At 48.7% G+C, this 70963-nt stretch overlaps 4 protein-coding genes and 1 long non-coding RNA gene across 6 annotated transcripts; 1 reads left to right on the top strand and 4 right to left on the bottom strand.

The window, feature by feature from the left end:
* Window positions 1-23046: 23046 nt before the first annotated feature.
* LOC123062873 (protein IQ-DOMAIN 13) lies at window positions 23047-27102 on the top strand. Its single transcript, XM_044486556.1, has 5 exons — window positions 23047-23376; window positions 23620-23725; window positions 24157-24993; window positions 25078-25197; window positions 25925-27102. The coding sequence occupies exons 2-5, from the start codon at window positions 23648-23650 to the stop codon at window positions 26759-26761; spliced, it is 1872 nt and encodes a 623-aa protein (XP_044342491.1). The 5' UTR covers window positions 23047-23376; window positions 23620-23647; the 3' UTR covers window positions 26762-27102.
* A 2203-nt stretch (window positions 27103-29305) lies between these two features.
* LOC123058903 (uncharacterized) lies at window positions 29306-30114 on the bottom strand. The gene has a single exon (XM_044481574.1). It carries the CDS (start codon window positions 30001-30003, stop codon window positions 29500-29502), a length of 504 nt encoding a protein of 167 aa, XP_044337509.1. The 5' UTR covers window positions 30004-30114; the 3' UTR covers window positions 29306-29499.
* Window positions 30115-45134: 15020 nt separating this feature from the next.
* Window positions 45135-48753, bottom strand: LOC123062872 (uncharacterized). Its single transcript, XR_006429928.1, has 2 exons — window positions 47008-48753; window positions 45135-46868 (listed from the first exon to the last, which is right to left on the bottom strand). It is a non-coding gene; the product is annotated as an uncharacterized lncRNA (long non-coding RNA).
* A 4478-nt stretch (window positions 48754-53231) lies between these two features.
* LOC123062871 (zinc finger BED domain-containing protein DAYSLEEPER) lies at window positions 53232-56762 on the bottom strand. Its single transcript, XM_044486555.1, has 2 exons — window positions 55957-56762; window positions 53232-55752 (listed from the first exon to the last, which is right to left on the bottom strand). Coding segments are annotated over exons 1-2 (1191 nt in total). The 5' UTR covers window positions 55959-56762; the 3' UTR covers window positions 53232-54563.
* Window positions 56763-58378: 1616 nt separating this feature from the next.
* On the bottom strand, window positions 58379-62017 carry LOC123062870 (nuclear transport factor 2). 2 transcript variants are annotated; one of them, XM_044486554.1, is made up of 10 exons: window positions 61778-62017; window positions 61234-61286; window positions 61015-61152; window positions 60653-60929; window positions 60255-60580; window positions 59912-60095; window positions 59712-59833; window positions 59573-59638; window positions 59431-59494; window positions 58379-59004 (listed from the first exon to the last, which is right to left on the bottom strand). In XM_044486554.1, exons 2-10 carry the CDS (start codon window positions 61282-61284, stop codon window positions 58592-58594), a joined length of 1641 nt encoding a protein of 546 aa, XP_044342489.1. In that variant the 5' UTR covers window positions 61285-61286; window positions 61778-62017; the 3' UTR covers window positions 58379-58591. The 2 variants fall into 2 exon arrangements, with proteins under 2 accessions (XP_044342489.1, XP_044342487.1); XM_044486552.1 differs by having other exon boundaries at window positions 60255-60586; window positions 61778-62016.
* Between the last annotated feature and the right edge of the window lie 8946 nt (window positions 62018-70963).

Genomic DNA, 70963 nt, shown 5'->3' with positions numbered 1-70963 from the left:
TATGATGTCAATCTTTCTGTCAGTCGACTGGTCGACTGGATTTCACAAACCGGTGGGGGCACGCTGAGTGCACCCACTGGGTGTAGTCCCCAAGGCTAAGGTCGACTGTTGGCAGTCGGCCTTAGGCTTTATAATGTCAATCTTTCTGTCAGTCGACTGGTCGACTGGATTTCACAAACCGGTGGGGGCACGCTGAGTGCACCCACTGGGTGTAGTCCCCGAGACTGTGGTCGACTGCTTGCAGTTGATCACAGTCTTAGAGAATGCATCTCGCACATTTTTTTTTGAGGTCGACTGGTCGACTTTGTCTTCAACAGGATTAGTGGGGGCACGCTGAGTGCACCCACTGGGTGTAGTCCCCGAGACTACGGTCGAATGCTTGTATTTGGCTGTAGTCTTAGAAACGTGTGTTTTTCCCTTTTTCACTCGGAAGTGAATTATATTTGACATTTAGTCGATTGGTTCTTCACAGAACTCCTGTGATCTTGTGGCTCGCTACTCAGAGCTGGAACAAAAACATACTCAAGTCGAGCTGAGCTTGAAGCTGGTTCAGGAGAAGCTGACAAAGGCAAAGGAGGAGACCGAAGGTATGTTTGGTGAGACCCTGACGACTGCTTTTCCCCTTGCTTGTTTCAAAATCTGATCTTGCTGTAACTTGCAGGTAAGGTAAGGGAGGCCCAGCAGAAGAAAGACCTTGAGCTAGCTGAGAAGATCAAGCTTGCTGACGAGAAGTTAGCTTCAGTCACCAAGCTCGAACAAGACAATACCAATCTGAAAGCTGCTCTTGGGATTGCCAACAAGGAGGTCAGTCGACTGAAAACTGATAAAGCTGCCCTGACCGACCAAGTCAGCAAATTGACTGAGAAGAAAACTGAACTGGAGGCCTTCCTGAGTGGCCTTGCCAAGAAGCTGTTTCTTATGCTTGAAGGTAAACCTCCATGTTTGGCAAATATTTCCAATTGTGGCTTTTTCCATTCGACTATCCCCTTGACTTAGTGATCACCCTTGCAGAATTTTGTCAAAACTTTGAAGAAGAAACCAGCCGACTGGAGCCAAACCTCGACCCCGTCAATTCTCCGGTGAACGACGAAGTTGCCATGGATGTTTTCCGACTGGAGTCTCGTGTTGCAGCTGTCGTGGACTATCTCGCAAGGCTGAAGGCCGCCACATCTCGCATCGACTCGACGCTCTGGCCTGAGGAGACACTTCAGAATGACCTTGAGTCGCTGATGGCCCGCTTGAACACGATCCCTGGTCGAGTGCAGGAGTGGAAGAAGTCCTCGGCTCGGTGTGGTGCAGATGTCGCTCTGTGTCTGGCCCGAGTCCACTGCAAAGATGCGCGAGAAGAGAAGCTGGCGGCCCTTCGGGTGGCCAATACCAAGAAGCACGACTTCAGGTCCTTTATGGAAACTTTCCTTGCAGCTGCCACTCGGATCGCCGACGGGATTGACCTTGATGAATTTGTTGCACCTTCCAGCCCTCCACAGGAGGGGTAAAAAACTTCTTCTGGCTCGACGCTTTAAATTTGCCTCGGTATGCCGAGTGAAATTGTAACCGACAAACCTTAACAGGCTTGACGCCTGAGCACTTTCGGTTCCTTTAGATGTCGATTCAAACTTGGATTTGGTGCTTGAATACGATTGCCTTCGGCTCGGAATGTCTTTTGCAGGTTCAAGGCAAGGTGCCTGTGCTGCAATCGATTTATTCTTTAGTCCACTTAGACGAGCACTGGGCTGCAGCTAAGCCCCCGAGTGAGAGGGTTGCTCTTCACTCGGTAGGATTTTTATAACTTAGGCGAGTGCTTGGACTGCAGCTAAGCCTCCGAGTGGAAGGCTGGCTTACCACTCGGTAGGATTTTTACGACTTAGGCGAGTGCTTGGACTGCAGCTAAGCCCCCGAGTGAGAGGGTTGCTCTTCACTCGGTAGGATTTTTATAACTTAGGCGAGCACGAGGCTGCAGCTAAGCCTCCGAGTGGAAGGCTGGCTTACCACTCGGTAGGATTTTTACGACTTAGGCGAGTGCTTGGACTGCAGCTAAGCCCCCGAGTGAGAGGGTTGCTCTTCACTCGGTAGGATTTCTATAACTTAGGCGAGCACGAGGCTGCAGCTAAGCCTCCGAGTGGAAGGCTGGCTTACCACTCGGTAGGATTTTTACGACTTAGGCGAGTGCTTGGACTGCAGCTAAGCCCCCGAGTGAGAGGGTTGCTCTTCACTCGGTAGGATTTTTATAACTTAGGCGAGCACGAGGCTGCAGCTAAGCTTCCGAGTGGGAGTCTGGCTCACCACTCGGTAGGATTTTGATAACTTAGGCGAAACGGATTCGCGGCTAAGCCTCCGAGTGGAAGGCTGGCTTACCACTCGGTAGGATTTTTACGACTTAGGCGAGTGCTTGGACTGCAGCTAAGCCCCCGAGTGAGAGGGTTGCTCTTCACTCGGTAGGATTTTTATAACTTAGGCGAGCACGAGGCTGCAGCTAAGCCTCCGAGTGGGAGTCTGGCTCACCACTCGGTAGGATTTTGATAACTTAGGCGAAACGGATTCGCGGCTAAGCCTCCGAGTGGGAGTCTGGCTCACCACTCGGTAGGATTTTTACAAACTTAGGCGAAACGGATTCGCAGCTAAGTCACCCACTGAGGGGAATTTCATTGGACAAAAATAAAAAGTGACAGATATTATGGAGGAACTATGACACTATTATTTTGAGGTCCATGAACTACAAAAGTACTTTATTGCAACTCATCCGAGTGATAAAACTTAAGTGTAGAATGGGCGGAGTAGCTCCGCGTTCCAAGCTCGGGGCTCGTCGATATTATGCTCGACGTTGTAAAGACGGTACGCCCCGTTGTGGAGGACCTTGGTGACGATGAAGGGGCCTTCCCAAGAAGGAGCAAGCTTGTGTGGTTTGTGCTGATCCACTCGGAGAACCAAATCCCCTTCCTGGAAGGCTCGACCTCTCACATTTCGGGCGTGGAAACGGCGCAGATCTTGTTGGTAGATGGTCGACCGGATCAGAGCCATCTCCCTTTCTTCCTCTAAAAGGTCGACTGCGTCCTGCCGCGCTTGTTCAGCTTCTGCTTCGTTGTAGATTTCGACTCGGGGAGCATTATGGAGAAGATCACTCGGCAAGACCGCTTCAGCTCCGTAGACCAAGAAGAATGGAGTTCTTCCGGTCGACCGATTAGGTGTGGTCCGCAGTCCCCAGAGTACAGAGGGAAGTTCGTCGACCCAAGCTCCAGCCGCGTGTTTGAGATCACGCATCAGTCGAGGCTTCAATCCCTTAAGAATCAGTCCATTAGCTCGCTCTGCTTGTCCATTCGACTGCGGATGGGCGACTGATGCGTAGTCGACCCGTGTGCCCTGGGAGTCGCAGAAAGCTCTGAATTCCTCTGAGTCAAAGTTCGACCCATTATCCGTAATGATGCTGTGCGGGACTCCATATCTGAATATTAGTTCCCTGATGAAGCTAACAGCAGTACCGGTGTCAAGGCTCTTGATTGGTTTAGCCTCGATCCACTTGGTGAACTTGTCGACTGCCACCAGTACATGCGTGAAGCCACTTCGTCCTGTTCTCAAAGGACCGACCATGTCCAGCCCCCAAACTGCAAAAGGCCAGACGAGTGGGATGGTCTTCAAAGCTGACGCAGGCTTGTGCGACATATTCGAGTAGAACTGACATCCCTCGCACTTATCCACTATCTCTTTTGCCATCTCATTCGCCTTGGGCCAGTAAAATCCGGCTCGGTATGCTTTGGCCACGATGGTCCGAGAGGACGCATGATGACCACAGGTCCCCGAGTGAATATCATTGAGGATGAGTCGACCTTCTTCTGGTGTTATGCACTTCTGACCGACTCCAGTCGCGCTTTCTCTGTATAATTGTCCTTTGATTACGGTAAAGGCCTTAGATCGACGGACGATCTGTCGAGCCTCTTCCTCATCCTCCGGAAGCTCTTTCCTCAAGATATATGCGACATACGGAATCGTCCAGTCGGGAATGACCACCAAAACCTCCATGATCAAGTCGACCACCGCTGGGATTTCAACTTCAGTCGGATCTGTGGCGCTCTTGGGCTGCGGAGTTTCTTCGGTGAAAGGATCTTCTTTGACTGACGGAGTGTGTATATGCTCCAAGAACACACCACTCGGAATGGCTTCTCTCTTGGAACCTATCTTTGCTAGATCATCAGCTGCTTGATTTTTCAGTCGGGGTATATGATGGAGCTCCAACCCCTCGAACTTCTTTTCCAGCTTCCTCACTGCACTGCAGTATCCAGTCATGGCTGGGCTTCTCACGTCCCACTCTTTCATCACCTGATTGACCACTAAATCCGAGTCGCCATAGACCATTAGGCGACGGACGCCGAGTGAAATGGCCATGCGCAACCCATATAGGAGGGCCTCATATTCTGCCTCATTGTTGGAGGAATCAAAGTGAATCTGGAGCACATATCTGAGCTTATCTCCTCTGGGGGAAACCAGGACAACCCCAGCACCGGAACCATTCAACATCTTAGAGCCATCAAAAAACATGGTCCAATGCTCCGAGTGAACTTCAGTCGGCTGCTGTTGTTCAATCCACTCGGCGAGGAAATCTGCTATCGCCTGGGACTTAATGGCTTTCTTTGCCTCAAACTTGATATCAAGGGGAAGAAGTTCAATCGCCCATTTGGCCACTCGACCAGTTGCATCTCTGTTGTGCAAAATCTCTGATAGTGGAGCGTCGCTGACGACTGTGATGGAATGGTCAGAGAAATAATGAGCAACCTTCTTTGTGGTCATGTATATTCCATACACAAGCTTCTGATAATGAGGATATCTCTGCTTGGATGGAGTCAAGACTTCAGACAAATAATACACTGGGCGCTGAACTTTGAGAGCTTTTCCTTCTTCTTCCCGCTCGACCGTTAGCACAGTACTGACGACTTGTCCTGTGGCTGCGATGTAGAGCAACAGAGGCTCTTTGCTGATTGGAGCAGCAAGCACCGGCTGGGTGGAGAGCAGAGCTTTTAGCTCGGCAAACGCTGCATCAGCTTCTGGAGTCCACTCGAACTTGTCAGCCTTCTTCATCAGTCGGTAAAGAGGCAGTGCCTTTTCACCGAGTCGTGAGATGAATCGACTTAATGCGGCCAAGCATCCAGTAAGCTTCTGGACATCGTGCACTCGCACAGGGCGTTTCATTCGGAGAATAGTGCCAATCTTCTCTGGGTTAGCGTCGATTCCCCGTTCGGAAACGAGAAAACCGAGTAACTTGCCACCAGGAACTCCAAATGTGCACTTTGATGGATTGAGCTTGATATCATACCTTCTGAGGTTGGCAAATGTTTCGGCGAGGTCAGCGAGCAGGTCGGAACCTTTTCGTGACTTGACAACAATATCATCCATATAAGCTTCCACATTCCGACTGATTTGAGTGAGTAGACACTTCTGAATCATTCGCATAAATGTGGCTCCGGCATTCTTGAGGCCGAATGGCATGGTGATATAGCAGAAGCACCCGAATGGAGTGATGAAAGCTGTTTTTACCTCATCGGGCCCGTACAGACGGATCTGGTGGTACCCGGAGTAAGCATCTAAAAAAGACAACCTCTCGCATCCCGCGGTCGAGTCAACAATTTGATCTATGCGAGGGAGAGGAAAGTGATCTTTCGGGCAGGCCCGGTTGATGTGCTTGAAATCAATGCACATTCGGAGCGACTTGTCCTTCTTAGGAACCATGACGACATTAGCGAGCCACTCGGAGTGGTATATCTCTCGGATAAATCCTGCCGCCAACAGTCGAGCCACTTCTTCACCAATGGCCTTTCTCTTCTGGACGGCGGACCGCCGAAGATGCTCTTTGACTGGTTTGCAGACGAGTCGACTCTTAGGCGATGCTCAGCCAGTCCCCTGGGAACACCTGGCATGTCAGCGGGCTTCCATGCAAAAATGTCCCAGTTCTCACGGAGGAACTGGATGAGCGCTTCTTCCTATTTTGGGTCGAGTGTTGTGGAGATGCGGGTCGGAGCTGCTTCGGGGTCGGTCGGGTGAATGTGAACAGGCTTCGTCTCACCGGACGACTGGAATGCAGACTCTGTGGCGGGCTTCTTGGATCGCAGCAAGTCACTCGGATCTGCGTTTTGCTTGTATTCTTCGAACTCGACCGCTGTCACTTGGGAATCGGCAATCTTGGAGCCCTTCTGAAAGCACTCCTCTGCCTTTTTCCTATCACCGGTGACAGTGATCACACCTTTGGGGACCGGGCATCTTCAATTTGAGGTACACGTAACATGGTCGAGCCATGAACCGTGCATAGGCTGGTCTCCCCAAAATGGCATGATATGCACTTTGAAAATCCACGACCTCAAACGTCAACTTTTCTTTGCGAAAATGCTTCGAATCACCAAACACTACGTCCAAAGCTATCTGGCCGAGTGACTCGGCCTTCTTCCCTGGTATAACTCCATGGAAGCTCATGTTACTAGTGCTCAGTCGGGACATCGGAATGCCCATACCTTTCAATGTGTCTGCATATAACAAGTTCAGCCCACTTCCACCATCCATCAGCACCTTTGTCAGTCGAGTGCCTTCGACAACTGGATCGACCACCAAAGCTTGCCTCCCAGGGGTGGCAATATGAGTCGGGTGATCAGATTGGTCGAATGTGATGGGTGTTTGAGACCACTTCAGATAATTTGCCTTTGCTGGGGCAACCATGTTCACCTCTCGGTTAATCACTTTCAGTCGACTTCTGCTTTCCACATCTGCAAAGATCATCAGAGTGGAGTTGATATGCGGATATCCTCCCTCACTGTCCTCTTTGTCTTCGGCCTTGTCCGACTCCTTCTCCTTGTCCTTAGACTGTTTTCCCTGAAACTGCTGGATCAGGAGTCGACATTGGCGAGTGGTGTGCTTTGGGTAAATGATATTCCCCTCTTCGTCTTTCTTCGTGTGAATGTGACATGGCATATCCAACACGTCGTTCCCTTCTTTATCCTTTACCTTCTTGGGGTTCCAGGATCCTTTTGGTTTCCCCTTAAACTTTCCTTGAGTCACGGCCAGAGCCTCTCCAGGAGCTGCCGGTTCAGCCTTCCGCTTCTGTTTCCGACTGGTGTTTCCTTTTTCCGACTGACTCGGCTTGTGCTTGCCGCTTCGGAGTCGGTCTTCTTCTTCGCCGTTGGCGTACTTGGTAGCAATCTCCATCATCCGACTCAAGGTCATGTCACCGGTTCGACCAAATTTCAAACTCAGTTCTCTGTTCTTGACGCCGTCTTTGAAGGCGCATACTGCCTGATGATCAGAGACATTTTCCACAGTGTGGTGCAAAGTGATCCACCTCTGAATATACTCTCTGAGAGTCTCATTAGCTTTTCTGCACGCAGACTTGCAACTCTGTCAATCCAGCTGGTCGCTTGCAAGTCCCTTCAAACGTTCTGACGAACACTCGGGACAGATCTTCCCAAGTGTAAATGCTGCTAGGAGGTAATTGAGTCAACCATGCCCTGGCAGAACCTTCCAACATGAGGGGCAAATGCTTCATGGCCACCTCGTCGTTCCCACCACCGATCTGAACTGCCACTCGGTAGTCTTCAAGCCAAGTTTCAGGCTTAGACTCACCAGTGAACTTGCTGACTCCTGTTGCCAACCTGAAATTGGGGGGGATAACTGCGGCTCTGATAGCTCTGCTGAAACATTCAGGACCAGAAACATGCACTCGACTGCTTGTGGGTACATCTCTGTCGAGTGCGCCTCGATGGGCTCTGTTCCGGTCGACCAACCCTTGCACGATAATGGATCGCGCGTCGAAGCCTGGCTCTCTGGGGTCAACTGGAACCCTACGCCCTGTACTGTACTGACGCCTATCATCTGGCTGCCGAGGAGCGTAAGACCCACCCCTCGGAGGGGAATAGGGCACTCGACGCCTATCATCTCGGTCGAGTCTGTCGCCATATTGATCTCGCCGATTCTCACGCCCTTCGCGCCGCGGAGGCGATCTGGGGCTGTGAGCCGACTGAACCGTATTCACAGTGACGGATCGACTGTGAATTCTGTTGCGCGACTGAGACACGGCTGAATTCTGATCTCCTGCTGCCCGGAGCAGATCCCTGATCTGCAGCAAACCTCTGCCAGCTTCCGACTGCGAAGGCTGGATGGACTCTGCTATACGGGTCGCAGCTGCTAAATTCTGAATTGGGGTTCGATATACCTGAGTCGGCGGGAAGAGTTGACGTCGACTGGTGTCGGGAACTCGTTGCCGCGCGCGCTCGTCGAGTGCTCGCTGAAGGTTCTCCAGTCGAGTGCGCTCGGCCAAATTGGCCAGACGCGCCTCCTCCAAGGCACGAGCCTCGGGGGTTTCTCCTGCGATGGGAATACGCAGGGGATCCTCGTTCCTGCGGCGAAGCTCTTCTCTTTGCAGAGAGTCGAGTGGCTCGGGCTGGTACTCTTCGTAGCCTCGTGCAGGGTCGCCGCCGTCACCTGCTCCACCACCACGGGCGAAGCCAGGAGGGCTGTGGGGCCCGTCGACCATCAAGATTTCCGCCGCTAGATCACTGCTTCCGCACTCGGATGCAGTCTCTACGGAGCCAGTCGACTGATCGAACAAGCCGTAGAGAGATTCGTTGGGCTCGATTGCCGCAACTTGGGTAGTGGCCGATTGGCGAGCCACCGCGTGACTCACCCATCGCTGAAGCCTCGACCGGCCCGAGCGCTTGCGCTGGCGGGAGACCGGGAGGGTGGACGATGGAGGAGCCGACCGATACTGGGTCGACGGTTGCCGTAGCAGAACGCCGCGGACACATGCGCGAAAATGCGTCGCACCGCGGACGGGGAGCGCATCTACGTCGAGTGGAGTCTCCTGGAGCCATGCGGAGTCGTCGGCGATGAAGGTGAGGGTGCCGAGACGGATCTCTTGACCCTCGACCAAAACTCCAGCAGACACCATGATGAAAGTACTCGGAAGAATCGCAACTTCTCCACAAAATCGCTAAAACACCTGCCCCACGGTGGGCGCCAACTGTCGTGGTTCTAAGCCTGACAGTAGAGTGGGGGTAGGTATGGAGAGGCAAGGTCCTAGCTATGGAGAAGTTGTAAGCACAAAGGATGTACGAGTTCAGGCCCTTCTCGGAAGAAGTAACAGCCCTACGTCTCGGAGCCCGGAGGCGGTCGAGTGGATTATGAATGTGTGAATTACAAGGTGCCGAACCCCTCTGCCTGTGGAGGGGGGTGGCTTATATAGAGTGCGCCAGGACCCCAGCCAGCCCACGTAGGAGAGGGTTTAAGGTGAGTTAAGTCTGGGGCGTTACTGGTAACGCCCCACATAAAGGCCTTTACTATCATAAAGTCTACTTGATTACAGGCCGTTGCAGTGCAGAGTGCCTCTTGACCTCCTGGTGGTCGAGTGAGTCTTCGTGGTCGAGTCCTTCAGACCAGTCGAGTGAATCCTCTTCTAAGGATGTCCTGGGGTAAGTTACTTGGATCAGGTCCATGACCCTACCCTAGGTACATAACCCCATCACGGACTAATCGTGTGCATTGACTATTTCAGACACTTTATCACTAGGCACAAGACGATTTGGTGCCCCTCAAAGACTATTGAAGACGGCGTTTCTCTATGTTTCTTTTCAGTGGATTTGAGTTGTAGGAAAGCCATACTATTAAGAGGGGATCCGCTTTGGAAAGGTTTGGGTGGAATCATCACGTACACGTCTTCTCCTTTGCACCGCCTTTCCTTTGGCCCTTTTGGAGCATCCTCCGTCTTTTCTTGTCTATGCAAAAATGTCGTGTTTGCTGATCTCAGGCATGCGGTAGTACTGCTCCTAGGAGCGGTAGTACCGCAGGCCCTTGCGGTAGTACCGGCCTCTGGCGCGGTAGTACCGTGAGTGCCCACGGTAGTGCCGCTTCCTTGGAGCGGTAGTACTGTGCCCTCAGGCCAGGCGCTGATGTTTTTGCGGTAGTAGGGACGGATGTAATTTTTTACATCCACGCCTTACGCGGTAGTACCGCACCAGGTGCGCGGTAGTACCGTGTGCTCTGGCCAGGAGCAGCCGCTGGGGCGGCAGTAGGAGCAGATGTAATTTTTTACATCCGCACCCCGCGCGGTAGTACCGTTCCTGGCTTGCGGTACTCTCATGTCGGATTTTTGCATAGATCCCATCTCAATGGAAGTTGCCACGGATGTTTTTTTATATGTCCGTGCCTTCCCAAAATATGGATCATCCCTGTCTTGTGGTAGTACCGCAAGGGGGAGCAGTAGTACCGCGCCAGCGGTTCTACAGCCCTCTGCCTCACAGCTTCAGGGTTGTTATGGATTCTGCTGCTCGGGCGGTAGTACCGCGGGGCACTGCGGTAGTACCACGTCCCCGGCGCAGTAGTACCGTGCCACGCAGGCTGAGTTGGTGGATAACGATTGGATTTGTTCTTCCACTATATAAGGGGTGTCTTCTTCTACAAGTTGACTATCTCTTCTATCCCCAAGCTCCATTATTGCTCCAAGCTCCATTTTCGCCCGATCTCTCTCCCTAGCCAATCAAACTTGTTAATTCTCTAGGGATTGGTTGAGAAGGCCTAGATCTACACTTCCACCAAGAGAAATTTGATTCCCCCACTCATCCCTTGCGGATCTTGTTACTTTTGGGTGTTTGAGCACCCTAGACGGTTGAGGTCACTGCGGAGCCATATTCCATTGTGGTGAAGCTTTGTGGTATCGTTGGGAGCCTCCAATTAAGTTGTGGAGATAGCCCCAAGCTTGTTTCTAAAGGTCCGGTCGCCGCCTCCAAGGGCACCAATAGTGGAATCACGGCATCTCGCATTGTGTGAAGGCATGAGGAGAATACGGTGGCCCTAGTGACTTCTTGGGGAGCATTTTGCCTCCACACCACTCCAACGGAGACGTACTTCCCCTCAAAAGGAAGGAACTTCGATAACACATCCTCGTCTTCACCGGCTCCACTCTTGGTTATCTCGTGCCTTTACTTGTGCAAGCTTATTTGTGTTATATCCCTTGCTTGCTTGTGTACTTGTTCTTGTTGCATCATATAGGTTGCTCATCTAGTTGCATATCTACACAACCTACTTTGATGCAAAGTTTAAATTGGTAAAGAAAAGCAAAAATTGTTAGTTGCCTATTCACCCCCCCCCCCTCTAGTCAACTATATTGATCATTTCACTCTCACTATGAGGAGGTTGGATGAGTTCAAGTACAATCTTAACCTTGCGAAAGTTTCTTGAGGTTTAGATTGAGGGGGGGGGGGTGTTAGAAAATATTGTATAGAGATAGGAAAGGTGTTTAACTTCTATCTCTTCTTCTGTTCTATCTCCTCAAACCTCCTATAACAATCACGATCGATCTCCTCTCGATCTATTCTTGTAAGCCACGGCACACATCATATATATACAACCGCGGCCCGAGCAAAGGGTTCAACGCTTCCATCTAGTTTTACAGTTCCTTCATGTTGCCAAGTGTGTGAACAATATGATCGGTTCTTCGAGCAAAAATTTGTGTTGGAGATATTGCACATAGCACTATCTAGAAGGTGACTGCCGCATTGCACATGATCGCATATGGTGTTTCAATAGATTTCATTGATGATCGCTTGGCGATGGGAGAGAACCCTTCAGTCTTGTTTGTCAAGTAATTTGCAAAGGCGATGGTTGAAGTGTTCGAACCATAGTACTCCCTCTGTAAGCTAATATAAAAGCGTTTAGTGTAGGGTTTCGTAGTAATTTCAAAAAAATTCGTACGCACACGCAAGATCATGTGATGCATAGCAACGAGGGGAGAGTATTGTCTACGTACCCAACGCAGACCGACTGCGGAAGCGATGACACGACGTAGAGGAAGTAGTCGTACGTCTTCTCGATCCAACCGATCAAGCACCGAAACTACGGCACCTCCGAGTTCGAGCACACGTTCAGCTCGATGACGATCCCCGGACTCCGATCCAGCAAAGTGTCGGGGAAGAGTTTCGTCAGCACGACGGCGTGGTGACGATCTTGATGAACTACAGCAGCAGGGCTTCGCCTAAACTCCGCTACAGTATTATCGAGGAATATGGTGGCAGGGGGCACCGCACACGGCTAAGGAATAGATCACGTGGATCAACTTGTGTCCACTTGTGTGTTTAGAGGTGCCCCTGCCTCCGTATATAAAGGAGGAGAGGAGGGGAGGCTGGCCGGCCAAGGGGGGGAGGCGCAGGAGAGTCCTACTCCCTCTGGGAGTAGGATTCCCCCTCCAATACTAGTCCAACTAGGATTCCTCGGAGGGGAAAAGAGGAGGAGGGGGCCGGCCACCTCTCCTAGTCCTAATAGGACTAGGGGAAGGGGGGCGCAGCCCATCTAGGGCAGCCCCTTCTCTTTTCCACTAAGGCCCACTATGGCCCAAATAGCTCCCGGGGGGTTCCGGTAACCCTCCCGGTATTCCGGTAAAATCCCGATTTCACCCGGAACACTTCCGATATCCAAATATAGGCTTCCAATATATCAATCTTTACGTCTCGACCATTTCGAGACTCCTCGTCATGTCCGTGATCACATCCGGGACTCCGAACAACCTTCGGTACATCAAACTGCATAAACTCATAATATAACTGTCATCGTAACCTTAAGCGTGCGGACCCTACGGGTTCGAGAACAATGTAGACATGACCGAGACACGTCTCTGGTCAATAAACAATAGCGGGACCTGGATGCCCATATTGGCTCCTACATATTCTATGAAGATCTTTATCGGTCAGACCGCATAACAACATACGTTGTTCCCTTTGTCATCGGTATGTTACTTGCCCGAGATTCGATCGTCGGTATCCAATACCTAGTTCAATCTCGTTACCGGCAAGTCTCTTTACTCGTTCCGTAATACATCATCTCACAACTAACATATTAGTTGTAATGCTTGCAAGGCTTATGTGATGTGTATTACCGAGAGGGCCCAGAGATACCTCTCCGACAATCGGAGTGACAAATCCTAATCTCGAAATACGCCAACCCAACATCGACCATTGGAGACACCTGTAGTACTCCTTTATAATCACCCAGTTACGTTGTGACGTTTGGTAGTACCCAAAGTGTTCCTCCGGTAAACGGGAGTTGCATAATCTCATAGTCATAGGAACATGTATAAGTCATGAAGAAAGCAATAGCAACATACTAAACGATCGGGTGCTAAGCTAATGGAATGGGTCATGTCAATCAGATCATTCTGCTAATGATGTGACCTCGTTAATCAATAACAACTCATTGTTCATGGTTAGGAAACATAACCATCTTTGATTAACGAGCTAGTTAAGTAGAGGCATACTTAGTGACACTTTGTTTGTCTATGTATTCACACATGTATTATGTTTCCGGTAAATACACTTCTAGCATGAATAATAAACATTTATCATGATTATAAGGAAATAAATAATAACTTTATTATTGCCTTAGGGCATATTTCCTTCAGTCTCCCACTTGCACTAGAGTCAATAATCTAGATTACACTGTAATGATTCTAACACCCATGGAGCCTTGGTGCTGATCATGTTTTGCTCGTGGAAGAGGTTTAGTCAATGGGTCTGCAACATTCAGATCCGTATGTATCTTGCAAATCTCTATGTCTCCCACCTGGACTAGATCCCGGATGGAGTTGAAGCGTCTCTTGATGTTTGTCCTTTTGTAAATCTGGATTCCTTTGCCAAGGCAATTGCACCAGTATTGTCACAAAAGATTTTCATTGGACCCGATGCAACTAGGTATGACACCTAGATCGGATATGAACTCCTTCATCCAGACTCCTTCATTTGCTGCTTCCGAAGCAGCTATGTATTCCGCTTCACATGTAGATCCCTCTACAAACGCTTTGTTTAGAACTGCACCAACTGACAGCTCCACCGTTTAATGTAACACGTATCCGGTTTGCGATTTAGAATCGTCCGGATCAGTGTCAAAGCTTGCATCAACGTAACCTTTTACGGTGAGCTCTTTGTCACCTCCATATACGAGAAAACATATCCTTAGTCCTTTTCAGGTATTTCAGGGATGTTCTTGACCCGCTGTCCAGTGATCCACTCCTGGATTACTTTGGTACCTCCCTGCTAAACTTATAGCAAGGCACACTCAGGTCTGGTACACAGCATTGCTACATGATAGAGCCTATGGCTGATGCATAGGGAACATCTTTCATATTCTCTCTATCTTCTGCAGTGATCGGGCATTGAGTCTTACTCAACTTCACACCTTGTAATACAGGCAAGAATCCTTTCTTTGCTTGATCCATTTTGAATTTCTTCAAAATTTTGTCAAGGTATGTGCTTTGTGAAAGTCCAATTAAGCGTCTTAATCTATCTCTATAGATCTTAATGCCTAATATGTAAGCAGCGTCACCGAGGTCTTTCATTGAAAAACTTTTATTCAAGTATCCCTTTATGCTATCCAGAAATTCTATATCATTTCCAATTAGTAATATGTCATCCACATATAATATCAGAAATGCTACAGAGCTCCCACTCACTTTCTTGTAAATACAGGCTTCTCCGAAAGTCTGTATAAAACCAAATGCTTTGATCACACTATCAAAACGTTTATTCCAACTCCGAGAGGCTTGCACCAGTCCATAAATGGATCGCTGGAGCTTGCACACTTTGTTAGTTCCCTTTGGATCGACAAAACCTTCTGGTTGCATCATATACAACTCTTCTTCCAGAAACCCATTCAGGAATGCAGTTTTGACATCCATCTGCCAAATTTCATAATCATAAAATGCGGCAATTGCTAACATGATTCGGACGGACTTAAGCATCGCTACGGGTGAGAAGGTCTCATCGTAGTCAATCCCTTGAACTTGCCGAAAACCTTTTGCGACAAGTCGAGCTTTGTAGACAGTAACATTACCATCAGCGTCAGTCTTCTTCTTAAAGATCCATTTATTCTCAATTGCTTGCCGATCATCGGGCAAGTCAACCAAAGTCCATACTTTGTTCTCATACATGGATCCCATCTCAGATTTCATGGCTTCAAGCCACTTTGCGGAATCTGGGCTCACCATCGCTTCTTCATAGTTCGTAGGTTCATCATGATCTAGTAGCATGACCTCCAGAACAGGATTACCGTACCACTCTGGTGCGGATCTTACTCTGGTTGATCTACGAGGTTCAGTAGTATCTTGATTTGAAGTTTCATGATCATTATCATTGGCTTCCTCACTAACTGGTGTAGGTGTCACTGAAACAGTTTTCTGTGATGAACTACTTTCCAGTAAAGGAGCAGGTACAGTTACCTCGTCAAGTTCTACTTTCCTCCCACTCACTTCTTTCGAGAGAAACTCCTTCTCTAGAAATGATCCATTCTTAGCAACGAATGTCTTGCCTTCGGATCTGTGATAGAAGGTGTACCCAACAGTTTCCTTTGGGTATCCTATGAAGACACATTTCTCCGATTTGGGTTCGAGCTTATCAGGTTGAAGCTTTTTCACATAAGCATCGCAGCCCCAAACTTTAAGAAACGACAACTTTGGTTTCTTGCCAAACCACAGTTCATAAGGCGTCGTCTCAACGGATTTTGATGGTGCCCTATTTAACGTGAATGCGGCCGTCTCTAAAGCATATCCCCAAAATGATAGCGGTAAATCAGTAAGAGACATCATAGATCGCACCATATCTAGTAAAGTACGATTACGACGTTCGGACACACCATTACGCTGTGGTGTTCCGGGTGGCGTGAGTTGCGAAACTATTCCACAGTTTTTCAAATGTACACCAAACTCGTAACTCAAATATTCTCCTCCACGATCAGATCGTAGAAACTTTATTTTCTTGTTATGATGATTTTCGACTTCACTCTGAAATTCTTTGAACTTTTCAAATGTTTCAGACTTATGTTTTATTAAGTAGATATACCCATATCTGCTTAAATCATCTGTGAAGGTGAGAAAATAACGATATCCGCCACGAGCCTCAATATTCATCGGGCCACATACATCGGTATGTATGATTTCCAACAAATCTGTTGCTCTCTCCATAGTACCGGAGAACGGTGTTTTAGTCATCTTGCCCATGAGGCACGGTTCGCAAGTACCAAGTGATTCATAATCAAGTGGTTCCAAAAGTCCATCAGCATGGAGTTTCTTCATGCGCTTTATACCGATATGACCTAAACGACAGTGCCACAAATAAGTTGCACTTTCATTATCAACTCTGCATCTTTTGGCTTCAACATTATGAATATGTGTATTACTACTATCGAGATTCAATAAGAATAGACCACTCTTCAAGGGTGCATGACCATAAAAGATATTACTCATATAAATAGAACAACCATTATTCTCTGATTTAAATGAATAACCGTCTCGCATTAAACAAGATCCAGATATAATGTTCATGCTCAACGCTGGCACCAAATAACAATTACTTAGGTCTAATATTAATCCCGAAGGTAGATGTAGAGGTAGCGTGCCGACTGCGATCACATCGACTTTGGAACCGTTTCCCACGCGCATCGTCACCTCGTCCTTTGCCAGTGCCCGCTTATTCTGTAGTCCCTGATTCGAGTTGCAAATATTAGCAACAGAACCAGTATCAAATACCCAGGTGCTACTGCGAGCTCTAGTAAGGTACACATCAATAACATGTATATCACATATACCTTTGTTCACCTTGCCATCCTTCTTATCCGCCAAATACTTGGGACAGTTCCGCTTCCAGTGACCAGTCTACTTGCAGTAGAAGCACTCAGTTTCAGGCTTAGGTCCAGACTTGGGTTTCTTCTCTTGAGCAGCAACTGGCTTGCTGTTCTTCTTGAAATTCCCTTTCTTCTTTCCTTTGCCCTTTTTCTTGAAACTAGTTGTTTTGTTAACCATCAATACTTGATGCTCCTTTTTGATTTCTACTTCCGCAGCTTTCAGCATTGCGAAGAGCTCGGGAATAGTCTTGTTCATCCCTTGCATATTATAGTTCATCACGAAGCTCTTGTAGCTTGGTGGCAGTGATTGGAGAATTCTGTCAATGACGCAATCATCCGGAAGATTAACTCCCAATTGAATCAAGTGATTATTATACCCAGACATTTTGAGTATATGCTCACTGACAGAACTATTCTCCTCCATCTTGCAGCTATAGAACTTATTGGAGACTTCATATCTCTCAATTCGGGCATTTGCTTGAAATATTAACTTCAACTCCTGGAACATCTCATATGCTCCATGACGTTCAAAACGTCGTTGAAGTCCCGCTTCTAAGCCGTAAAGCATGGCACACTGAACTATCGAGTAGTCATCAGCTTTGCTCTGCCAGACGTTCATAACATCTGGTGTTGCTCCAGCAGCAGGCCTGGCACCCAGCGGTGCTTCCAGGACGTAATTTTTCTGTGCAGCAATGAGGATAATCCTCAAGTTACGGACCCAGTCCGTGTAATTGCTACCATCATCTTTCAACTTTGCTTTCTCAAGGAACGCATTAAAATTCAACGGAACAACAGCACGAGCCATCTATCTACAATCAACATAAACAAGCAAGATACTATCAGGTACTAAGTTCATGATAAATTTAAGTTCAATTAATCATATTATTTAAGAACTCCCACTTAGATAGACATCCCTCTAATCCTCTAAGTGATTACGTGATCCAAATCAACTAAACCATGACCGATCATCACGTGAGATGGAGTAGTTTTCAATGGTGAACATCGTTATGTTGATCATATCTACTATATGATTCACGCTCGACCTTTCGGTCTCCGTGTTCCGAGGCCATATCTGCATATGCTAGGCTCGTCAAGTTTAACCTGAGTATTCTGCGTGTGCAAAAACTGGCTTGCACCCGTTGTAGATGGACGTAGAGCTTATCACACCCGATCATCACGTGGTGTCTGGGCACGACGAACTTTGGCAACGGTGCATACTCAGGGAGAACACTTCTTGATAATTTAGTGAGAGATCATCTTATAATGCTACCGTCAATCAAAGCAAGATAAGATGCATAAAAAGATAAACATCACATGCAATCAATATAAGTGATATGATATGGTCATCATCATCTTGTGCTTGTGATCTCCATCTCCGAAGCACCGTCATGATCACCATCGACACCGGCGCGACACCTTGATCTCCATCGTAGCATCGTTGTCATCTCGCCAATCTTATGCTTCCACGACTATCACTACCGTTTAGTAATAAAGTAAAGCATTACATCGCGATTGCATTGCATACAATAAAGCGACAACCATATGGCTCCTGCCAGTTGCCGATAACTTGGTTACAAAACATGATCATCTCATACAATAAAATTCAGCATCATGCCTTGACCATATCACATCACAACATGCCCTGCAAAAACAAGTTAGACGTCCTCTACTTTGTTGTTGCATGTTTTACGTGGCTGCTACGGGCTTAAGTAAGAACCAATCTCACCTACGCATCAAAACCACAACGATAGTTTGTCAAATAGACTCCGTTTTAACCTTCGCAAGGACCGGGCGTAGCCATACTTGGTTCAACTAAAGTTGGAGAGACAGTCGCCCGCAAGCCATCTCTGTGCAAAGCACGTCGAGGGAACCGGTCTCGCGTAAGCGTACGCGTAAGGTTGGTCCGGGTCGTCTCGTCCAACAATACCGCCGAACCAAAGTATGACATGCTGGTAGGCAGTATGACTTGTATCGTCCACAACTCACTTGTGTTCTACTCGTGCATATAACATCAACATAAATAACCTAGGCTCGGATGCCACTGTTGGGTTTCGTAGTAATTTCAAAAAATTTCCTACGCACACGCAAGATCATGTGATGCATAGCAACGAGGGGAGAGTATTGTCTACGTACCCAACGCAGACCGACTGCGGAAGCGATGACACGACGTAGAGGAAGTAGTCGTACGTCTTCTCGATCCAACCGATCAAGCACCGAAACTACGGCACCTCCGAGTTCGAGCACACGTTCAGCTCGATGACGATCCCCGGACTCCGATCCAGCAAAGTGTCGGGGAAGAGTTTCGTCAGCACGACGGCGTGGTGACGATCTTGATGAACTACAGCAGCAGGGCTTCGCCTAAACTCCGCTACAGTATTATCGAGGAATATGGTGGCAGGGGGCACCGCACACGGCTAAGGAATAGATCACGTGGATCAACTTGTGTCCACTTGTGTGTTTAGAGGTGCCCCTGCCTCCGTATATAAAGGAGGAGAGGAGGGGAGGCTGGCCGGCCAAGGGGGGAGGCGCAGGAGAGTCCTACTCCCTCTGGGAGTAGGATTCCCCCTCCAATCCTAGTCCAACTAGGATCCCTCGGAGGGGAAAAGAGGAGGAGGGGGCCGGCCACCTCTCCTAGTCCTAATAGGACTAGGGGAAGGGGGGGCGCGCAGCCCATCTAGGGCAGCCCCTTCTCTTTTCCACTAAGGCCCACTATGGCCCAAATAGCTCCCGGGGGGTTCCGGTAACCCTCCCGGTATTCCGGTAAAATCCCGATTTCACCCGGAACACTTCCGATATCCAAATATAGGCTTCCAATATATCAATCTTTACGTCTCGACCATTTCGAGACTCCTCGTCATGTCCGTGATCACATCCGGGACTCCGAACAACCTTCGGTACATCAAAATGCATAAACTCATAATATAACTGTCATCGTAACCTTAAGCGTGCGGACCCTACGGGTTCGAGAACAATGTAGACATGACCGAGACACGTCTCTAGTCAATAACCAATAGCGGGACCTGGATGCCCAGATTGGATCCTACATATTCTACGAAGATCTTTATCGGTCAGACCGCATAACAACATATGTTGTTCCCTTTGTCATCGGTATGTTACTTGCCCGAGATTCGATCGTCGGTGTCCAATACCTAGTTCAATCTCGTTACCGGCAAGTCTCTTTACTCGTTCCGTAATACATCATCTCACAACTAACATATTAGTTGTAATGCTTGCAAGGCTTATGTGATGTGTATTACCGAGAGGGCCCAGAGATACCTCTCCGACAATCGGAGTGACAAATCCTAATCTCGAAATACGCCAACCCAACATCGACCATTGGAGACACCTGTAGTACTCCTTTATAATCACCCAGTTACGTTGTGACGTTTGGTAGTACCCAAAGTGTTCCTCCGGTAAACGGGAGTTGCATAATCTCATAGTCATAGGAACATGTATAAGTCATGAAGAAAGCAATAGCAACATACTAAACGATCGGGTGCTAAGCTAATGGAATGGGTCATGTCAATCAGATCATTCTGCTAATGATGTGACCTCGTTAATCAAATAACAACTCATTGTTCATGGTTAGGAAACATAACCATCTTTGATTAACGAGCTAGTTAAGTAGAGGCATACTAGTGACACTTTGTTTGTCTATGTATTCACACATGTATTATGTTTCCGGTAAATACACTTCTAGCATGAATAATAAACATTTATCATGATTATAAGGAAATAAATAATAACTTTATTATTGCCTCTAGGGCATATTTCCTTCATTTAGATCACTACTTTAGTGATTTAAACACTCTTATATTATTTATTTTTTGCGGGTGCACTTTTATATTAGTTTACAAAGGGAGTATTTGAGAGCACCCAATGCTTAGGACACTCAAAGACTTTTGGAGATGAACAAAGCCTGTAGATTTTCAGGTATGCTTGGCTCCATTGATTGCACAGGCCAACGAACTCGACGGCATTTCTCAAGAGGCGCGACAATGTTTAACAAGACACCGTAAAGTAATATCTATACTACTCTATAGTGTACGATTTTTAAATGTTTGGATCTCAAAACCAAAAAGCAATGTGAGTCGTTGGTAGAGTCAATCGGATGGCTGAAAATTGTGGGATTTGCAGCTAGAGTACCAATGCACGTACCACTGATTTCTAGAACCATCACTATATATCAATGTAGGAAAAGTTTCACTTGCCTAAGGTTATCCATTCATGCATATAACTGGTCAGGGTGCACACTGGCAGAGCGTCCGCAACGCGCGCACTAATCGCGTCAGGGAGAAGTTGGAAGTTTTCAAGAAGTTTCAAAGTAAGCTTAGTACGAGATACTAATACTAAGCATGTAAAGCTTTATATACATAATTGAACCCCTTTTTTCGGGCAACATATATACAAAACAGAATTGCTACAATGATGAACTCGATGAAGCTTTACATGCGAAGGTACCATGTTTGAAGGGGGCAGGCCGTGTGTCCATGAATTGAACTTTGCACACATATTTACATGACGTGCAAAGCACATACAATTTTTTACTAGTCTTATATAATTGCACAACAAGTTTTGGCATTTAATAATTGATCTCAATTACCTCTAACTTGGTTCCTCTTGACAATTGTTTCCGCAAGCACTATTCGATCTATTAAAATAAATATGATGTGGTTAGGTTTCAGTCGACTGAGACTTAATCAAGTCTCAGTCAAGTGGCATAGCATATAAATAAGAAAAAAGAAAAGGTTAAAAATAAAATTTTCACGAATCTCCATGCAAGATCTTATGAAATAGCATTGACTGAGACTTGGTTAAGTCTCAGTCGATTGAGATTTAGCAATCCCGATTAAATATTATGTTTCGAGTATCTCTAATACCAGCTTCTTTAAACAAGCTTTTTCTCGACACCAAAGTCTTTCAAAACGACTAAAAACAGCGGAAAATCAAGGTTTTGAAAAACAACAGAAATATGATCAACACTCACCTAATTGCTTAAACTCTGCTTCAACGATCCGGAACAAGAAACAATTAAGTCGTGTCATCTTGGTCCGGAAAAAGAAAAGGGAAACTGCATAATGTTAACTGAAGAACCGCATTATGATCAATACTCACCTAATTGCTTTGCTTAAAAGGGATTTTGCTTCAAGTAAAACACACACACATTTTTTGCATCTTGGCACGTTTGGTTATGCTTAAAAGTAGGCTTGACACCTAAGGATGGTCACACTTGGGGCATATATCTTACACTGGATTACACAACTGGCTCTTCTTCCCACTAGCACTACAATAATTTCAGAAGCAAGCATAAAGGTGGCAAGTTTAATCAAATACGAAAGCAAGGGGCAATGCATGCACAAGCAACAGTATTCGAGGTGATGGGTCCAATACAACTAGGAGGCAGATGGTTTGAGGATGAAGACAGAATTGACCAAGAGGGCCATGGATGTGGCCTACATGGGTTGTTAGGAGCAACTTCCAGCACTAAGCCCTGCTCCTGATTTTGATGATGGAACCAACTAGCCTACTACACATCTTTCTAGGAGATGTTTATCTCCCATTTGGTCTCTGGATTGAAGTACCTTGCAAGCAAGATTCCAATGCCTACTTAAGCCACTCAGACCTACACATCCCCCACTTTTACACCACCTTCGGCACAGGCATGTGGGCCACACCAGTGTTGTAACTCTGTAATTTAGTTGGTTTTGAGAGCTACTGAAAAAGGCTGATAAACAACATCCGTTTCGGGCCCTTGGCTGCCTTTTCAGGAGGGCTTCTTTCCTGCCAACAAGTGTCCCACCCACCAAGATGCTACATTCTGACGGTAAACTTGTTGCCGGAAGAAATGCCAACCATGATCATCGTTGGAAGTGAACCATCATCACGCTTGTCTATAGAGAGGATTCAGCCTTAAGCAAGTGTGCATGAGCATTTGAGCGATGACATGCACATGAAGCTAGTTACCAACTGGCTGACAGTTGTGTTGCTCGAGCATATGATGGTCGCAAATGATCAGGCTTCGGATTTAACCACCCACCAGCACGAGCATGATCGGAATCATTGCCCACTGTGAAACCCCTCAGATGCTACTGCCAAAACTGAATCACCAGCTTCCCGGATCGTTACCGGTCCGATCCGGCGGTCGACAGCGCATGGTAACAGATGAACAAGGACCATCAGGTGAGGGTGAGCTACCATATCTGCCCGATCGACGGGCTAATCATGCCTGAACCCTCACTCTCACGCCAGCTAAAACCCCTTATGTCTGCACAACTTCCTGTGGACTCCTCGTGTAGTTTTCAAATTTATTTCCTGTACCGACCAACCGGGCCGCAGCCTTACAGTTGAGTTTGTGCGCGGCAAGGCAAGCCATGTTGTGCCTGTGCACATCACACATGGATTCGGATCGGGGAGATCCAATTCCAAGGATGAATGTATGTTTGAAGTACAGCAAAGGCAAGGCGTACGAGAGCAGTGCTCCTCCTCCTCCTGAAAGCCGTGCTGACAATTGGCTGCCTCCTCGTGAGGCTTGCTGGTGAAGCAAGGTTGGTTGGGTGTCATCGAGTGGGGAAGTGGGCAGCTCCCCTTGGCCACCCAATCCGGTAAAGGATCTAGTATAAGACGGCCACCTCCACCGGAGGAAGAGAGAGTTGGAAGGACCGGAGAGCGGGTGCATCTTTTGCTGCCATGAGATGCTACTCCACTGAAGCATCAGCAAGGCTTTGTAGACGCAGGGGAAGCTCAAACAAGGTATGGCTGGACTTTGCTCCATGTATCTACCATCCTTCTGCCTAGTTTGTATTAGGAAACAAGCTAGTCCTGAGGTAAAAACTTGGCCACCCTTGTATAGAGTAGGCATCAGATATATGATTTCCCTTTATATTTGTGTATCAATAGTTCGATTCAGTACCACTACTTAGCATGCATGTTATCCAATCTTGTTCATGTTCGTTGATCGTAGTTGAGTTCTTGTTGTTCATGGAATTGCTGCAGGGGTGTGTGTGGGAGAAATGTTAAGGAGATGGGCAAGAAGGGAAGCGGCTGGATCACTGCGCTCAAGAAGGCCTTCACCACGACCCCCAAGGACAAGCCAACAAATGTGAGCACTACTACTTTAAACTCCCAAAAATGTGTTTTTCCCACTTGAAATGTGTAAAGGTCATCAGAGAAAACTAAAAGGCACGTGTGTTGGAGAAAAAAAGTTGGTTGCTCACCCAAACTCAAGCTTTGCCCAGAAGCAATCGCTGCATGCAAGCTGTATGCGCATGTAGACAGGTGCAGCAGTATCGTGGCGACAAATACACAGCCCTGTACAAAGTCACTTTATCCTGTTCGTTGATTTGCACGTGTAGTCTGTATTTTTACTGTATTATTTGCATCACATTTTCCGTTCTTTCGTGAAGTTTTCTACTCCCTCCATCCCATAATATAAGAATGTTCTTTACACTTAATACAAGTTTTAGCAGTGGAAGAATTTTACATGTAGAATTTTCGGGAAGATAACTGAGCGGTGAGATGTATTCATGGCAGGTGCAGCTGGTAGCGCAGTACCCGCCGCAGCAGCCGCCCCCGCAGCCGCAGCAGTACCGGGGGAACGCGAGGGACAAGAAGCGATGGGGGTTCGGGCGGTCGCGGCCGCACGCCGACCCGGCGCCGCTGATGAGCATCCCGCTGTACCGGCAGCCCAGCAGCATCGAGAAGATCCTGGGCGACGCCGAGATGGAGCGGCAGTACTACGCCAGGCCGCCGGCGCAGTACCAGATCGCCCCCGCCAAGCCCACCACCGCCACCGTCGCCGCCACGGCGCCGACCACGCCCGCGGCGCGCGAGCGCGAGCGGGAGTGGGGGCGTGATCGGGAGCGGGAGCGCGACGCCGGCGGTGACAAGCAGCAGCGGCAGCAGCAGGCGGCGGTGCTCCAGCTGCCTGCGCCGCCGTCCTCGCCGCCGCCGCTCATCCGGCGGTTCGACCACGACAGGGAGCAGCAGCAGAGGCTGCAGCGGCTGCAGCAGGGCAGGGCGGAGATGGCCGAGTGGCGGCAGCCGCAGCAGCAGCATACCAGAACACGGGCGAGGCAGCGGGCCGTGGCGCCGGAGCAGGCCCGCGCGGCCGCGGTGGCGATCCAGGCCGCGTTCCGGGGCTACTCGGCGCGCCGGAGCTACCGGTCGCTGCGCGGCCTGATCCGGCTGCAGGCGGTGGTGCGCGGCCCCAGCGTGCGGCGGCAGACGGCGCACGCGATGCGGTGCATGCAGACGCTAGTGCGCGTGCAGGCCCAGGTCCGCGCCAGCCGCGTGGAGGCCATGGAGCGGCGCAACGACCGCCACGGCGCCATGCTCCGGGACGGCCGCCGCTGGCGCTCCGGCTCGCAGGTGCGCACGGCACGCCAGGCACTTGGCTCGTCTTTCCGTTGACACTCACCCGTGCATGCATGTGACGAAGTTTTGGAGGTGCAGGACGGCGGCGTGTGGGACGACAGCCTGCTGAGCCGGGACGAGGAGGACGCGAGGACGAAGCGCAAGGCGGAGGCCGTGATGAAGCGCGAGCGAGCCCTCGCCTACTCCTACTCCCACCAGGTACGTACGTACTCTACGTATTATCTTCCAGAAAAAATAGTATACACACAGCACGATCGATCACGTCTGAATCTGAATTCTGAAACAAGCAAAAGGGACAGCTTAATTCCTTCCGTCAGTCAAGCAGCGGGAGTAGTTACAGCAGATTAATATTAGCGAGAGGGTGACCGAACATCTCTTCCATCCATCCATCCTCCCGACAGAGACCAGTAGGTGCGAAAAAATACTTTCGAGCGGCCAGCGAAAAGCTAGTGAGCGAGCTACCGTATTTTTTCCCACCCAGAGGTGTGGTGTCATTGTTGGAGAGTTGGAATGTGTCTTCTCTGCACCTGTCTGGTCGGTCTCGCACGAGCTGTTTACACATTCTGTCAGTCCAACTGTAGTAGTTAGTGCATGTTCTGCATCAGGGATGCTTGGACGAATCATCTGAGAGGGACGTGTAGGTGATGAAAATTTTCTTGTGCTTCGATTCGATGGCGTCGATGGGCCAACTAGAGCCACACTGTCAACGTTTTTCTTTGTCAGAGGTGTGGTGTCACTGTGTTGCTTATCTGAAACTAGGCGTGATGTCGTTGTCAGTAGGTACTTGGATGGTTTACTATGTTCTCCCTGCACTTGTCATAATCTAGTTCTTTTATTAGAAGATAATATGTTCCTGGTTTTTTTGGCTTTTTTAGCACCCTGATTTGTTCATGTTGGTGTCCTCTTGGCACGTGGATGGATGTAGGTGATGAAGTCGACGCCGATGGCGGCCCACGCGATCCTGGCTGACCTCCAGTCGGGCCGGAACCCATGGTGGTGGTCGCCCATCGACCGCAGCAGCCACGAGCGCGACTACCCCCGCCACGTCGAGCCCGCGGTCAGCCGGCCCAGGCCCACGCCCGCCGTCGCGCGCCGCGAGATGACCATGAGCGTGATGACGCCGATGTCCACGGCCGGGCACCGCGAGATGAACATGAACATGATGACGCCGATGTCGGCAATGACCGGGCACCGCCAGATGAGCATGCCGACGCCGATCTCGACGACGGCCGCGCACCGCCAGATGAGCACGGCGACGCCGATGACGACGGCCGCGAACACGCCGGCGCGGTCGGTGGCGTCGGCCTACTACAAGCAGCCGAGCAAGCCCGCGCGGGACGCGCGAGGGGCGGCGGCGCCGCCGTCGAGCCACGGCGGGGGCGGCAGCGTCCGCGACGACGAGAGCCTGACGAGCTGCCCGGCGTTCGGCGTGCCCAACTACATGACGCCGACCATGTCGGCGTCCGCCAAGGCCCGGGCGCGCGCGCACCTGCTGCAGCAGCAGCTGGACAAGGAGCGGCGCGCGGCGGAGCAGAAGCCCAGGTTCTCGTTCGGGCTCGGGCACAGCATCGGGAGCTGGGCCAAGAGCCCGTTCTGGCGGGGCGGCGGGGACCAGTCCGCCGCGCCGTCGCGGGTGGGCACGCCGGCGGCGTCCACGGCGGGCGGTGGCGGCCGGCACAAGCACCGGCGGTCCGTCAGCGGGCTCAGCGTCGACTCCACCGTGTCCATGCCGGCCGGCGTCGGCCGGCGGTCGTTCAAGTAGCTCGCGCGATCTCCTTTCGATCTTCTCCATGATACTTTGGTCTCTGCCCGGTGTAACAATCTGTATCGTGTGCTTGGTTTGGTCTTTGGTGCGTGTCTCTGTCGATCTTGCATGTCGCATTTGTTTGACGATAGTGGTATGTGATTCGTTGTGCTTGGTTTACCCGCGGCTGCTGGTTTCCCTTTCGCGCGTGGCCTTCCGTTTTTGAGGGGCCGGTGGCTGCGATGTAAATGCAGTACTGCGGAGAGTTCATGGAACATACTGTAGTTTGTGTGCATTGGTATGTGTTCCGGTTTGCGTGTCCTTGTCATAAGATCGCCCATGGTGGAAAATTTGTGCCATGTGATCGCCTGTCTCGACAAAATCTCATCAGACGTCTCACCCTTTGCCAACCCTCTTTCAAGTTGTTCTTCCGAGAACAATGTCAGCAATCAAGGCGCGACATCGGCTGATGGTGAACAAGGCGCAACGATAAGAGCATCTTCAACAGCGGCGCCAAAAAAAGCGGGCCGCGGTAAACTGTCACTTTAGTGTGCACGGGACGTTTTCACGCGCTCCAGCGGTGGCAGAAAACGATTGCGCGCGCGCTAGATTTGGCGCACCGCTTTCGGCGCGCCTATAAATTGTGGCGCTCGCCACGCGGCCTCCACACTGTCACACGCTCTCTCTGCCGCTTGCTCGCCGCTTCCTCGCCCTGCCACCACCATGCCGCCGCGCCGCGGGGATCGTCTGACTACCGCGGCGTCCGCAAGCGCCCCGGCGACACGTAATACGCCGAGATCCGGTCCGATGACGTCCGGCTCGGCCTCGGCACGTTCGGGACCGCGCACGAGGCCGCCCGCACGTACGACACGGCGGCTGGCGCCTAGAGAGGCCTCCGTCACAGATGAACTTCCGCGACGTCTACACGAGTGAGCAGGTGCAGGCCGTCGCCTCTTCGCCTCGTCTTATCACGGACCAGGACCGTGCGGAGCACCGTCGGCGGCAGCGCCGCCTCCTCATCACCGAGGAGGATGAGCAAGCCATGGCGGAGTGGCGCCGGCGTCACCGGAGGACGTCGCCAACGAGCGCGTCTACTGGGCGGAAAGGACGGCAAGGCGCCGCACAGAGCGGGTGGACAGGCGTCGGCGGAAGTCACTGACCATATCACAGTGCGATATCATTGAAGCAGGTGGGGAGTCGATCTTTGGGGATAATGATTTTCGTTGGGAGGACATTTGGCTCGATACCTCGGACAACACCAGCGAGGATGATGATGATTAGGACGACTCAGAGTAGGTTGTAGTTGCACAATAGTTTATCTAGTAGCACCGTAGTTTTTATTAGTTGCACTATAACTTTTATGTAGTTGCATCATAGTTTTATCCATCTATGCTATGAACTATGTAAAATATCTATGTATCGTTTTATCTATGCTATAATGAACTATGTATCGTTTATTATCTAAAAAATATCTATGCAACCTAGTCTGGAGTGTTCGTGCGAGAGCGCGCGCGCTGCATTTTAACGCGCCTGCTGGAGCTACGCCCGCGAGCTAAATTTTAGCGCGGCTGTTGGAACCAGCGCTGCCCGCCGCGCCAAATCAGACGATGAACGCGCTGCAAAGTAGTTTTTAGCGTGCCGTGCGTTGGGCGGCTGTTGAAAATGCTCTTGTTGGGGAACGCGGTAATTTCAAAAAGTAAACATCTTGTAATTCATAACATAATTATATGGGTATTTTTAATTAGTAAGTGAACATTTTCTTAAATTACATGAACATTTTTAATGTAATTTATTTTATATTAAATGACATGAAGATTTTTTAATAAAAATACATGAACGTTTTTAGTGTAATTTATTTTGTTACAGACATAGCCTGAAGAGTCATGAAACGTCGCTCATTGGAGCGCGATAACCTGCGTTCATCGGATCGAACACATGAATTGCCTGCAGGTCGGCAATTCCAATCCCCCCACCCGATCACTACTCCACCCGATGCTAGGCCGGCTGAGTAGACGGCTTCAAACGAAAATAGGGTGCCACAGTTAAGGTCCACAGACGGCAAATGCAACTATATTGCACGCAAAAGCTAAGTTCATGCATCACTTTTTTGTATGCCACAAGTCCAGACATCAAAGTGATCAGCCGTGGCAAATTCAGGCACCGTGGTGCATTTACCTCGATCCCCCGCTGCTTGCTGCCCAGCACGGCGGCACCGACCGCCACACGCCACTGTTGCATCGAAGATATTTCTGAGTAACTGGCCTAAGCAGGTTCAGTACACCCTAGCACACAGCAACTACAGTTGCGTTTAATCCCCACTTCTACCAATAGGTGCCCAGCACCGCCGCACCGGCTCACTCAAGACAGCCCAGACAAAGCGAGCCAGTCTGATTTCAGCAAGAACTCTGAAAAATAGCACAAGTTTTCCCAAGTTGTACTGTAGTAGTACTGAATTGACTGCATAAATCTAGTTTAATTGGCTGCATAAATCATGCACTTACAAGTTGAGTCATCTATTTTGAAATTGAAGGGAGTACAACCAAGTACCCAAATCCAAAGCAATATAAATATATTTCTTCGATTAAATAGGTCAAAAGCAATATACATTTGCCTTGACATCATATCATAGTACAAAAGAATCTGAGACCACGGTACACACAGTACTACTAGCACAAAAGAATAGCGACAGCAGTAACACCAAGGAGGCGCCGCTCCCCACAGCGGGTGAAGATGCAGGGAGCGCGGAGGCTCGCCGCTCAGACATGGTAGGCGTCGGCCCAGTTCTTGGCGCGGCGGAGGTCATCGTCACCGTCGTCGTCCTCGTCGAGGCGCAGGGAGAAGGCGAGCGCGAGGGCGGCCCACTCGAGGACGAAGATGGCGGTGCCGAGCCCGCCGACCATCTTGAGGATGACGGCGCCGTCGTCGTCGCGGACGTAGGACTGGAGCTCGGCGAGGAAGTCGGCGGTGCGGGTGAATGCCAGGAGCGCGACGGCGCCCTGGAAGATGGCGGTGAGCGCGGCGCCGGCCGTGTGCGCGGTGTGCCAGGGCGCCGGGTTGGCCGGGCCGGCCGTGAAGGAGCCCGAGCACCCCGCGGCGGAGAAGACGGCGGTGAGCGCGTGGAGGAAGACGAGGAGCAGGCCGCAGGGCGATGGGACGAGGCGGAGGGAGAGCGTGAGGAAGATGCAGCTGGAGGCCGCGCCCAGCAGCGCGTAGTTGCAGAGGAGGAACGCCTTGTGCGTGTGCACCTTGCCGGACGCCATCGCAGCCGGCGGGAGTTGCCTCGTGCTCGTGGTCGGATCGAGAGAGGTTTTCTTTGCTTGGTGGGTTGGATCGGGAGTGGGGATGAGGAGTGAGGAGTGGAGGAGAGGGGTGGGCGGGTTTTATGCCGCGCGGCGCGGGGGAGATGGCCGTTGGGGGCGCGGCGCCAAGGGCAACGGCTAGTCGGGAGAGAGCCGTTGCTTTGCTTTGGCTTCCAGTGGGCAGCCAGCCCGGTCGGAGAGCCTGGCCAGTGGGCAGTCGCCTTCTTTCGATTTTTCTACGTAAACCAAATTAATTAATTAAAACATTCTTCCTCAAAAAAATATTCATTAATACGCCCCTTTTTAAGGTAAAACCATTATGGTGAATTTATTCAATTTGGCAGAAAATAAATTGAAGACGTCATTAATTCATTTCTAAAGCACACTCCACAATTCAAGTATGATAACTATGAGCCCATTTCGGTTATAAAAAAATGAGTCAATTACATCGGTGGTGTTAGAACTTGACGCAAACGGTCACTTTAGTGCTAGAACTTGTGTCATATATTGAACTGGTGCAACAACTTAGCTCGGGCGTGCAAATACGGTGCAAATCAGGTTTGATATGAAAACAACAGTGACTTAAGGCGCCAGCGTGTCGTGGGGCCCGCCTCAGCGACCGGAAGGCAGAGAGGAACACGTGTGGCTTGCTTTTTTCCAAAAATCCCCTTAAATTTTTTTATTTCTCATAAAAAGCGCCCCTGTCTACGTGTCAGAAGGCATTTTATTTTTTCACCTCTATGACACATGGGTCCCAGCTGTCGGTAATGGAAAATTAATCGGAAAAAGATGGAATCCATGGGTCAAACTCAGCACCTACAGCTAGAATGCTATACAATTTTTTTTTTTGAGACAATCACGCGAAGCTTTATTTAACTTGTGCCAATGTTCAAAGGTACAAAAGAAAGATTACCAGGATTGCCTAACCACATATGGCGGCCAACCCCCAAATTCAAACTATACTTCGCTAGATTGTGAGCCTCGAAATTCGAGCTCCTAAACTCATGCACAAAGGTACATGAAATAAAAGTGGAACTATGATCTATGATTTCATGCAGAATAGCTCCATAGATAGCCGGTGTTTTGTTCTTGATGTCGTCCAGTACAACTTTGCAGTCAGAAGCGACATGTATTCTGCGGCTATTAAGATCATCGGCAAGCGCCAAAGCCTCTCTGACTGCTAATGCTTCGAGCGTTGGTGGATCATTGGTTCCCTTGATAACCAGAGCCGAAGCACCTTGAAAAATGCCAGCTTGATCTCGACAGATAGCAGCAGCAACTCCTCGGTTGGTTGCGGTCGCCGCATCCACATTGATCTTCGCATACGTGTCCGGTGGTGCAATCCAGTGGCTAGGTCTCGCCGCTTGATGTTGTTCCTGACCACTGCCCACAGCAGCGATAGTTTGCAGGTCCACTATGTATGACTTGATGAACTGGTTAGTTCCTTCAGGACTCTGAAAAACCCCTTCATATATCGCCTTACGTCGTGCTCTCCATGTGGCCCAAAGGGTGACCACCAGCAGAACGAACCTCTCGTGCGTTAATTGATCATGCATTTCCAGCAGCCAGTGTTTCGCGTTTGGATTCGTGTTCATACTCAACAGTTGCACCAATTCATCCTCAGAGAGCGCCCACACACACCGTGACATCGTGCACTCCAAGAGTGCATGTCTCCATGAATCTTCCCTCCCGCATAGCAAACACCGATGAGTATCTGACATGTGCCGGTGATGCAATACGTCCATCGTCGGCATAGTGTGCCTCGCCAGCCGCCACAGGAAGACCCTTAGTTTGGATGGCACCTTTATATTCCACAATGTCGACCAGTCCCTTCGGTTAGCATTCAGTGAGGAGCCGCCCGGGGTCCGCTCCAGCCAGTCCCCTCGTTCCTCCTTCCTGGACATTACCATCCGGTAAGCTGAACTAACAGAAAATCTGCCGCTCCTCTCGGCGGACCAAGCCCAAAAATCCTCTATCGCCCTAGTGCATATCGGTATGGACAAGATGGCTTCAGCGTCGAAACGCACGAAGGTGTTACGGATCAGTTCCTCTTTCCACGATGCTGTGGTCGAATCAATAAGCTCCGCTACCATCACAGGCGGGTTAGGAGTGAGGGCAGTGATCGGTCTGAAAGGTCCAGACCTCTGTAACCAGTTATCTCTCCAAATGTTTGTTGTTTGCCCATTGCCAATACGCTTAATAATGCCTTGCTTCAGAATGTCTCTCCCATCAAGAACAGCCCTCCAAATCTGAGAGGGGTGATGGCCTAGTTCTGCCTCCAGGAAGCTTGTGTTCGGGAAATATGCAGCCTTCAATATCCTTGCACTAAGTGAGTTTGAATCTTCCAGTACTCTCCATGCCTGGCGAGCCAACAAAGCAAGGTTAAAAATCTCCATATCCCTAAACCCCATGCCTCCAAGGTACTTTGGTTTCGTCATGACGTCCCAAGATACCCATGCGGGCTTCCTCCTTCCTTGTTTGCTCCCCCACCAGAACTGCCTTATAATGGATTCAATATTTTCACAAAGGCCTCTGGGTAACCGAAAGCACGCCATTGAAAATACTGGGATTGCTTGAGCCACTGATTTGATGAGCACTTCTTTCCCTCCAACTGAAAGAAGTTTTTCCATCCATCCTCTCACCTTCTCCCAAATTCTATCTCTCAAATACTTGAAAGTACCCTTTTTAGATTGGCCAACTTCCGTGGGCATCCCCAAGTATCTTTCACTCAAAGATTCATTTGTTACATTCAAAATCTGTTTGACCTCATTTCTCACCTCATTTGGGCACTTCTTGCTGAAAAAGATTGAAGATTTTGCATTGTTTGTCTTCTGACCCGACGCTTTACAGTATATCTCCAATAAAGCTGAGACCCTCGCAGCCCCCTCAACACTTGACTTGAAAAACAACAGGCTATCGTCAGCAAAAAGGAGATGGTTGACCGCCGGAGCTGTCGGAGCCACCTTGACCCCTTGAAGACTAGACGAAAGAGAACTGGATCTTAAAAGGCACGAAAGGCCCTCTGCTGCAATCAAGAAAAGATAGGGGGAGATTGGATCTCCCTGACGGATGCCTCTGGTAGGAGTAAAATGTTCAAGCTTCTCTCCATTGAAGAGGACTGAAAATGATACAGACTGAACCATATCCATCACTATATTAACCCAGGAGTGTGCAAATCCCAGCTTCTCCATCATGGCTCGAAGATATGGCCACTCCAGTCTGTCATAAGCTTTCATCATGTCTAATTTTAGTGCACAAAAACTATTGGTTTTTGCTCTGCTTCTTTTCATGAAGTGCAAACACTCATATGCACAAATGATATTATCTGTAATCAACCTGCCTGGAACGAAAGCTGACTGTTCCTGAGATATGATGTCTGGGAGGATCACTTTGAGCCTATTTGCAACAACCTTGGAGGCAATTTTGTAGATTACATTGCACAAACTTATAGGCCGGAACTGAGAAAGTAAGGTAGGATTCATTACCTTCGGGATGAGAACCAAAACGGTGTCATTTATAGATGCAGCACTTTCCTCCCCTCTGATAATCCTCAGGACAGTCTTGGTAACTTCATCCCCACATATATCCCAATGCCTTTGATAGAAGTGGGCGGGGAACCCATCTGGTCCCGGTGCCTTTGTCGGGAACATTTGAAAGAGGGCTGTCTTGACCTCTTCGTTTGTGTAAGGTGCCAGAAGAGCGGCATTCATCTGCTCTGTAACCTTCACCGGTACCTTATCAAGTACCTCCTCTATGCCACTCACCCCTTCTGATAGATACAAGTTCTTATAGAAGTCTGTCACCATGACTTTGAGTTCATTCTGGTTCTCTGTCATCACACCCAGGGATGCCAAGGCCTTAATCATATTTCTCCTCCTCCTCTCACTTGCCCGAAGGTGAAAGAAGCGTGTATTTCTGTCTCCCGCCGACAGCCACTCCAGCCTCGAGCGTTGCCTCCACATTATTTCCTCCTTGTGATATAACTCAATCAAATTCTCATTGATCTTCAATTCAATACGTGATGGCGCTGTTCTAGCCGGATCGCTCCGCAGGCGTTCTAGTTCCAACTTTAAACTTTTATTTCCTTCCGTACTGAGCCGAAAGTATGCTTATTCCAGGTTCCTAGCTGTACCGAGACTCTTTTCAACTTTGCTCTTAGATCTGCCATGCACTCCACCGGATCTCCTGCCCAGCTGGCAGCAATTGTATCTCTCCACGTCTCATGAGTTTCCCACATAAGTTCATACTTAAAGCCCTTCTTGTGCTTAGGTGCCCTCCCTTGAAACTCTAGCAAGATGGGACAGTGATCCGAGGTCGCTGCTGTTAGATGTTTAACTTGTGCATTTGGGAAACGTTCGCTCCATTCTGCTGAAGCCAGAGAACGGTCCAAGCGTACCCGTGTGTAACTGCCACCAGTAACCTTTTTTTCAAAGGTCCAGAATTGGCCTAGATAGCCTATGTCCATCAGCATGCATACGTCTATGGCATCCCTGAACCCCTGGATTTGGGCATTGCTCCTCTCCCCAATGCCTTGTTGCTCCTCCGGACGTAGTACCTCGTTAAAATCCCCTATGCAGACCCATGGGAGGTTACTCAAAGTACTGATTCCCTTCAAAATATCCCATGATTGATATCTCAAATGAGTCTGCGCCTCTCCGTAAAAAAGTGTCAACCTCCACGGGTCACGACCCGGTTCCTCAACTGAACAATCAATATGGTACACAGAGAAGCCCAAAATCTCAATTTTTATTGGATTGTTCCAAAACAAACCTAGTCCTCCACTTCTACCCTGACTACTGACCGCATATCCATTATCATATCCAATACTTCCAGCTAGTTTTTCTACCCTCGATCTATCAATCTGGGTCTCAACAATACAAAAAAGGGTAGGGGCAAAATTGTTCGCAATATCGCGAAGTTCTCTAACTGTCGCAGCGTTGCCCGCGCCACGACAGTTCCAGCTTAAGATACTCATTGTGCCCGGCGGTACTCCTCGGAGGAGCCCGCCGATGTTGCATTCATTGTTTTCTCATTACTATCATCTTCCCCGGTCTTCAGTTTTCCAGCAGCTGAGCCATCTTCTCCCAACCCCTTCTTCGAGCGTTTGTTCTCTTTCCTAGGGGACACATACACTGGAGGTGGGGGTGGCACCAAAAGCTGGTCCCCTATGGTTACCACCTCAAGAGCATCTCTCATCTCTCCCGTATGCACTTCCATTCTTGGGCTCGTAATATTCTCAACCGAAAGGCGTTTGTTAGACCCCTGATTTGCAATGGAAACTACCCCCACACCTGTGGCAGGTACTGCCTTCCCGCCATTCTGCTCGGTCCCTTCAGAGGAGGGCTCCTGTTCTGTCTGCATCGGTGGCCTGGCATTAAAACGCCAGCTCTGATTGGGATTGTAGGGTTCTCTACCTCGTCCTCGCCCCCCCGACCATTGCCCTCCACGGCCCCTCTGAGGTCCGTGGTTTCCACGACCAGCAGTGTTGAAACGAAAATTGTCAGCCATCACAAAATCACCCCATTCAAACTTCGATTCATCGTGCTCTCCCTCCCCGCACTCCTCGTGCCAGTGGCCAAACTCACCACAATTAAAGCAGAAGATCGGTAGCTTTTCATACTTGACCTGATACTGGACTCTCTCTTCTCCCTTCTTGGCTGTGACAAAGCGTTTGATCTTGGAGTGGATATCAATCTTCACCTTGACCCTGACAAACTCACCAAAAATCCAGCGGGAAGCTTCAACTGGATCTCCTCCACCTCTCCAATTCTGGACGCCAGGCCCTTTACCGCCGGCTCGATTAAGAACTTATCCGGTAGACGGTGTATCTGTGCCCATACAGATAGCTTGTCCAGCTTGAAGGCATCTGGGTTCTTAAAACCATCATATTCCTGCATTATTACCGCCTGATCTCTGAACAGCCATGGGCCTTCTGCCATCGCCTTGTTCCAATCACCAAGACATCCAAACTGTGCCGTGAACAGATTTGCCTTGATTTTCCTCCATGTCACTGACTTAGCTGGATTCCATGCCGCCCTCATGTCATTATACAAAGCATTAGGGCTAAAGGATTTTAGTGTATGAACCCGAACGATCGCAAGCCACTTTGCCGGCTCAAGCATATCCGGCAACTCCTCCTCCCAGATGAAGTCGTCTTCCTCCTCTTCCTGCAGCGTGAGCCTCGCCAGCAGTTCCTCCGCTGATTCCTTCTCCCGCTTCCCCTGTGATCCTGAAGCTTCTGACATCTTGTAGATTCAATCTACACGCCCCCGTTCCCTCTCGGATTTGCTCTATTCCAAGGCTGGGAAGGATCACCAGGATCCCCCGTGATCGGCCCGAGTCTAGAGAGGACAAACAGCGATCGGTGGCTGGGGCGGAGGCAGGATTCCGGCGGTGAATGCTATACAATTAACCACTCCACCACTCGCACTCTTCTCCACAATATCGATAACAGGCCTGCCTGAGTTCGTGTAGTATAAACTGGACACATGTCAGGCTTAAATGTGATGCAAATAGTGCAGCCCATTTTGCACGCACTAGATTATTTTAGGGTATTTGTAAAACGTACTTTCTCCGTCCCAAAATTCTTGTCTTAGATTTGTCTAAATACGGATGTTCATGTGTTGAATATTGTAATTTTTGTGTGAAGATATAAATAGTATACATAAGGATTATGATTAGTAAATAAAAACATTTAAATAAACACCCATGTATTGTATAAAATGTTTAGTAAATACGAACATTTCAATTACTTATTAAATAAAAATGTTTAATGAATACAAATAATATACACTTGCAGCTTATATTTAAATTATACAAAATGATGAATACAAATATTTACTAAATATTCACTTGTGTATAATTTTAACTCGTGACTTATATTCAAAAGGTTATACATTTTATATATTAGCCATGATTGAATATTCATATGAATATTTTAAAATTTAAATTACGGTTTTTTATTATACAAATGCGTGTCTAATTATTGAAATGTTTGTAATTATAGAAAAACATTTATTTTTATGCATATAATTGTATTGCGCAAACATTTTTATTTAAAATTTAAATTACAAATGTTAATATTGCAATTTTTTTAATTATACAAACATTTTCGTAATTCATAAATATTATTTCAAATATATGAATATTTTCTAAATAATACATGTTTTTTAATTAAGTTATTTCTTTGTATATATATAATATGTATACGTCATGAATTTTTTATGTTATTTTATTATTGAGATTATAATGTACTTACTTTTTACAAGTTTCGAAAAGATACGAGCAGGTGCTAGTGGGCCGCACTGACCGCAGGCTATTTCAGCACCAAGAACGCATCGTTATTTACTAAAAAATAAATTTTCTCAAAGAAAAAACTAATGAAAAAAAGAGAGCGGCTATGGTCTACTACATTATTTAGTTGTTCATGTAAGACATGAATGAGGTAGTGGGTAGCGGCTAGGACTGACTACCTGCTAGTCACAGTTAGCTGGTTCGAGGCGCTAGCACTTCTTTTGTTATTTTTAGGTAAAAAAATAGGCACCACCTCACCAATAACGACAGGTTTTTTTATGTTAAATAAAAAAATTGAGGTGGTTTTCACAAAAAAATGGCCACACGCCTCAAGTCACTTACAGCGGGCCACACGCCTGATGGCATGCCTAGTCAGCGGTTCGGGTGTACACAATCAAGATATGCATCGTATTTGCACGCTTGAGCCAAGTTATTGCACCAGTTTGATGTATGTCGCAAGTTCTAGCACTAAAATGACCATTTACGCCAAATTCTAGCATTACCAGTGTGATTGACTAAAAAAATACCATGAGCACATTTTGCATTTACACCCCCTTAAGTCATTCCACGTTAGAATCTGCGTCCTAGCATATATGTTTGTAGGAGAAACACTAGATAATTATCAACCACGTTCAACGGCGATTGAAAGATCATGGATGTCGCCTAGAGGGGGGTGAATAGGCATTCTAAAATAATTACGGTTTAGGCTTGAACAAATGCGGAAAAAACCTAGCGGTTAATTTGTCAAGCACAAAACCTACAACAATTAGGCTCACCTATGTGCACCAACAACTTATGCTAAGCAAGATAAACTACTAGGTGATAGCAAGATATATGATAAGAAACAATATGGCTATCACAAAGTAAAGTGCATAAGTAAAGAGTTCGGGTAAGAGATAACCGAGGCACGCGGAGACGACGATGTATCCCGAAGTTCACACCCTTGCGGATGCTAATCTCCGTTTGGAGCCGTGTGGAGGCACAATGCTCCCCAAGAAGCCACTAGGGCCACTGTAATCTCCTCACGCCCTCGCACAATGCAAGATGCCGTGATTCCACTAAGGGACCCTTGAGGGCGGTCACCGAACGCGTACAAATGGCAACCCTTAGGGGCGGTCACCGAACCCGTACACTTTGGCAACCCTTGGGGGCGGTCACCGGAACCCGTCAAATTGCTCGGGGCGATCTTCACAATCTAATTAGAGACCCCGACGCTTGCCCGGAGCTTTACACCACAATGATTGAGCTCCGAACATCAACAGCCGTCTAGGGCGCCCAAGCACCCAAGAGGAACAAGCTCAAGGGTACCAAGCACCCAAGAGTAATAAGCTTCTCAACTTGTAACTTCCATGTATCACCGTGGAGAACTCAAACCGATGCACCAAATGCAATGGCAAGGGCACATGGAGTGCCCAAGTCCTTCTCTCTCAAATCCCACTAAAGCAACTAATGCTAGGGAGGAAAATGAGAGGAAGAACAAGAAAAAAACACAAAGAACTCCAAGATCTAGATCCAAGGGGTTCCCCTCACATAGAGGAGAAAGTGATTGGTGGAAATGTGGATCTAGATCTCCTCTCTCTTTTCCCTCAAAAACTAGCAAGAAACCATGGAGGGATTGAGAGTTAGCAAGCTCGAAGAAGGTCAACAATGGGGGAAGAACACGAGCTCCGAGGATGAGGTTCATTGGGGAAGAAGACCCCCTTGAAAATCCAACCGTTACCCACCAACCAGCCCGCGGCCAGCGGTACTACTGCGCCTGGCCAGCGGTACTACCGCGCCTGGCCAGCGGTACTACCGCAAGGCCGCGCGGTACTACTGCTTGCATCCAAGCGGTACTACCGCACGGCTGTGCGGTACTACCGTACCGACCCACGGTACTGCCGCAACCCCAGCACAGAACCGATAAACAGACGCACAGGAGCTGGGGGCGGAACTTCCGCACGCGCGGTACTACCGCGCCCCCCATGCGGTACTACCGCGAGGCAGAAGTCCCAGCCAGGGGAAAAGGGAAACTTCCGTGCCTACTTCCGCAAAGAAACGGAAGTAGCAAAAACCCGACACAGTAGTACTGCCGAGGGGCGGTACTACTGCCTGACCGCATAGCGCGGTACTACCGCACGGCGAAAGCGGTACTACCGCCGTAGGTGCGGATGTAAAAAATTACATCCGCTCCTACTACCGCAAAGGGGCGGCACTAGCCTGGTGGGCAGCGGTAGTGCGGCTCCAGGGAGCGGTACTACCGTGGGCACCTGCGGTACTACCGTGCCACTGCACGGTACTACCGCTGATGCCTACGGTACTACCGCTTTCCTGGAAGCAGTACTACCGCAACCAACAACGGCAGCCACGCAAGGGAGGCAAGAAAACGGAAGAAGCTCCAAGGAAGAAGGAGGGTAAAAGAACGAGACGTGTATGTGATGAATCCACCCAAACCTTTCCAACGCGGACCCTGACAAAACCACACTCAAGAGAACAAGAACTGCCATAACTTCTGCATATGAGCTCCGAATTGAGCAAACTCAAGCTTGTTGGAAACAAGACGACGAGTAGCATCAAAACAACGACTGGTTATAGTAAGAAGAGGCAGGGGAGGTATGCCAACAAATAGAGGAGTGAAACCTCCAACCGAGAAGAACCGGCAAAACCTCCAACAACGAAAACATCATAGAGTATGCAAGCGAACTCCGTTTTCGATGAACTCAAGCTTGTCATCAAGATGACCAAAAGCTCTAAGAATCTCAAAGAGAACCAAACAAGAACCAAGAAAGATGATGCAAGGATGCAATGGTTTGAGCTCTTAGCGAACGATACGATCAAGCTACTCATCGAGAGCCTCCCTTGATAGTACGACAATCGATCCTATAACCCAGTCTCCCAACTACCATCATGAGACCGGTAAAATAGAAAACCTATCAAGGGCAAACCTTTGCCTTGCACATGGTCTACTTGAGCTAGATGAAGACGATCTTGACTCCCTCAAGTTGGACCACCTTTCTTGATTGGGTTGACTTGATGAAAACTAGTTGATTGCTCCCCCATACTCCACTATGGGTGAGCCACTCTTCCGCACATCTTCACAAGTCCATTGTCACCACAAAGGACGACAAGCTTCAAGCATTTGATCTCTTCGTGATGCTCCACTTGAACTTGCACACCGCAACTTAACCCCACAAAGAACCCTAACGAAGACCATGGGTTAGTACACGAAGCGTAATTGATAATGCTTACCATACCATGGGATCACTTGATCCCCCTCGGTACATCTTCTACGCTTTGTGGGTTGGTCAACTTGATTCACTCTTTGACTTAGTCTTGATCAACCTCTCACAAGACCAATCTTTAGGTAATTCCTTGAATAGCACCTTGGTCGACACAAACTCTCCTTGAAACCAACACATGTACTCCAAGAAAAGCCTATGGACAAAAACCTTCAAATATAACTCAAGGCAACCATTAGTCCATAGAGATTGTCATCAATTACCAAAACCAAACATGAGGGCACCGCATGTTCTTTCAGCGATGACTGTGGCTCCAGAGCGTTGGTCCTTAGGGGCAGGTTCACGAAGACTTCTCAACTGTCATTAACGAGGCCAGGTCGGCTCCGGCATGGGAGCGGCGATAGCGGCGCGTCGGCGACTCGTTCTGGCGACGGCAATGGTTGTTCGACGATACGTGTACCTCGATGTAATTTTTATTATGTTTGAGGTAATTTGTACTTCCAGTGAATCTTTATATCTTATCCTTTCTGCAAAAAGAAAAGAAACATTTTGGAAATATATTGTAAGAAGAAAAAAGTCCATTTTACTCCCTTGAAGAAAGTGGGTTGTTCGCATAACCCCTGACATTTTTTTGTTGGGGAATGTTGCATGAAAAACAAAAAGAATCTACGAACACGTAAGATCTATCCATAATGATGCATAGCTACGAGAGGAGAGAGTGTGTCTACGTACCCTCGTAGACCATTAAGAGAAAGCGTTTATCACGCGGTTGATGTAGTCGTACTCTTCGCGATTCGATCACGATCCAACCGATCTAGTGCCAAACAGACGACACCTCTGAGTTTAGCACACGTGCGGCTCGATAACGTCTGCGTCTTTTTAATCCAACAAACAGGGAAGGAGAAGTAGATGGGATTACAATCAACACGATGGCATGATGGTGATGGTGATGGTGGTGGTGGAATACCGACAGCGCTTCGCTAAACGTCGCCGGGACGAGGCGGTGAAACTACGCAGTAACGGGAGAGAGAGGGGCGCCAAGGGCTTGGTGTGTCCTCTTGGGACACCCCCTCCCCTCTATATATAGGTGGAGGGGCGTGGTAAACAGCCCCTCCAAGCCCTAGGGTGCAGCTAAAGGGAAGAGGACTTGGACCCCAAGTCCAATCCTGTTCCTACTAGGACTCCTTCCTTTTTGCCTTCCCTAGCCACATGGGCTTTTGAGGACTTGGTGCACCTGGCCTAATAAGGTCAGGGCGCCTCCCCGCAGCCCATGCTAGCCCTTGGGTCATGGTGGAACCACTTGTGGACTTCCGGAATTCTCCGGAATCTTGTAGAACCTTTCCGGTACAATACCGAAAAAACTTCATATTTTTTCGGAACCCAAAATATGACTTCCCATATATAAAGCTTTACCTCTTGACTATTTCGAGACTCCTCATGACGTCTGGGATCTCATCCGGGACTCCGAACAACATTTGGTTACCACTCATCAAATATCTCAATACTACTCTAGCGTCATCGAACGTTAAGTGTGCGACCCTGCGGGTTCGGGAATTATGTAGTCATGATCGAGACACCTCTCCGGTCAATAACAAATAGCGGAACCTAGATGCCCATATTGATTCCTACATATTCCACGAAGATCTTTTATTCGTTGAACCTTTATGACAACATATGTAATTCCCTTTATCTGTCGGACTGTTACTTGCCCGAGATTTGATCGTCGGTATCTCTATACTAGTTCAATCTCGTTACCGACAAGTCTCTTTACTCGTTTCACACCAACTCAACAAACACCTTCGGAGATATCTGTAAAGAATCTTTATGATCACCCAGTTACGTTGTGACGTTTGATAGCACATAAGGTATTCCTCCGGTATTCGGGACTTGCATCATCTCATGGTCGAAGGAACATGTATTTGACATTAAGAAAGCAGTAATAGTAAAATGAACGATTATATGCTATGCTAACGGTTCGGTCTTGTTCATCACATCATTCTCCTAATAATGTGATCCACTTATCAAATGACAACAAATGTCCATGGTTAGGAAACCTTAACTATCTTTGATTAACGAGCTAGTCTAGTAGAGGCTCACTAGGGACACGGTGTTTTTCTATGTATTCACACATGTATTTAAGTTTTCGATCAATACAATTCTAGCATGAATAATAAACCTTTATCATGATTTAGGAAATATAATAATAACCATTTTATTATTGCCTCTAGGGCATATTTCCATCATTTTTTGGTTCACTTAACTCCCTAATCTAACCAATACAGTTCAAAAATCGTTTTGGTGGGTTTCTAAGGTGGTTTGTGGACGTGGACTGGGTCAAAGCGGGTTGTTGACCAGTGTGGCCACGTCGTCGGGTGAGGATATTACATTGCGTGAAGATGGGGACGATGAGGATTTCTCTCGCGTCGCTGCAGAGAAGAAGGGGGAGATGGGGGTCTTGGTCTGCCGCCGCTGTCTTCTCGACCGACCACCGCCGCTGCTCTCGTGACCCACCGTCGGCACTGCTGCCTCCGTGACCCACCGCCGGCGCTGCTGCCTCTGAAACTTTATCTCCTCCCCCCCCCCCCTCTCTCTCCGACGGCGCCGCTCGTCGTGCATGCAACAAACATGAACGCAGCGACCACGCTTCATCCCGAGCCCGCACTACTGCGGAATGAACTTCATCGTTCGTCGTGCCCCAAAAAGCTCAAATGTTGGTTGAATCGATGAATGGCGCTCAGAATCAACTGAATCGAGCTCATCTTCCCCGATTCCGACCATCTGTCACCGTCGTCGATCTGTTGCATCTCGAGTGCTCCCGACCTCTGTGGCCTTGCTGTGAGCTCCATCCTATGTTGTCGATCTTGCAGACACGTCGCTGATGAGCGCCTCTTCGTCAAACCCGCTTCGCACGATGCCTCGCTCCGGCGGACGCACGGGAGGTCCATGCCCTCTCTATGGACCCTCCCAGCCAATTCCATCACTCTAGCATGCTCGCGGTGAGCCCCTGATGCGGATGCACCTCTCTCCCTTCTTCCCTATACCTTGTAGCGCCCTGCCACCTAGCTTCAAACGGCACTGCCGCTGGCCTTGACCATGCCCGACTCCGGTCATCCCCGCTTGTGCTAGCCACCGAGCCTATGACGTGTAGGCCCTTGGCCGGTTTGACCAGTTAGTTGCTGATTGGGCTGACTTTTTTAATAGGTGGGGTCCCTTTCTCACTAGTCAATACCGCTTTGACCATATCCACATTAGCATCTTATCTGCTAAAACCAGGCAGGGACCCTTTTTGACAAGTATGGGTTTGTTGGGAGGGGGGTAAAGGAGCCAAAAAAACATCAGGGAGTTATGTGAACGACCAAGTTTCTTCAGTGTAGTAAAATGGACATTTTTTCTTATAAGAATTAGATAATACCCTGCACGTTGTTGCGGGAATATTTTGTAATACATTTCAATGATATTTGATTGTATGAAATATGAATATTTAAAGTAGAACGTAGACGAATTACGACCAAATCCAAGCAAAACGACCAAGGACAGATCCGTCGGAGACACACCTCCACACACCCACCGACAATGCTAGACGCACTATCGGGATGGGGGCTAGGCGGGTAGACGAATTACGACCAAATCCAAGCAAAACGACCAAGGACAGATCCGTCGGAGACACACCTCCACACACCCACCGACAATGCTAGACGCACCATCGAAATGGGGGCTAGGCGGGAAAAACCTTATTCCATCTTCAGAGAGCCGCCACCGTCTCATGTTCCTGAGCAAAACACAAACCCTAGCAAAACACGAAGAAACATCTAAAAAAGGAGTCCTTCCGCTGGGAAAGGCCGGGGTCATGGCCTAAAAAAGACAAAGGCCACCGGAGACAAGGCTGCCCCGGTGGGAGGAGGAGGAATTTTTGTGGGAATCCCATCGCTATTTATGTTATTCAAATTCACTTCTTCAATAAACTGAATGTAGTACTGCAGCACTAAATTTGGTCAAGAAAAACACAACTGCTTTAAATCCTGCAAGATAGGATATATATATGGTTCAGGCTGTATATGTGTCTATCCATCAGACGTCTGATTTTAAATTTGGTTCAGGCTGTTTTTTCTTCCAATCATCTCATGACACGTGTGGTACTCAGTCCATCCTCAGCGAACAAAAAAACATCTGTTTTCTTCTCTTCCTCAGGTCGTATTCTGCCACCCTCTCTTACTCTCCACCTCTTGGACCTTCTAGGTTGTGCATCAGGCAGAACAAAAAACACACAGACGAATTAAAAACCCATTGTTCCTGGGCTGGGGCCAACGCCACACCCGCCCCAGACTGCGCATATCTAGCCTTTCTTCCTTCCCCAGAACTGAAGTGTGACACTGAGTAACACTGATAGCATGAACTTACTTGAAAGTCTTGCTTGTTCAGCAGGATAAAACTTATACTACATATAATGAATAACACGGATAAATGATCATCAACTCAAAATAGAGAATTGAAAGGGTACTCCCAAAATATTGAAAATGTTCAGCCCAAAAAAACAAAAAGAAACACAAACTATGGCCACAACAGAACAACTTACAAAAAAGAAAAGAGAGAAACATGATTACTGATCACTTAATAATCAAGTGCCACACACAAAAAGCACAAGAAGGCAATATACATAGTTCTTGACGGTGAATACCACCAAATAAAAAAAGAAACAAAGCATAGTTCGTCAATCTTCTGGCGCGACAAGGATAACAGACAACATAACAAACTGCGGTAACTTAAAACAGCCTTATTCCTGACAATCTCATAATTAGACCTCGTTGAAGACAACCATCATCCATCGTATTCAGTTCGTCCAGTGCACTGTTCCTGATGGTGATTAGCACCGCTCTCTCAATGCTTGGTAGTTCTCCTCCGGGAATTCCTCTCGGCCATCCTTGTTGAAAAGTGATACGACCATCTCCTACTGACTTGTATGCGGCAGTGCTTACAATCCCTCCTCCAAGGCATAGTCCAGCCATGCTTGCCGTCGGGGTGGTCCTCAAGTTGGAGGCTACCTTAAAAGGGCATCTACATGATGACAACTTGGCAGCTAATATCACTTTTGAAACTACCAAAAAGCAGGATGAAATAAAAATGAGCAAGTTGTGTAGATAGAATGATGAAGATAACAAAACTGAGGTCATAGACAAAAAAATGATGCCAAATCAAATCTTTAACAAAACCAAAAGTTACAATGAAGATGACTGAGGACAAACTAAGTTCATAGACAAATCTGATCATGCCACTTTTTACTTTACCAAGACAAACAATGACTAAAAAGGGACTGAAGGGTTTGCACTAAAGATTAGTTATCTAACAGCAAAAGAATGATCCATATCAAGATAATGAACATGGATGGAACTGAAGAATAATTAAATATACAGCGAGAACGATAACTGAAGACTAAGGGATGAAAGACAAAGTTAACTAAAAGGAACGAGTAAGAGTGGAAAACAAAAAATTAAGGACAAATTCTATCATTACAATGTCTCGAGACCGACGACAACTAGCACACAAAGAAAATTTGGATCACAAGTGAAATGAGACACTGATAACTGAAACACAAGACTGAGAAGTGACTAGAAAATAATAATTTGAACTAAAAGAAGACTCATGACGAAAAACACAAAACAAGGACTCTGACTGAATATGAATGAACGAAGAGGTAAAATGAAAACTCAGGACGAAAGAAGATAATGAAATGACTAACTGAAGAAAATGAGTAAATCAACCACATGACTGAAAACTCGGACAAAACTGAATACTGACAAATGACACACTGAAAACTGGAAAACTGAAGAAAATGACACCTAACAATGAAAATGACACCTAACTACCGACAAAACTGAAAAAAAGACACCTAACACTGAAAATACCGACAAAACTGAATAAAATGTCACTTAACAATGAAACTACTGAAACTGAAGAATGAAATCCTCATGTGAGGAAAACTGAGACTTTGAGTTTTGAGACTAAGAATAAAACTGAGAGGAACAATGGATTATATTGAAATAAAGATGGCATATACTGAAACGTAAACACTATATGATGGACTGAAATAATAAATAATGAGGCTGAATACTGAAGCGCTAAAAGCCGATCCAAAGAAAAACTGAGGACTGATGAAATAAGCACTGACGAAAGGGTACTGATAAGAACAAGGAACAACACTGACGAATGAACAATGACTTAAACTGAAGAGAGAGAAAATGTCCTCCCTTCCCTGAGATTTCCATTTTTCCTACATGTTGCATTCTCTCAACACCCCCGTGTGCCTATGTGTGAGACACACTGCAGGGAGAAAACAAAGGCCAACAAAATTTAGCTCGATTGAAAAACAAAAAAATGATTCTGCTTGCAAAAACTAGTCATATGCATAAATAAGTTTATACATAAAAAAGAATTTGTACTAGAGTTAGATAAGGCTTACTTGTGTCCTTGCTATTCTACTTGAGAAGAACTCAAAGAAAAAATGTGATCACCTTCCTGCAGAAGACTGAAAAAAGGCTAAATTTAAATTGACAAGTCTTAGAAAATAAACATCAACAATGCACCTGACCTGAACCCAGCAGGATGAAACCTGACTGAATTAACAATTCTGATAATTGATCATGCACCAAATATACTAAGAAAACAATTATAAAACACGAACTGAAAAATAATAAACTGATAGCTTAATTAATACTCCCTCTGTAAAGAAATGCTAACACTCTTATATTTCTTTAAAGAGGGAGTAGGTTCAAACTGGCTGCTAGCCACACACATGAGTTCTGAAAAAGATACATCGGTGTTGTTATTCTTTCAGGAATGAATAGCATGGGTGCTGCCTATGTGACACCCTAATTAAGTGCCCATAACTAAAATGAAAAACAGAAAAATAGACATACTGAAACCTGAAAATGACACCTTCTGCAGACTGAAGAAATGACACCTTCTGGAACCTGAAACTGACGCCGCTCTTTGTTAAAGAAACTGAGACCTGAAGAACTCGGGTACAAATACTACACTGCTAAAACTTAAAACTGAAACTGAATACTTGGGGTCCAAATATTGAATCCTGTACTTGGTTGCAGATACTACACTTGGTCCTTGATGCAGCTAAGATGAACTTCCAGCGATCAGTTTTCGGAAAAAAGAGAGACTGGAGACAGCAAAAAAATAGACTGAAGAAACACTAGAGTGAACTGGAGATACTGATAATAATAACACATGATGAGTGAACAACTGAACAATGATGCATGCTCTCTGAACATTGACCGATGAGTCAACTCTGTGAACATTGACTGATACTAATGGGCATGATACAGAATTTAGACTAGCAGAAGATGTGGCGACGATCTGAACAATTACTAAAACTGAAATACTGAAAGTGAAGAGAGAAGACACTATTCAACTAAATGGAACATTAATGAAATGAGAGCCAAAGATTTTGGAAGCTGCATTTCAGAGTGATTGAAAAAATGAAGAAATGAAAGCTAAAAGACTGAAAATAAAGAAAAGACCCAACACTGAACAACTATGAAGAAGTACACTAATGACTGAAAAAACAAAACTGTCTGAAGACTGATATATAACTAAAATCTCAGGACTGAATGACTAAAGAATGATGTAAGCTTGAAGAGTGAGCAACATAAGAGCTGAGAGCACTGAGCATTTACGAAACTGATGAATTATTGTGATAAATAAGTGAATCAACTACATATTAAAATTTCAGGAGCGTTCCTGATGAACTAAGCTATCACGAACATTCCTGGCCAAACAACCAACTAACTGAGTGACACCTGCGACGACCATGACGAACTGAATCGAACGCGCGGAGAGGCATATCACATCGAGCAACACACGGACAAATTGGGCAGAGCGATAACAGCAGGGAGACAGGGGGAAAAGTACCTTGCTTCCCACCGCGGCGACTACTACCTCCCCCATCGACGGGCGCTGGTGGCGAGCACGACGGGAGAGCTCCCCGAGCTCCCTCCAGACCAACATCTCCTGTACCTGTGGTCATCCCTGTGAAATACGCCTCCCGCAATCAAGCGCTCTTTGCTGGGGACCCGCCGCGCGCCATCTCCGCCTGGACGACCTGCTGCTAATCACCGGCGAGGAGCCCCACCTTCCCTCCGCCGTCTCCGCCCCTCCTCCGTCAATCCCCTCCTCAGCCAAGACAAAAGTAGCCGCCCCCCACCGACTGAATGGAAAACTGCGACAGGATGACCCGGTACGCCGAGACTGAGGACAAACCAACGCACAGAGATTTGTGTGGATCCAACGGATAGAAAAACGACCTGAGCCGAATTTAAAAACAGACGTCTGAAAAATAGTAAAACTGTATATATATACTCTGCCCCTGCACGTCCTGTGTGCAAATTGAGGTCAATGATCGGGACATGCATGGTCCGGAGTCGTGCACGCGTAAAGCGTTCGCGGGATTATAAGATTCTCGAAACACGGTGGCGGGCAGTGCAGACTGCAGACTGGCGGTGAATCGCCGCGGCCACGATGACCGGCCCCGGTCGGAGTTCCGGATCCTTCCTCGCAGGTCGTCCTCGGCGGCGGTACCCGTTGTCCCAACTCCCAACAGGAGGAGGTTCAGGCTCGGACCACGGCGGCGGTGCCCGCCGACCTCAGTGGAGGCAGGTCCCGTCTGTGAGGCTCCCCGCCGTCCTCAGCGGATGCGGTTCTGGCTTGACCCTCGTCGGCTCGCCGGCGGCGGCAGAGGATCCCACCTGTGTGGCGTCCGCGCCTACGTCGAGCGGCGGACGGAGGCGGCGTTGGGCGCTGGCGGAATGGGATGCCACTCCCACTGGCAAGGCGTCTCGCGGCGCACTTGGGAGTGAGGAAAGGCCGCGATGTATGGAGCGTAGCAGGGGAAAGCGTGTGCGGCACAGCGGCAGTTCGCGACCGTGACTTCAGAGGGGAACAGGGGAGGCTGCGGCGTGCGGCTCTCGGCACTGTTCGCCTGAATCTCCGATTCTCGGCCTTTTTTTTTTTGAGAATCGATTCTCCGCCATTAGACGAAGAGAATTGAGTGGACAAAAATCCGATCGGTGCCATAGCTTATAGCTCCTTTATAAACATATAAACAAGAACCAGGAGCACATTTTTTTATATCTATAAAAAGTAAGTACTTCACTGAAAGACATTGGTACATCAAGGACTGACTTCCACTCCTGGGCCTCTGCATAAACTTTTTTTTCCCCTTTGAGCTTGCCTCTGCATAACTTTGAATGTAAGTAAGACAATTTGTATAGGAGATTACACTCTCGGGGCTTATTGGCATAACAAACTCGTAAAGGTTACCAGGGCAATTCACGGGCCACGCACGCGCATGGCACGCGGCCGTACAGCAAGCCACGGCCGTCGTCGACTCAGTTGAAAACGACGGTGAAGCCGCCGAGCCCGCTGGCGATCACGAGCGGGACGACGGACGCGTAGAGGATCACCTTCCCCTTGCGGCGGCGAGCGGGGACGTCGCCGGAGATCCAGAGCGCGGCCCACATCTCCGCCACGCCGGCGACGAAGGCGCCGCCCAGGCCGAGGAAATAGTACGCGAGCTCCTGGCCGCCCGGGCGCCTGAGCACGGCCGCGTAGGTGGCCATGGTTGCGGTGGCGAGGCCGACCCCGAGCAGCGCCTGCGCGAGCCTGGACGCGCGAGCGCTGTCGTCGCAGGCCTCGACGATCGCCTCAGGGTCCATGCCGAGCAGGGAGACGTTGCCCTGGATGCTGAACGCGGCCATTACCCTTGATTGGCGTAAGCTGGCCTGCTTGGAATCTTGGATGAATGGGAAGGAGGTGGCAGGAGGGAGAGAAAGAAGAAGGTCGAGAGGAGCTGGGGAGTGGCGGCTGTGGGCTTGCCGGCTCCGGCCTTTTAAGGTACAACCAGATCGGGCTCCCGGGCTTTCGGGCTCCCGCGCTTTCTCGGCCTTCTGATTTAATTCGGGCTTTCGGGCTCCTGGACTGTTTTGCCTAGTTGATTTAGCTCTATCGGGCTCCTCCTCCCAGAGTAAACAAAGTTCGGTCGGCGGCTGTGTATTTTGTTCGGGCTTTCGGGCTCCGCACGTGCAACCACTAAAGGCTGGTAGTATTCCTCAAAAAGAAAAAGAAAAACCACTAAAGACTGTCGCTTTTTGTCTCATAAAAAAAACTCGGCTGTCGCTTTAATGGGTCCACATGCACGATCCTCATTCGCTCTCGGAGATCATGCAGCCTTGACATGGACCAAGATGTAGGCACTGATTATTTGTCTGTTGCCAGATTTTGGCTCTCAAACAAAAAAGAATCCTTCCTTAATATAGCATGTGTAGTAACCATATGGAGCATATGGAAACTTAGAAATTCCATTACCTTTAACAATGCCATATGGTTGTTGTCAAACATGTTTCAGGGAAGATGTTGAGTTTGACCAAGATCTAGGCGATATTGGTTCCGGAACAGGAGAAAGAAATTTTGGGGGACTTTTTGAGGTTCTTAACGGAAAAAGTGAAGGCGCCTCTAACCATCAAGAGTGGCTGAGCTGGGACAAGCTGCGCATTGTGAGGAAGGATTCAGAACTGGGCTCGCCCGCTTCCACTTCAAACAAGCTTGCTCTGAGTGCTGTGATGTTCAGCCCTTCATGAGTTCTTCAGCTGACATGGTCCCCCTAGCCAGTTGCAGCCCCTCCTCTGAAGGCCAGGAGGGCTCTCAGCCTCTTCGAGTTGTTCTCCACCTGATGTGGAACTCCCCCCCCCCCCCTCCCCTATGACTTAAGGGGTAATGTTGCAGTAAACTTTGTCTCCTGTTCTTTTCCTAATCATGGCTTATTGTAAAACGTTGATCTAGTAGTATCTCTCTGGCCGCTTTGTGCCATGAAAGGATTAACCTTTCTAGGGGTAGTTTTTCTTGGTTTTCAGCGCATCCTGCTACTATTTAAACATGTGGTTCTCGTTATATTCAATATAATGGAGCCGTGGACTTGGTCCCTTTTCCTCTAAAAAAACATGGACCAATTAATATTGCATTCTTTCTACGCAAAAGTGTGTATTAAAAAACTGTGTATTCACGGCCAACTCTAACAGGGTTGTCATATGTGTAACCAGTCGTCGTGACAGGCAGTTTTTGATGAAAAAATTGGGATGTCGGAGTCATCATCCAATCGTTATATTTTTGGAAGCCACTCCAAATCGAGAATGTATCTTCTATATTGGGAGACCATGGCGGGATCTTTGGAGGGAACTCCATTCAAAAAGGGTTTGGCGCAAGCGACACTTCTCCACTTCCCACCAGCACTACTCCCCATCTCCTTGTTGTCGTGCTCCCTTCGGCCACCCGTAGTCCTCGGCGGCGACGCCATAAAATTCGCCTCGACCCCCGCGTCCCATTTCCCTTGGTTTGAGGCTAATGTTATGACTTCCCCGTCTGTCACACCACCTACCCCTCCGTCGGCCCCAACAAGGACCCGACACCGCCTAGACCAGCACCTCCTCCACATTATTGTCGACGTCTCGGGACATATCATATGCCGCCACCAACGTCGTGGACTCCAGGCGCCAACCTCTCCCATAGGCGCGGCAGTGTGTCAACGAAGAAACAGAGGAAAACAACGGCGTCCCACGTCCTTCCCCCTCCCCCCTTTGTCCAGGCAACGAGCGAAACTCAGGCTCCTACCCAATCCCACACAATCAAAGATTTACTGACGAGATAAAATAAACCTCCCCCCTTGTCTTGCATTTCGATTAGTGCGATTTAATGCAATGTGACGATGGAAGAATGATGGCATTTGTGCAATGTTTGTGTTTAGCCATGATTCTGTGCATTTGGGAGGATCGAGAGTCAATAACAAATCATTTCTAGATATTGTGATGTGTGATTTCGCGTGACCAATGAATTCGATCTTGATGGCGCAGCGGTAGGGCACTTTGAACAATCAGACACAGAGGGCAAAGATGTTGAATTGTATCAATTCCAACCTTCCAGTTCGTCTAGAAACAAAGCAACTCGGGCCGCAAACTACCCCGCGGAAGAGGATGTGCTCTTCCGAGGGCATGGCAAGACATCACCTTGACGCAAACTACACCATGGAAGAGGATGTGCTCCTACCCTCGCAAACTACCCGTTGTCCATCTTCTCGCACATGCCCTCTTCATGATATTTTTTTGGAAGGAAAATACCATTTTATGAATTACCTGGTGTGGCTAGTCATCCTTAATTTTTTTTAGATAACGAAAATATGAAATAGATAAGAAATATATATTTGAATGCATTGCTTTTCACCCATCACAATGCGATAGCGAAAATGTGAAATAGATAAGAAATATAAATTTGAATGCATTGCTTTCACCCGTCAGAATGCAAACAAATGGAAATGTATACTCCTTCCGTTCCTAAATATAAGTCTTTTTAGAGATTCCACTACAAACTACATACGGATGTATATAGACATATTTTAGAGTGTAGATTCATTTATTTTGCTCCGTATGTAATCTATAGTGTAATCTCTAAAAAGACTTATACTTAGGAATGGAGGGTGTACAATCCATACAACTATTTGCACATATGTATCAATCGGCGTGACCGTAGCTTTTATTTAGGGCATGCACGTATTTCTAGATCACCGATTTGACTACAACTAAAAATATATTATATGTCATCAAAAGCATATCACTAGATTCATATGCGAATGAAGTTTCTAAATATATTTTTTATTACATATAATACATATTTAGTTAGTTAATTTAATGATCTAGAACGACGTGCATGCCTTATGCACGAGACGGAGGAAAGTTTTAAAAGGTTCTTCGAAAGATGCAGTCCCGGTTAGAAGTTCGGTCCACCGTTCAAGGACTGTTGGAGAGTATACAATATTTGGATTATCAGCACTAACAGCTTGGAAGAGATGAACACAGAAAGACCAAGATTAGCAGGAAATGTTATGTCAAGAGCTTGATTAGTGACCTTTTAAGGACAAGATACATCCACACATGTAGGAGTCGTAATTCGGAGACCACTGTTGGTGCCACAAATGCAGAGAAAATCTTTGCCGTCCGTGAACTCAACATTCCACGGCGCGACGAGCGGACAGTCGAGCCAGGCCCGAGCGCCGCCGGGAACCACGACGTGGAACACAGAGCTGAAGTCCGGTGTGGCCGCAATCACGTCAGGAACTGCACCATGGGCCCAAGGGATCACAGGGAAGCACCAGACATCGTGGCCTTCTTTCTTCCTCCTTCCGTGTATCATCTGATGTTGCAGACTTGCAGTTGCCAACTCCGATGAAACAATTTTCCAAGAACGAGATATTCCTGACTCCATGTGGCTTCAAGGGTCCGTCAGCTACAGCACTTCGCCGCCGCCATCCAACACACCATATATATGCACCTCCAGGGTATTCTCATCGTCTATTTGGAATAGCCACGAACCTTGTTCCCAATCAGGGACATTTGTTCAGGAGATAGCTTGCGGCACGCGGGAATGGCCAGCGCAGCCCTTGCCATCCTAGCCAGTGTCGGGTAATTCGATACGCTGGCCTTCCACCAGCTCAGAACGTCGAAACCTCTTGCGCCTTGGACCGGGGGATCTTCCAGGTAACGATCAAGCTCTGTTTTAGTTACTACCTCTGAACGGCAGTACGCATCCCATGCCTGTTCCAACTCATGAGCACTGCCGGCAGTCTCCTCCGTGGCACGATTTGGATTTCCACCGTCTTTACTAAAAGAGGCAAACAGACGACCCATTTCTTCTCTCACCCTGCAGACGTACTCTTCGCCCGAGGAGCCGAAGCCGAAGGCCCTGTTGAAAATGAAGGCGACGAACTTGAGCTTGTATCGGGGGTCTAGCGCAAACGGGATCGACCATTTGAGGTACGAGTTCCGTATTCCCAGGTCTAAATTTCCCTTTGCTCTTCCAAGAACTGCCGCAACATCGCTGACAAAGCAATTGCTGCCCCCGTAGAGATGTTCTCTGCTGGCTCGATCGATTTCAGCCTGCAGGGTCTCCCTCACCTTGAACAACTCAAGAAGGACGATGTTTGAGGTCCGAGATTGTTTTGGTGGCGCGATCTATTCCCCTCCAAAGCCTGCACAGCAGTTTGTCGAACTCCGAGGAAGAATACTTTTGGAAAACCTGCAGCGAAGAGTAGCACGAGTACCACTTCTTGTGGTACGGCAGACGGCAGTCGAAATCAAGCTGCGAGCGGAGCTCTTCGAACTCGAGCCCGGGCTCCCCCTCGACCGTCTCCTCTGCGTCGCTGGCGAAGGGATGTGATCGTAGGTTGTCGCAGAGGTCTTCGGCGACGGAGCAAAGCAGAGTGTCCGCGTAGGTGTCGCCGCAGCAGCAGCTCACGCCGCCGCAGACGGCCTGGAAGCTCGCCTTCTGTAGGTAGGGCCTGAGGCCGCCGATCCGTCCGACGGTGATGCTGAACAGCCTGTGCAGAACAGAGTGGCTGGATATCCTCTCGACGAGCACGTTGTAACGGTCTGTGCCGTGTAGGACAACCCCGCCGGTGCCCAGCAGCGGCATGCGGCTCATGTACTCCGGCGCGACCAAATAAGCGTCGATGATCATCTGGCGGTGATGCCAGCCTTCGTCGATGAAGTGGCAGGCGACGTACAGGACCGTCCCCTGAGCGGTCTCGGCTGCGTCTAGTGCTAGGTTGACTTGTCCGGAGGTGCGCTCGAGCTCAGACTCCAGGACCCTCATCGTTTCCTCGAAAATACCGTCGCAGCTCAGCTGGATGGCGTCCCGCGAGGGCACCTCGAAGCCCGGGTTCAGCCGGCACACGAAGCTCCTGAAGCTGCTGTCCTCGACAAAGGATGGGTCGTACGAGTGCGACGCTATCATTCTGGCCAGATCGGCAGTGGCCTCCTTCCAATTGCTGTCAGCAGGCTTACTACTGCAGTCGAGTGACTGTGATTGTACGGCGGCAGCTAGAGGCTTTGGTGGTGGTGGTGGTGGTGGTGATCCTGGGCAGCTGCCTTGGGCGTGCCGGCGGAGACGACTGGTGCCGTTCCTGCTGGTGTCGGCGGCGAGGTCGAGACCGCACCTTCTGCACCTCGCTCTCTCCTCCCCGTCGGAATTCGTGAAAGGTTCGAAGTGCTCCCACACGTCGGACCGCGGCTTGCGCTTGCGACCTTGCTTCTTCTTCTTCACCGCCACTGCTTGTCCCCCGGTGCTCTCCGCCGGCACGTGTGGATCTGTCTTCCTGCAAAATATCCAACAGGGTATCAGGAGGAAGCAGCTGTGGCTTTCGTACATGGTGGTATTACACCCGCAAAATTGGCGACGACGATGGCCGCAAATCAAGGGGGAAACCGCATGGATGGATGGTGTATTGTTCGAGAACCAAAAGCTGCCGATCCAAGGAAGGAAGAAAGGACGAAGGATTGGTCTGATCTGACAAACTTACATGTAGAAACTGTTGCCGCAGATCTTGATTGCCCTTTGCCCTTGCCGGTGAAGTCTGCGCGAGGAGCAGAGCGGAGAAGCTCTGCGCTTTCTCAGTCCCAGGCTCTCTCAGCACTCCTCTAAGAGTGTGTTTGGTTTCTGTCATCGGATGGAATGTAATGGGTCGGTTCCATCCCGTGTTTAGTTAGTCGAAGGAATCGGAATATGAAACAGCATATTCGCTGATTATGCCGAACCGAGGCGTTCCTCGAAAACGAGCGGACCACGCGGAACCACCTCTCTCGCGTGCCTCTCCCCGTCAGCCCTCTCTCTATCTGAGCCGCCGCCGCCCAAAACACTTCTCTCGCTCTCCGGCGGCGGCTGTACCTCGCGTCCCAGTCGTCTATCCTCTCCCATGGCGTGCAGCAACAGCTTGGAGGCGATCTAGCAGCAGGCGGCAGGCTAGTAGCCAGCGGAGCAACATAAACAGAGAGCAGGACGCGGTTGCCTGTTCCTGTCGTCATCGGTGGCCGCCGCGTCGTCCCAACGGATTGGCGGGTCTTCTTTTCCCGCGGCTTGTTCCTGTCGTCGCTGCTGTTGGTGCGAAGCAGAGCACAAGCAGGACGACAGTGTCTCGCCGCTATTGGTGCCTGACACCGCTCGGTTTGAGCGATTTGCCTGACTTCAGATTGATTTCCGGGAGCACCTACCTTGATACTAGTTGATACATTTGAATTGATTTCCGTCCGCAGCAATCTTCATACTACTTGATACTTCTGAATTTGACGGCGAGAGCAGCAATCTTCACCTGGTCGGCGACGGAAGAAATCAATTTCCCTTCCACCCTGCTTGATATTACTACGTAGTTGATGCGCTACTGTTGATGCTCAGTACCAGTACTAGTTGATGCGTATTTAATCACCGTACTAGCACTTGGAGAAAATAATTCTTCGTGACCTGTATCTTATCCTATTCCTCTAACCAAACGCTGAGACGGAACCATTCCGTTCCATCTCGTTAGCTCTACTGAACACTAAGATGGAACCATTCCGTTCCGATGGAATGGAACCATTCAATTCTATTCCACTTGGTTCTACAACTAAACACACTCTAAAGGATGGTGATGGTGAGCTACTGAGCCTCCATCATAATCTGGTTACATTCCACTTGGATGTCCCGCATAAATGGTTGGTGGGATACCCGCCCACACAGTGTATGCAGGCTACAGCGTATAGACGAGGGACTGCCGTGACCTGTCGGGAGAGCACTAGAGCAGGACGGGGAACACACGCCCTATTTTTTTTTACTTTATTTTTTGGCCTTCGATTTTGAATCTCTTTTATTATATCTTTTGATTTGATACAAAATTTCAAATTAAGATTCGTTTACGTATATGTTTTTCTTGTGGCGGGGGCTTTAAAATAAGACCATTTATGAATGTGTTTTCACCGGTTTTTAAAATTCCATTAAGTTTCAAATGCTGAAACTTGGTGCACGCGGACCACAAAATCACAAGTTTCATAACTAAAACTTAAGCTTGGTGTGCCCTCATCCGAAATGACTTTGCAGATCACGAGTCAATCGGACGGCTGGGCAGATGCGTGCCCGTGCGAATTTCCGATAACTTGTCCCACATGCACCTTTTGGAGGGGATTGGAAGGGCTGAGAGGATTAAGTCTCTTAGACCAATGCAGTAAGGTGCTTGTGAAAATAAAACATTTTTTCTCAAGCACTAATGCTTGTTTTTATGGCAGATTGTGTAAGTATGCATACGTACTATACAAACAAGTATTGGTGCTTAAGAAAAAAATCAGTTTATTTTCACAAGCGTTTTGCATTGTATATGGCCTTATACAAGCCAAAATCTCTAAGTATCCTTAGAGAGATGCTTAATAGAACATGGCCAGAGGTGTCTCCAACTTCTTTTGCCGGGAACAAAAGGATTCAATCGGGATCACCCTAATGGTTTAGACATGGGCCACATTATGGGCTATGGAATTGAGTCCTCTCAACTCGTTTTCAGTAGAAACTTACGTTCATGAAGACTGTCTATATGTTCCTGACATCGCAAATATAGTTAATGACAAGCATTTAATAAAATATCTATCTTCGAATGTCTATATGTTCCCGATAGTGCAATCTCGCATCTAAAGAAACCCTTACTTTGTTGGGGCTCATGTTGCAACCAGTTGGCACATGCGCAACTGCAGCCCCCTTTTAAAACAGGCAGCAATCAGTGCCGGGCCCCTGCTTGAAAGGGAAGTGGGGGAGAAGGGGCGGGGAAGGATTCAAGGCTTCAGAAAGGAGCCTGGAAATTTCCAGAGAACATATAAGGTGGAGATGCAGCGTCTGCATCATTCGGCCGCGATTTTCACATAAAGATAATAAGATAAGATAATATGAATGATAGCATGAACGGCAAACATCAAAAGACAGAGATGACATGAATGACAACATAGAACTTCGCTTCCACATTCCAGACCAGAGTTCAGATCGCCACAGTTCAATTTTCGCATCGCAACCAACCAATTGACGTTCACCAGCCAAATTCACCTTACACCACCAAACGACCAGCGCTAAACTCGTAACCAGTTCCAAAAAAATGATCTCCTATTCTTAGGCTCCCCTAAAACCGGGTTCCCCTGGGAGCACCTCCTCTATGCAGCAGCAACCGGTGTCTGCTTCGTGCCGTTGTTGACGCGGGTGTACCTCCCGGTCCCGTTCTCGTTCTGGAAGGGCCGCGGCTGGTGGAAGCCGTTCCCATTGTGGTGGTGATAGCCGTTCCCCTGGTGCGGCGGCCCTCGCCCGCGGCCTGAAAACTCGTTGCGGTTTCGGAAGTCGTTCCTCCTGTTGAAGTTTTCACTGCCGTCGTTCCTCCTGTTGAAGTTGTCGCCGTCGTCCCTCCTGCTGAAGTCCTCACCGTCGTCCCTCCTGTTGAAGTTATCGCCGCCACGGTAGCTCGCACTGTTCATGTAGCCACCTCCCCGCCCCCTGAAGTTGTCACCACGGTGACCCCTCCCGTATTGGAAACGGCCACCTCCGCCAGCATTCATGACAACACCATTCACAACTGCGGAAATAGTTCAAGTTAATCCATATCTCATAACGGATGCTGCATTCAAGCTAACAAAATAACCACACATCATCTTGAAAATAAACAAAAGAACCTCTAAGAAACTCATGGGAAACATTCCAACAACAGGCTTTCTTTTTCTTCTATATAATCAGCATAGATTGATTAAGACTAATACTAGCAAAAAGAAAGGACATTAGTAGAGCAGCACAACATTGCTACTTGATGCCACAAAGAACAGCTACTCCCTCCGATCCATATTACTTGTGGCTCAAACAGCACTGATATTAATATGGATCAGAGGGAGTACACAGATTTATGCAACACACATTTTTACATGCTCAGAAAACAAAGATGCATAGAAACCAAATTAAGAGTAGCATTGGTAAAGTAACAAACTAGAAAACCAGGAAGATTGCTTACCTCTCGTACTGGTTCGTTTCTGCTCAATGCCCACTTCAGTGTCGCCAATATAAAGTGGAGATGCCTGCATCACAGTAAGATACAATTATTACATGGTCTCACAGATACTGTAAAAAAGATAATTTGTCCGGTATAGGCATACCTGAATTGCTGCTTGCATAGATTGCTGGGATTCAAATTCAACAAAGCCAAAGCAGTACTGATCAATCTGAAGCAATTAAAGTAAGAGAATGTCAGACAAATAGCACCAGCTGGAGCCAAAACAAACTGTTACAACTAACCTTGTTGTTCCTAACTTGGATGCCGTCTGGCTTGATCGTACCAAATTTCTTGAACTCTTCTTCAACCATTGGGACAGTCGAATTGTAAGGCAAACCCTTGATGAAAATCGAAAAGCCTTGTTCTGCAGGGTATAATAATGATCACAGCTATGAACGCCAAAATGACTAAATATTTATACGAAGTCAAAGTCATAACCAACCATCATGAGAAGTTTTATTCTTGCCAACACTCGTGCCCGATGGAGTGCCTTCAGCAGCCTGCGAAGGCTTTACAGAAGATTTTTCTGAACCTTCAACAGCCTTGGTCGGAGGCTTGGTCGCAGGTTTAGGAGATGGCTTAGGTTTGACAACTGGAGTTGGTGGGCCCTCCTTCATGACTTTCACCTGCAGATCAGTAATTAGAAAGAACCTCAAGGAAGTCCACAAAGGCTAAAGGAACCTCAATTCAATTCATAAAAGCAATAATTCCATCACTTCAGAATTACATTATGAACATAGCAGTAAAAGCCTACTTGACAAATAAAAGATAAAATGATAACTCACAATTGATGCATAAGTCTTCTTAGTGACATCCTTCTGAGCTGGAGAAGGAGGAGGGGGAGAAGCAGCAACAGGGGTCTTTTTTGGAATATCCTTCTGAGCTGGAGGAGGGTTATCCTTCTGGGCAGGAGGAGAGGGGGGAACAGCAACAGAGGTCTTTTTGGGAACCTCTTTGGTCACCTTCACAGGTGGCTCAACCTTATTTTCAACAGCTCCATTAGCAGTCAGGTTACTTTGAACAGTTGTGCCATTAACAGTGGGATTCCGAACATCCACGTCGGCAACAAGGTCAGTAGTCGAACGCTCCACCACCACAGCTGGAGCAGGATCTGCTACTGTTGAAAATGTGAGTACACATGGGATTACAGTTGTTTTTAAAGAAATGCAATAAAAATATCAACCTGATTGAGCAACAGGCTCATCCTTCTGAGTTCTTCCGTTTTCTAGATTCCTTTGTGTTATCAACCTAAAAATATCATTGAGAACAAAATAGCCACCACCATCTTGTGGCGCCAGGAAGAACGACTGTGTAAATCGTTGGCAGAAGTCATCAACCATGGTTAATGATCCAGTAACAACAATGAGAACACCACCATTGTGGGATAACACTGCATCTGCAGTCTCTATCTCTGTCAAGTATTTGCTGAAGTCCATGGCCATAATTTTCTTGCTGATCTCCTGTTGGAATACAGGAGGTGCGAATAAGCATATAGTCAAGAGTAAGGTCGTACAAGTTGTAGCAACAAATTTCCATGGAACTTACAGGCAATGTTGTTACGTATTCCATGACACCATCAGAACCTGTCCGGCCAATCCTACTTGTGTCTTGATAAAACTTATGCGCCTGGTCTGGTGTCTCGTGCAGGATATGGTAATATTGCTCAACAAATACAGAGCAAATCTATACAGCAAAAAGATGTTGATCAAAACGGGCACTGGTCGCTTTGAATAGTCTATTCACAGGAGGCACGGAGAAACCTACCACTTGGGGACTTAAACGAGGAGCGGCAGCGGTTCCTGCTTGCGTTGCCATTGCTGAAAGAAAAGTATACATTAATGATTAAACAAGATAAGCAGTACATGGACACAAAAAAGGTAGCAGGATTAGAAGAATGATTTAGAGAAGGGACGATTGGCCCACATAAAAGTCAGAATATCGATCCAATCATCAACAATTCTCTTAACTACAAATCCAAATGCAGATTCTATAAAGTATGCACCCCGAGCATCTGTCCACACTAAGAACAGAGACCAAAAGGAGGGGCAACAAATTCAATCTACTCTAAACACCAACAACAAGAGGTCTGGCGGCATGAACCACGGAAATAGCATGTCAACCATAATAGACAAACTCTATGATAATCTCAGACAAGTACTTCTTCGACAATAATGCCCAGCCCCTAGGTAGATTACGACTATATACACGCGTGGACAGGAATCAGGGGCGGATCTAGATGGCGCGCCGGCACAGGTTATGAAGGTCAACGGGATTCAACTAATCGCTGGATGAGAAAACAACACCATACCTCACGGGGCGGAGACAGCGGCAACGCGATGTCCCCGACGAGGAAGAGCGGGTTCGGCGGCGGCGGCGACGCGGGGCAGAGGCGGGGCGCTGGGAGGGAGGGGGCGGGGGATCGAAGCGTCGGCGGCGGGATTGGGCCGCCGGCGCTGAAGCTAGGGTTTAGCACGGCGGAGAGATTTAGAGCCGCCGCTTTTTTTTCGAGGGAGATTTGGAGACACGGCCGCCTTGGTAGGGCTCGGGAGGAAGAGCCGGGGCGACTTGTATAGGATCGGCCCCTCGGGTGCGTGCTGGTGATCCTGCGATGCGAGCCGTCGGATCGGGATTGCGTGGCTTGGATCGAGCTGGATTCGGAGGCGGACTCGGGTTTTGTACAAACACCCCCTCTCCTACCAAAAATTGGGAGCAGGACTCCGGTTTAACCCCAACTTTTTTGGACTGAGATGTTTTGAGTTTGTACTCCGGACGGGTTTATACAAGACACGATTAAGAGAATCTGAAGTTGCCAAGACTCCCGTAATTTATGCTTTTTTATGTAATTTATGCTATGATTATAGTTTTGATGAAATAGGAATTTCTGCAGTGAGTGGATTGAAATGGCTCCTAATGAGCTTCTTCCTCTTTTACTTAAAGATGTAAGTGTTATCACCAATGAATAAAGAGGGAACTTTAGTTGTAAAAAAAAAACAGATTTCATGCCATAGTCTCTTAAGCACCATGTTGGTCTCTTCACGCTGCATACTCCGCCGCTCGTCATCCCATAAATAAATGAGCGTCGGTCATCAAATATGCGCGTGACAACGAGGAAGTTTACTGGCTTCTACTGGCGCCATTAATTTCAGTCACTCACTTCTTCAAAAACATCATGCAAGTCTTGTACTTCCGTTGAGGGGAAATTTAAAAATTTAAAAATGTGCCTGCTAACCATGTGCGGAGGAGTAACTGGTTTTCCCTACCTTTGGTTGCTATTTGATCGGTTTACCTATGACACCTCAAGACCACATGCAGTGACCCAGTGGTCTCTTTGCTTCATTGTCTTCATTCATCCGGGAGCCCTCATGAGCTCAAGTTATCATTTTTCTCCTCTTCTTACTCAGCGCCCGGCCACAACTCCCTCCAAGATGTTGGCCATTTCCCTTTGAAGAGTGCATTTTGTACTCATCATTTCAAATTTGGAGAATCACAAACTGCCTAATCACTAATTAATTGTTAAAATGAATAGTTCATCTCTTTAATTTATCGATAGAATTCTACTTTTATAATGATGAACTCTTCGATTTGTCTACGATTCAATCCCGGAACTCTAAAAATGGAAAAACATGCATCTTTATAAATTACACATCAAGAGAAGCATTTCCATGGGTTGCACGTTGTTGGGGACGTTCCCCAGCACCGAGACTCGGCAAGTATCTTCACCCGACCAAGAGCCAGGGGGCTCTATGGGCCAAAACATTTCCGGGTCATGAAGGAAACAAGAAGGCCCGAGATCTGACAAGATATTCGCCAGGAGACTGTCTTGTGGAGAAGCCTAATGGGCCGGCTTACGAAGAAGACTTAGATGGAAAACTCCCTAACTTGGGAGGAAAGATGAATAAGAGTTAGAATAAGATACGAGTTGAGAGTACGACCCGAAATCTCCTGTAAACCTAGGGACTCAACCTATTTTATATAAAGGGGAGTTCCTAGGACCAAAAGACTAAGTTACAATCTCTCGAGATCTAGGTTAGCGAATTCACATCATTGTAATCGAGATCTCCAGCAATAACAATCGAGCAGGAAGTAGGTCTTTACCTCCATCGTGAGGGGCCGAACCTGGGTAAACTTGTGTCCTTCGTTCCCGATCAACCCCGTTCAAGCGAACACCTAGTTGCGATGGCCTCCAGACTTAGTCCTTTCACGAGAACATCTGCCGTGACAAAACCACGACAGTTGGCGCCATTGGCACCAATAGGACTGCACCCGCCAATACTGGCACCTATAACCTTCGGTTCCGACTCCCTTATAGCAAACAAAGCAATTGTTTGTGAAGATGATTGACACCTACTAAATTCTCTTTATAGGATGTCTTGGACCCCGGTGTCGGTGTCAAAACCGGCGGATCTCGGGTAGGGGGTCCCGAACTGTGCGTCTAGGACGGATGGTAACAGGAGGCAAGGAACACGATATTTTACCCAGGTTCGGGCCCTCTTGGTGGAGGTAAAATCCTACGTCCTGCTTGATTAATATTGATGATATGGGTAGTACAATAGTAGATCTACCACGAGATCAAGGAGGCTAGACCCTAAAAGCTAGCCTATGGTATGATTGTTGTATGATGAAGTTGTCCTACGGACTAAAACCCTCCAGTTTATATAGACACCGGAGAGGGTTAGGGTTACACAAAGTCGGTTACAATGGTAGGAGATCTTGAATATCCGCATCGCCAAGCTTGCCTTCCACGCCAAGGAAAGTCCCATCCGGACACGGGACGAAGTCTTCAATCTTGTATCTTCATAGTCCTGGAGTCCGGCTGAAGGTATAGTCCGGCTACCCGAACACCCCCTAATCCAGGACTCCCTCAGTAGCCCCTGAACCAGGCTTCAATGACGACGAGTCCGGCGCGTAGATTGTCTTCGGCATTGCAAGGCGGGTTCCTCCTCCAAATTCTTCATAAAAGTTTGTAAACACCAAGAGTAGTGTCCGGCTCTGCAAAATAAGTTTCCACGTATTGCCACAGAGAGAATAATATTAACACAAATCTAATCTGCTGACGTATTCCGCAGCGTGACATCACACTACGGCCAAGCCTTTATTCGAATCGTTTTCACTTTTCCACCTCAGCGTGTTTTGCGAGGCGGTTTCCTTGGCACGTCTTGTCAAAGCAGAGATCGTGTCCCCCATTTACGGGATTCTCATCAATACGGACGTGGGTAACCCAACCGCGCCATTTATCACGGCGCTTGGGAGGCAAGCGAGTTTTACTAGGCTGGTGGGGACGCATAGTCGCATCCGCTCATATAAGGGGATAAGGATCCACCTTTTTACCTACGCCTTCTTCCTCCTTTGCCTATCCATCTTCTGCGCACCCGAGCTCCAGCGCCCAAGCCCGCACTTCCTACCTCAACCTTCTCCAACAATGTCCGGAGCGGGAGGCAAGTGGATGGTCTCCTCCGTCACGGAGGGCCATGTCAAAAGGCTAAGGAAGGCCGGATACCTGTCCAAAGACATCGCGCACCGGCTTCCTGAGGAGGGGCAGCTTCTCCCCACCCCAAGGCCCCATGAGAGGGTAGTATTTCTTCCCCACTTCCTCCGCGGACTGGGTTTTCCTCTCCACCCATTTGTCCGCGGGCTCATGTTCTACTATGGCCTAGATTTCCATGATCTGGCCCCGAACTTCATCCTCAATATCTCGGCGTTTATCGTCGTGTGCGAGGCTTTCCTCTGCATCCGCCCCCATTTCGGCCTCTGGCTCAAGACCTTCAACGTCAAGCCAAAGGTGGTGCGCGGCAACCAGGCGGAGTGCGGAGGTGCCATGGCGGGCAAAATAGCCAACGTCCTATGGCTCGAGGGCTCCTTTGTGGAGACCTTGAAGGGGTGGCAGTCAGGGTGGTTTTACATCACCGAGCCACGCGATCCGAAGTGGATCGCAGCCCCTGAATTCCGATCCGGACCCCCTACGCGGCTCACGTCCTGGAAGGAGACGGGCTTGTCGTGGGGCGACGAAGAAGAGGTGACCGGACTGCAAAAATGCATCCAGTCCCTGGTGAACAAGCAGCTCAAGCTTGTCAACGTAGTCCAGGTCATGCTCGTCCGCCGGATCCTTCCGTGTCAAGAACGGGACTTCAATTTGTGGGAGTTCAACCCGGCGCAGCACCGAACTCTGAGCAGGCTCTTCGACACGACGTACGAAGATGTCTGGAAGGGGCTAACCAAAGGCGCCGAGGCTCCCACATCCGCCTCCGAAGACCGCGGATTCAGCTCGCAGCGTCCTGCTGGCGAGGTAAAATATTTTCATCTTTACAGGATGTTAAGTTTTCTTCATAGTTTGACTCTATGCGGGATCTAAACTCCCTCACCTTTGACAGGATTGGCAGGCGAAGTCCGGACTGATTAACTGTCCGGCTCCCTTGCCCGAAGACCCAGCCCCTGCTCTCCTAGTGAAGCTGCTGGTTCCGGCACCTTATGTGGTGCCGGAGAAGAAGGCCAAGAAGAAGAAGGCCACGGGGACTCGAAAGAGTTCCCGGCATATGGTGGTGTCGGACTCGTCGTCCGATGAGTCCGAGACGCACTCCTCCCGTGAAGACGAGGAGGAGGAAGAAGAGACCTCTCCCCCTCCAGCGGGGGGAGGAAAGAAGAGGAAGGCCGCCCTAGTAGGGGAGGCCGAAGGGTCCAAGAAGAGGAAAACCCCTCCGCCGGACTACGCCCCCGACGCCGACGAGGACGAAGAGGAGTGGCCGGACAGGGCCAAGCGTCCGGCGAAATCGTAAGTGTTCGGATACCAGAGTAACTCATGATATTCCTTTTGTTGCGCAGCTTTCCCTAATGTCGAATATAATCATGCAGCCCGCCCAAGGACGGGCTCGACGAGTCGTCGAGCGGCTCCCTGGATTCATCGGACGTGAATTCAGTTCCGCCCGCTGCCTCCCCCTGTGCTGCGGATGACGCCGAAGTGGCGTCGCGACAAGCTCCGGGGCAAGAGGAGGTGGTCCAGGAGGAGCCGCGAGGCGACCTCCCGGACTCCAGGAGTAAAGGGGACAAGACCCCCCAGGGCTCCAAGTCCGGCTTTAAGCCAGACACCGCGCCGGAATCATCAACGGTTCCGGACCGCGGCAGGCGAACTCCTGCCAAGAGGAGCAAGCCTATTGAGCCGGCGTCCTCCGTCCAACCGGAGGCGCCGGACAATCTGCTGGAGGTGCTTAAGGGCGCCTCCATCGACGAGGAGCACCGTGCCATCATGAGTACGGTGGTCCAGAAGGTTCGGTCCGCCAAAAGCGGACTTACTGAAGCTTGTACTAGCCTTCTAACAGGCTTCGAGGTAAGTAGAAATATGTAAAAATATTACCGCATAGACAGTAGCCCCTGATGCTCTGTTTGGCGTTCGGAAAGAAAAGCCGAATAGAGGATCTATTAAATATCGCAGGAGTCTAACTAAAAAGGAGTCAATATACGTATGCAGGCTTCGCTGCTGGCCACCGCCGCACTGACTGCGGAGGTGGGTGCCCTGAAGCAGGGCCTCGAGCGGACCGAGCAAGAGCTCGGCCTTGCCAAACGGCAGCTCGAGGAGAAAGAAGGTAAGAGATACCTTATAGAAAAAATGCCTATAAGAAGACGCAATTGCAAAAAATGACAGGAGTATACTGCTTATTGTAGGGGCCACAACTGAGGTGGCGACCCTCAAGCAGGCGCTGTCCGAGGCCAAGAAGAGAGCGGCCACGGAGCGCACCGAGCGGGAGAAATTTGAGGCGCAGGTCGGCGAGGTGCAGCAAGAGCTTCAGGCTCTCATGAAAAAACATGAGAGTTTGGAGCTCGACTCGAAGACGCGAGCGTCCGAGCTTGCTGCGGCCCTTAAAACTGCCAAATCTGCCAAGGCCGAAGCCCAGAAGGCCCTCCAGGAATTGGATGCGGTGAAAAAGATAGCGGCGGGTAAGGCATTCTCTATGCAAAGCAGACATATAAAAGTAAACTACTTGTTACTTACCCGAATCCGGAGCTCTCCAGGGGCATTCGCAGATCTTCCCCGCAGCGTATCCGATGCCGCCGCATTCTACCGAGCCGAGGAAGGCAGCTCGACGGAGAAGGTGTTCTGGTCTCAGTACGCTGAGGCCGGACACCCTGTGCCCTTGAGCGACCAGCTGAAGCAGCTGGTCGAGCTCCACAAGGCGGCCGAACAGGCCCTGAAGGGCTTCATAGTTCGGCTGTGGCCTGGAGAGGCCCTGCCTGGGAGCTACTTCGGACTGGTGCGGCGGCTGGTGGAGGCTTGTCCAAGGCTCGAGGTCATCAAGCGCTCCGTCTGCATCGAAGGTGCCCGTAGGGCCCTTGCCCGTGCAAAGGTGCACTGGGGTAAGCTGGACGGTGAGAAGCTTGTGAGGGACGGGCCGCCGCCGGGGAAGGAGCATCGCAAGCCCGAGAACTATTACAAGGATGTTCTGGCCGGTGCCCGCCTTATGGCGGATGAATGCACCAAGGATGTAATTTTTGAATGAACTCGCTCGTGTTATCCTGTGCGCTGAAAACTTGTTCATATGCGCTAAGCAATGCTTGAATTTAAAATATTACTTTCTGTGCGGCCGTTTATCAAAAAATTGAGAGATGGCCAGTCGTCGGCTTCTGCCCCCATGCCACTAGTGCTGGGGTGTTCGGGATAAACCTGAGCGCTCTTTTTCCCATGATTGGGTCCGTCGAGGGAGGCGCTCAGCACAACGAACAAGGCAATCGGACTATAATGCTTGAACACTCTCACTTAGCCATAGAACTCTATAATTTTAAATTTCGGCGAAGCCCCTAGTATTCGGAAGACCGAGTTCGGGGCGCTATCCACGCCTTGGCCGGACAAAGCCGGTTCCTCGCTCGAAGCGGCATAAGTCTTTAAGGACTCGAAAAACCTCTCGAACAGCGACCGGTCTCTCGCCTCATCATGACAGTCAGTTTTAGCTTTCTCTACTGAGGTGCTCAGCCCAGCTCAACTGGGGCACAATCGCAGTAGTTCTCCTAGTGCTACCTTAGCCGATATAGCGGAACGTAAGGCACCAAAACATAGGAGCCGGGCAAACCCAACTATTGACCCAAATCATGATTCGGAGCCGATGCATATAGTGCTATAAGTTCGGGGTGCCGCACTTGTGAAAGTGTACGGACTTCTCACGCCATATTGATGGGTACTGAAGCCCCTGGCGTATTTTTGCCGTACCACAGTGTACGGATGCAACATGTTATTGATAAACATATATATAAAAGAGGATAATGCAAAAAATAGACAAAAAGCTATGCATTGTTTATAGAAAGGCTGCTATGAAAGCGGAACGATACAAATAGTGCGATAAGCAAAAGAAATTGGACTATTTAACATGTCCTGGCCAGGGGCATGCCGCGGAATTGTATTAAAAAAACAGGTATACTGCTCGCAGTAGAGACCACCTGGGAGTTCCATAATGCGGCGTGGCTTGTCTGCTTTCCTGGATCTTGCATCGTTTGTGCGGCAGTTGAATTGCCGAACGGGTCATCCGAAGTATGGAGTCCTGAGAGTAAGAGAAAAAAGATAAGAAAAAAAAGGAATCCGGCAGCCCCTGGTGCGGTTTAAGCCGTATTTCGGGCGTGCCGTGATAGTGCCCCTTCCCCTGTGCCCATGGTATTTCCAGAGCGTAATTATGTACGCGAAGCACTGGTTTCGCTATATCGCGAGGGCTAGGGTTGGGGCCGCATTGCTACGCTACCTCAGAACGTGACAGGCGGTCTTGTTGTAGGGTACTCCGGGCGCGCTTGACAGTGTCCGGCTTTTTGAAGGCCGATCTGGAGAACTGCCTGGAGAGGCTGCTTTGTACTTCTGCTGCGAGCGCTGTCGTGTGCTCCTCCGTTCGGAGGGAGCGTTCAGTGTTTCCATTGACCGTGATTACTCCTCTAGGGCCTGGCATCTTGAGCTTGAGGTATGCATAGTGCGGTACCGCGTTGAATTTTGCGAATGCGGTTCGCCCGAGCAGTGCGTGATAGCCACTATGGAACGGGACTATATCGAAGATTAACTCCTCGTTTCGGAAGTTATCCGGAGATCTGAAGACCACTTCCAGTGTGACTGAGCATGTATAGTTGGCTTCTACACCTGGTATGACGCCTTTAAAGGTCGTTTTGGTGGGCTTGATCCTCGAGGGATCTATGCCCATTTTTCGCACTGTATCCTGGTAAAGCAGGTTCAGTCTGCTGCCGCCGTTCATGAGAAATCTTGTGAGATGAAATCCGTCAATGATTGGGTCTAGAACCAATGCGGCGAAGCCACCGTGACGGATGCTAGTGGGGTGGTCCCTTCGATCAAAGGTGATCGGACAGGAGGACCATGGGTTGAACTTTGGGGCGACTGGCTCCATCGCATATACGTCCTGTAGCGCACGCTTCCGCTCCCTCTTGGGGATGTGGGTTGCATATATCATGTTCACTGTCCGCACTTGCGGGGGAAATCCCTTCTGTCCACCGTTGTTCGGCGGCCTGGGCTCCTCCTCGTTGTCGCTATACAACCCCTTGTCTTTGTTTTTGGCTCTTAACTTGCCTGCCTGCTTGAACACCCAACAATCCCCATTGGTGTGATTGGCTGGCTTTTCGGGGGTGTCGTGTATCTGGCACAAGCGGTCGAGTATTCGGTCCAAACTGGACGGGCCCTGACTATTTCTTTTGAATGGCTTTTTCCGTTGACTGGATTTGTAGCCTCGGAATCCGGCATTAACTGCCGTATCCTCGTTGCTGTCGCTGTTAACGCGGCGCTTTTGTTTGTTCCGACGCGACCTGTCGCTTTTGTCCTTGGTATTCGAATTACCAGGGTTCTTGGTTAAATTGTTGCTGCGAGCTAGCCAGCTGTCTTCTCCCGTGCAAAAGCGGGTCATGAGTGTCGTGAGGGCTGCCATAGATTTCGGCTTTTCCTGTCCCAGGTGCCGGGCAAGCCACTCGTCACGGATATTATGCTTGAAGGCCGCTAAGGCCTCTGCGTTCGGACAGTTGACTATCTGGTTTTTCTTTGTTAGGAACCGTGTCCAGAATTGCCTGGCCGATTCCTTTGGCTGCTGAATTATGTGGCTTAGGTCATCGGCGTCCGGTGGTCGCACATAAGTGCCCTGTAAGTTGTCAAGGAATGCGGCTTCCAGGTCCTCCCAAGAACCGATTGAGTCTGCTGGCAAGCTGTTAAGCCAATGCCGGGCCGGTCCCTTAAGTTTGAGTGGGAGGTATTTGATGGCGTGTAGATCATCACCGCGGGCCATGTGGATATGAAGGAGATAATCCTCGATCCATATCGCAGGATCTGTTGTGCCATCGTACGATTCGATGTTTACGGGTTTGAAGCCCTCAGGGATTTTATGATCCATTACTTCATCTGTGAAGCATAGTGGGTGTGCGGCGCCTCTGTATTGGGCTATATCGCGACGCAGCTCGAAGGAGCTTTGTCTGTTGAGTTCGGCCGGCCGGATTTATTGCATCCGGAGTGACGATCACCATCACGTGCCGTGGGGCGCCT

Source organism: Triticum aestivum, chromosome 3A (assembly GCF_018294505.1).
Source record: "Triticum aestivum cultivar Chinese Spring chromosome 3A, IWGSC CS RefSeq v2.1, whole genome shotgun sequence".
NCBI classification, from domain to species: Eukaryota; Viridiplantae; Streptophyta; class Magnoliopsida; order Poales; family Poaceae; genus Triticum; species Triticum aestivum.
The sequence above is the reverse complement of the archived record's forward strand: the minus strand, read 5'-3'. Positions and strand labels throughout refer to the sequence as shown.

Bases quoted from the DNA above. Each gene is read 5' to 3' on its own strand.
- LOC123058903 (XM_044481574.1), bottom strand. From the start codon at position 30,003: ATGGCGTCCGGCAAGGTGCACACGCACAAGGCGTTCCTCCTCTGCAAC.
- LOC123062873 (XM_044486556.1), top strand. From the start codon at position 23,648: ATGGGCAAGAAGGGAAGCGGCTGGATCACTGCGCTCAAGAAGGCCTTC. The intron at 23,726-24,156 runs GTGAGCACTACT...TATTCATGGCAG, and splicing joins CCAAGGACAAGCCAACAAAT to GTGCAGCTGGTAGCGCAGTA. The intron at 25,198-25,924 runs GTACGTACGTAC...GGATGGATGTAG, and splicing joins CCTACTCCTACTCCCACCAG to GTGATGAAGTCGACGCCGAT.
- LOC123062870 (XM_044486552.1), bottom strand. From the start codon at position 61,284: ATGGCAACGCAAGCAGGAACCGCTGCCGCTCCTCGTTTAAGTCCCCAA. The intron at 59,834-59,911 runs GTTGGTTATGAC...TATACCCTGCAG, and splicing joins GAATAAAACTTCTCATGATG to AACAAGGCTTTTCGATTTTC. The intron at 59,639-59,711 runs GTTAGTTGTAAC...TAATTGCTTCAG, and splicing joins TCCAAGTTAGGAACAACAAG to ATTGATCAGTACTGCTTTGG.